The sequence below is a fragment of the Cervus elaphus genome, chromosome 28 (assembly GCF_910594005.1).
Source record: "Cervus elaphus chromosome 28, mCerEla1.1, whole genome shotgun sequence".
Classification (NCBI taxonomy): domain Eukaryota; kingdom Metazoa; phylum Chordata; class Mammalia; order Artiodactyla; family Cervidae; genus Cervus; species Cervus elaphus.
Window position 1 is genome coordinate 13,377,316 of NC_057842.1, and position 72,089 is coordinate 13,449,404.

The window sequence follows — 72,089 nt, forward strand, 5'->3', positions numbered from 1 at the left end:
AGTTGGACATGACTGAGCAACTTTCACTTTCACTAGAGTGAAGAAAGTCAGAAAGAGAAAAATAAATATTGTATATTAATGCATATATACAGAATCTAGAAAATGGTACTGATGAGCCTCTCTGCAGGACAGGAATGGAGACTCAAAATACAGAACAGACTTATAGATACAGTGGGGGAAGGAGAGGGTGGGATGAACTGAGAGAGTAGCACTGAAATATACACATTACCATGTGTAAAACAGATGGCCAATGGGGAGTCCCCGTATAGCACAGGGGGCTTAGCCTGGTGCTCAGTGACAACCTAGAGGGGTGGGATGGGGTGGGAGGGAGGTTCAGGAGGGAGGCGCATGTGTATACCTATGGCTGATTCATGCTGGTGTATGGCAGAAACCAACACAACGTTATAAAGCAATTACTCTCTAACTAAAAAAAAAAAAAAAAAAATGCAGTGTGGCCAAACACTCCTTTAAAATGATACTGATTTCTAGCTCAAGCCAGGGTTCCCCATACAGGGGCTCTCCAGGCTTATCAGGGCGGTCTGTGTGGTTCTTCCTCTGTCCTGCAACCTGCCCTGACCCCCGCTCTTCTGTGTGGGCTGTGTCCTCACTAGGGAGGGGGATTCCAGAGAGCCAGGGCATCCTGAATCCAGGCGAATCAGGGGCTTTCCATCCCACCCCTCCGGTCGCCGGCCCTGCGACAGTCAGCAGTTTCCAGGCCGCAGCCCTCAGGCTGGCCCAGCGCCTCCCTTTCAGGGACTCCCATCCCTCGGATTTCTGAGGAAGACTATGCCCCATTCTTGTTGAAACAAAAGGTCTATTTCTAAAGGGCCATCAGGTGAGTTTAAGATGCATTTCACTGTTATAATCACATGGCAGAATTCAGAATTCCAACCAATCCTGGTTTTGTTTTTGTAATTTCAAATCTATTAGGTTATGCAATCATTAAAACATATTTACAAAGCTCTACAATGATGGAGAGCATACGCTATGCCCCCAAGTTAAGGAAGAGCCAAGATAAAACTGCATGTATGGTACACACATTACCATGTTAAAAATTCAGAATACACATATATTATTTTTTTCCCTTCTACATTTCTGAATCTTACAAGTTTTCTTTAATGGGAGTACCTCTAATACAATAATTTTGAAAATGCTGACTCGTTTCAGACATAGGAATTAGTATCTCTTTCATCTCAAGAATAATGCAGACAGCACTAGAAATTTCTCAAAACCAGTTTTCAATCTGGAGAAACCTTTGAAGGGAGAGGAGATTGTGCAAGCCTCCTTCCTGAAGGCGGCGGTTCTATCTCAGTCATGGCTGTGGCTGCTGGAGCAGTCCACAGGTGCCTGACACACGGGAGGGGATCCACATACTCTGGCTGAACGTCTGAAATGCTGGTTAGCAGAGCCTCAGAACACATCTCATTCAGAGTTATTCAGCATCTTTCTTTAGAAAAGTTTATGAGCTCCCAGTTCTTTAAAAAGTGCCTCTTCCCCCTTTAAAAATGATGAAATAAGACAACAGCTAGTAACTGGTCCGAGTTTGCAGCCAGAGCCTCCACATGAAGACGTGGTTCTCCACCCGGGGTCTTGGGGAGCCGTCTCGAGACCAGCTGGTGCTTCTGCTGAGGTGGGGAGATGGGGTCCCAGGCCCCTTTGGGGGATGACCGCCCTGCACAGGCCTCTGCCCTTCGTCGAGCCTGTTTTCTCTGTGGATAGAAACTGATCACAGTTGATCTCCACCTCACAGAGCTTGTGACTGACATCTATGTGAGACAGGACCATCCACATGCTAGTTATCTTCCTTTTCACCTTCTCATTGGACGTGTTAGGGCAGATTCACCAGAACAGTGGTTACTAATGGAAATAAACGACTAGTGTCATTTGGGTCTTTAAACTCATTACATGATCTCATTTGACCTCACTGGATACCCTTTTTCTCAACTGTAATGAGAGGGTAAATCAGATCCTAAAATTCGTCTAGCCATAAAATCCTATGACTCTAATTCCTTCATTGCTTGAATTTATGAGGTGGGATGGGAACTGGAGTGGGACAGGGTCAGAAGGATTTTTTAAAAAATAAACATACACCAATCATGGAGGCAGACTTCCCTTAAACGGTGTGATTTTTCTCAGTACAAAGGATCACCATTAACCCTGCCTGCATTCACCATCACTTCCCACACCCACACAGTTTAAAATAGCCGACTACGGAATGGCTGAGAGGACACTGATGAGCACCGCAGTTAGCAGTGACTTAGGAAACGCTCTACTGTCTCAATTATCTCCGATGACTTATCAAACTCTCTATTGTCTAATTATCTCCAATATGGTCTGGTATGGTAACTTGGCTATAAGTCACAGAAAAAGAGAGGCTCATATACTTTATACTGGTGGCACACGTGACAAAAATTGTCTATTCAGGGTTCAACACCAGAGCATTTCATATGGGGAGGATGGGCAACTTCACCTGCCATAGCTCACTGCGTCTCAAAATCAAAGACACTTTCATCAGACTTATACCGCAAGTTAATGTTTGACTTACACTGTTCTGATCTAACAGGGACTTAGTTGCTAATGGAAAGATTTTCCAGATTTTCAGCAAAATAACTGTAAACTTGTAAGATAAAAACCATACTTGAGGGGCTTCCCTGGTGGCTTGGGGGTAAAGAATTGCCTGCCAATGCAGGAGACATGGGTTCAATCCCTGGTCGGGGAAGATCCCATGTGACGCAGAGCAAGTGCGCTCGTGTGCCACAACTGTTGGTTCTGTGCTCTGGAGCCGCAAGTACCGGGGCCCATGCACCCTAGAGCCCATGCTCTGCAAAAGAGAGGCCGCTGCAGTGGGAGTGTCCCCCCGCCCCCCACCCTGCAACTAAAGAAAGGCCCAGCAGTGAAGACTCAGCACAGCCCAAAATAAGAATGAATAAATAAATAAAATTATTTAAAAAAACATACTTGAACTCAAAGAAGAATAGTTATTAAAAAGCTGTTAAAATTTCACCCTATTCTATTCACCTAATTAACATGTGCTCACAGCAGGTTTGTGCTAAATTTGAACCGCAAGGGACAGCAGATGATGAAACACACTCTGACTGGCCCTGATTCCATTTGTGGATATAAGTATTAAGAATGGAGGTAAAAATGCTGAGGTCAACCAAACAGCCGCAGAAGCAACAGCGACGAATCACCAGCTACTGCTTTGCTCCTCCTGCTCCCAGGGAGAGGGTCTAAGAAAGTATGGGACGGTTTCCATCACCTTCGAGAGACTCGAGTTTCTAATCCTAAGGGAACTTGGTGTGGCAGTGATCTAGGACACACAAATGGAGAACATCTGATGGACAGTGGAGAAAAATAAAAATTTCCATGATTACAGGAAAGGGTGGACAAATGGAGAGAAAATGGATAAATGAAAACAGAACAAACGAGAAAAAACTTCCCTTCCCCTCTTTCTACTTCCTGAGGGTAATCTGTAATTCTTGAAATGCTACTTCAAGAATTTGTTACTGCCATGCAATGATCAAAAAAAATTTTTTTTCCTTTGCTTTACTGAGAGGGATCTAATTATTAATAAATCTGTTAAGACCAGTACCCTCTACCTGAAAACTGAATAACTATTTAAAAATAATGTCTTCAATCGATAGTTATATCATTTAGATTAGCTCAACATTTTTTATTTAAACTGGGTGTTTTTCATAAATGCTACTGAATAGTGTACCTTTCTACAAGGAGCAGGATAAAGAGACTTCAGTGGGACATAAAATGAATTATCAGAAAGTTTAAGGGTAAAATTAACCACACACTTTGGATTTTTTGCAAGTGTCACAATTTCAATGATTCTATCCCAATATAATCAGAAATCCTTAAGGAAATACTTTCAGACCTGTGATCTGACCAAGTAAAGTCATTAGAGATGATTTAAGCAGCATCCAAAAAGATTCTAAATTCTCCAAAGAAGTAACCTTAGTTTTACATCCTATGGAACAAATACCCAAACTATTGAGAGGACTTATACACAAGAAGAGCATTTTAAAGCCACTTTGAAAAAATAATTAATGAGTCTGATTCAGTCTTTGAAAACACGAACTTTTAAAAAACCTACTGCGTAGGTTGGCATTCCAGAGCCTAAAAGTTCGAACTTTTCTTACCTTTTTCTTTCTAAAGCACTTCTTAAACTTGCCTCTGGTATTTTTGAAAATATGCTCAGAACTCTTAAGGCTCCAGCAGTTTTTTAACTAGTAAAATAAACACAGCAATTGAGTACCTGCAGTTCTGCTAACAGGACTGTTTGTATTCTAAGCCCTGTCCACAAAGGCTACAGAGAAAAATATCCAGTATAAACAAATACTACTTAGATACCAGTGGCATCTCAAAGCAGCACACCCAAGTCTCAAAATGCAAAAGGGAGAAATTTTCCACTCCCACCATGCTTAACTCCCTGGCAAACTTCAGATCAGACAGAAGGGACTGAAACTGCCTCTGTTTCGGTGAAGGTGGGGAGCGAATGTGGATGTGAAACAAATCAGTAATACTTTTTCTTCCTTTTCCCCCTCTTTTTTCCTTCAGTGCTTCTCCTCTCGTCCCTGTTTCTCTCCTTTCTCTGAATCCCCCAGTGTCAGCTGTTCCCCAGTTCCGACAGAAGAGACATCTTTATCCTTCAGTCTACCTGCTCACCATCAGTCTCTGAACGTCACACAACACACACACACAGCCATCGCTGAAAATATTGTCAAAGTAATACACACAGGAGGGCAAAGAGCAAGAATGGGGGCTGGGGTCAAGACAGGGCAGAATGTGTCCACTCATTTTTGTACCACCAGAACTTCCAGCTGAGAAAGAGGCTGAGCCCTCTAGGGGCAAAGAAGCTAGAGTCCCAGAAAGGGAAGGGCTGAGGCACAGCGGGCTCCCGAGGGCCCTGCCCTCTCTCAGGCCGACCAGTGGCTGAGGCCTGCGGCTGGGGTCTTCAGACAGGACCACCGTTTCCAGGCCTGGAGCAGCTTCTCTCTCGGGGCTGGCCTTTGCTCCTACTCCCATGGCTGACAATCGAGGAAGGAAGCCACGTTGGGCTTTGCAACCGGGCCCAGCTGAGTCCCCGATCCTGTCCATGTGAAGCTGTCTTCCCCAAACTCTTCTACATCTTTTTGCTGATTCTCAGCACTGCTGTTCAGTTACCCACTCCACTTACACTTACTAGCTGCCCGCAACCCAATGCCCTACCCTAAAATAAAACTCTGTGCCTTATTCAGTTGTAAAAGGATAATAACTGTAACTGTATATAACAGCTACAGGGGTAAGAGGACTAAATAAACTCAAACTTGTAAAGTGCTTAGAAAAGTGTTTGGCATGTGAAAGTACAAGGTAAGAATTTGCTAAATAAAATGAAAATAAACAATCTGTGAACACATATATCCAGATTCAAAGTACAGAAAGTGCTTCATGATGACAAAATAGACTTCAAACAGAAAGGGAGAGCAAATATATTGATTCTGTCACTCTGGGTCATCAGTCCAGGAGGATTGCCAAGGGGACGGCCCAAGTAACCAGGTTGTACCTTCGTGGTCTATGTTAAACCGCTTCTGGCCTGGTCCTGATACACTTCTATAGTGAGGAAAGGATACATGTGTTGAAACCACAGATTCCAGAATGGAAGTGGGAGAGTTCACACATAGTCCGGGGTATACTGAATCTGACCACTCAGGGCTACAGTCATTTGCACTCTTTCATGTCTGATTCTTTGCAACCCCATGGAGGGCAGCCCATTAGGCTTCTATGTCCATGGGGTTTTCCAGGCAAGAATACTGGAGTGGGTTGCCATGCCCTTCTCCAGGGGATCTTCCTGACCCAGGGATTGAACCCAGGTCTTCGGCATTGCAGGCAGATTCTTTACCTTCTGAGCCGCCAGGGAAGCTTTGTATTAATACTACATAGATACTATTATTACTATTATTTAAGAAGCTTCACTGTATCTTCTAAAAGACGGTAAGAGTTTGAAGTTAAACATGTAAAGGAAAGGCATTTTTCTTTTGGGGTGAGGCTATAATGAGATGAAAAGGACAGCTGTGGGCTGTAAAACTGAGGACAGAAAGGGCAGAGAAAAAACACAGGGCGATACAGACAAAAGGGAGACAACGATGAGAAAAAAAAGCTCAGCTTCATGGAGTGAGACTCTCTCTTGTGCTCATGATGTGTGGCTAAATAAATATTATAATGCCTCCAAAACCTAGTATAAACAGGGAACAAATGCATTCCAAATATGGAGCTACACATACCTCAGAAGTATAAAATTACCTCATGAATATAAAAGCTCTGGTTTAACTTGATCTTCCCTATTTAAAAATTGCTTTTAAGACAAAAACATTTTTTAAAATGTCTGGAGTCTTAAAGGTACCCCCAAATTGGCAATTCCATGTTTTAATTTTTCTATCAATATTTAGCAAAAAAGTACTGCTACTTTTTCACAGACATCAGAAATACTAATTTAGAGACCTATAAGGCAACTAATTATTAAAAAATCCCATAGATTGAGTTAATAAATTTAACACTCAGAAATGATTAGACATTTCATTTGATGTTCTCTGGATGACAGTAATAAAACATTAAGCTTTAAGAAAGAGATATATTTGATTGATGTTTTTAAAAAAATACATCATTTATAATAAAATATAGTACTACTTAGAGTAATTCAAGGAATAAAATTAATTTGCTTTAAAAATAAATCCTTTGAATCCTTGTTTAATAAAAAGTATTAGCACTGATAGTTTTAATCTACAGAAATGAACTTGAAAGATTTTCCAAGTTTATTATGTTAAAAATATGTAGTGTTGAAGTTTTAAGCTTATCTAAATTTTAGCACTATACCTTGAAGAGTTCTAACTTCTGCCAGAAGGAAAGTATGCCTCCATTAAACAAGAAATTTCCATTACTCCTATCTTAAGAAGTCACACCCCTTCAACTAATGGCAGGAAAACATTTCAATTCAAACCTCTGACACCCTCAAGCCTGAGGCAAAATTTAAAAAAAAAGAATATAAAAATAAAACACAACTCACATTTTCAGGGAAGAAAGGAAACCCTGCTAAATAAGTAACAATTATGCTGAAGAATTTATATGCTAAGCACGGCTGAATGTAAAAACACCAGAGCAGTCAACCATAGCTTTAGCACTTTGAGTATGATTAACAGAATGAACTTTCAAAGGTCAATTAAATGTCAACACACTTTAAAGAGATATTCTTCTTAAGGCTGGTCAGTGTATAATAGTACCTCACGACTTAGGGGTACCCTTCTTAAGGGCAATGTGCATGTGATGTATGTACTTGCACGCATATTTACATGTCACTAACCAATAATGATGAAACGCAAAGTAAGTCATAAATGTTAAGACTAAAGTATATCCAATAGCTGATCCTATTTATTCCATCAGAGGAAGTCATTCACAGAGCTGATCCTTTATTGCCCTAATACACCATTCTGCAATTTCATCCCCCCATGAACCTTCCCTGAATACTTGTGGTTAAAAAACTTATCCCCAAAGGCACCTGGCATTCGAAAACTGCGCACTTGAGCATCTGTGGGACAGAACACAACCAGTGCCCACTCAGGACCCTGTCACCCAGCACCTCAGTAAGAGCCCCCACCCCATCCATTAAGGAAGGCCAAATTGCCCCAGAACCTCAGGAGGAGCAGGAATCATCATCAACATCACCCGGCCAAAGCTCTCCACATCCACAGCAAACAGAAGCAAAAAGGCAGAGCCACTTGGCCCGGCCCCCACAGCCCCCTACCAGACAGCAAGCCCAGTGTTACTCAGGTCAGCATTTTCTCGTCTGAATCAAATTTGTCACAGACTTGTTCTCCATCAGGACTTTAACAGCAGGTTATAAATAACCAGATAGCAGTGGCTACCGTCGGAATTCAGAGGAAGATGGAACCTTTAAGATGTTAATGATCTGGGAAGGTTCCAGGACTAGCTGGAAACAGATGAGTAGACTGTGGATGGTTGGTGGGGAGCCTCACTGAAGAGGGAAGCAGGGTGAGCTAAGGCCCCTGGTGGGTGAGCTAAGCATCCCTCCATGCAGGGATCGGGACCCTGGCTCTAGAACAGGAGGAGGTGGGACAGAGAGAGGGAGAAGAGGATTTCCACTTCAGAAAACTGAGACAAAGACAGAAAGGCTGACCTCGCAACAGGTTTGCCAGAAAGAATGGAGATGGGACGAGAGAAAGATCCAAAGTGCCTCGTAGGGGCCTAGTAATATTCATATTACAGGGCTGTGGTAAGCCACGAGTGAGCTGATGCGAGAAAAGAGCACTCTGAAAAGTCTAAAAGCTCTAGCAGGTAAAGATGTTTTAGACGTCAGGGGGCAAGAGCCTCTCTAATCATGGCCCCATGTGTTGACAGCATACACTTCTCTGCAAATGCAAACTTGCCGTCAAATTCTGGGTCTATTTATATGAGGTCAGAGACAGAAACATCTTCCTTCAATGATTCCAAAAGCTACAGCCCAAGGAGGGAAAAGACAGCCACCATCACAAGTCTCTGTAGGTTGAGGATCACTGATATTAAAATCCAAGTCCAGGGCTACAGTTTTGAGGCAGACCACATCATCCATGGTTTTCTCATTGAATCTAAGAAGTACATAAAGTGCCAATAAGGTGGCACAAAGAGGGAAGAGAGGCGTGGCCGCGAACAGCGGGCTGTAAGCGGGAGCCGTGGCCGGCACCCACCCTGGCCCTTGGCCCCCAGGCCACTGTGACCACTGGGCAGGTGACCTCCCTGTGTCCACTTCTAGGCCCTACCTTCCTCTGCTGTCCCTCTTCCACAGCATCTCCCCCAGGCTTAAAAAGGAATTATGAAAAGTTACCACAGTAAAAGCTACATATATGGAGAATATACTGAGCGCCAGTTATTAGCTGCCAGTAATTGGTACCTTATGTAATTCCCCAAACAACTCCCAGGTGGCAGGAACCACTATCCTCATTTTTAAGTATGGAAACCAAAGCTTACGGGGTCACCTACGTAGTTAAATGGCAAAGTCAGGACTTCAATCAGGTGTGGCTGACTCTTCAGCCGAGGCTTCGAATCTTCCTCCTAAACTTTTCCCTTTTCTCTTCAATAACCATAAAAATCCTTACTATGGGTTAGGGATTTTATGGATACAGAAGTTATAAGAGTCATTATACAGTGTGTGGGCTTCCCCGGTGGCCCTGATGGTAAAGAATCTGCCTGCAATGCAGGATACCAAGGTTCAGTGCCTGGGTTGGGACGATCCCCTGGAGAAGGGATGGGCTACCCATTCCAGTATTCTTGCCTGGGGAATTCCACGAACCGAAGAGCCTGGTGGGTCACAAAGGCTCAGACATGACTGAGTGACTAACATATGGTTTGGAGATGAAGGTTTTGAAGGAGAGGGCCAAGCGCTGGGTTCACCACACACACCTGCCTGCCGACTGTCAGCCTCCAGACTAAACTCTTCCAAAGTGAGTGCGGCACTGTGTCGAGGGCACAGCTTTCCACCCAGCATTCCTACTCTGATCTCCCCCAGGTCTCCTATCCCTTGGGGTCCTTTTCCAATTATTTGCCCAAAACCTTATCTGGACAGTTGAAGAGGAGACAGCTGGCACTCTGGCAGATCACACACAGGCTGGGGGTGGGGGTGGTCCCATAGTAGGAGGGGTGTCTTGGGCCTTGTGCCTTGAAACAACCTTAATTCTGCTTGCAGGAGTGGTTCATGGAGGGCTCCGTGGCCACATGGCCCCACTAAGAGGCGAAGCCAATCTATCTGGTGCTGGAGGAGAAGTGATGAGAACAGTGGGCATATGGGGAGGCTTTTCCGGTGTTCCTGGAAAGCAACAGTTGTCACTAAACACTGGCAAGAAAACACTAACGTAAATTCTCAAGATTTAGTGTGATAAACTCTTTCTGGGAAGAATACAGGTTCCAGAGTTTGCTCTCAGATAGTCTGACTCTTCCAGGGTTGGAAGGCGCCCAGGAGTCTGGAGTTTTGTAAGAACTACAGGAGATTCTGATACAGAGGGTCTAAGGATCTCAATTTCTGATCCACAGCCCTGACCCCCTACAGGGCTGCCCAGCCAGCAAACCTGCTCTCAGGTGACCATACATTCTATAAAGACAGCTTATTCACATAGCAATGCCAGGTTCTACGTGGAGTGGTTACTTTTAAATAAGGCCACCAGGCTTTCCAGAAGTTTCCACACTCACAAATGTTAGGGACTTATTTTTCTGATGTCACTAAGTACACACACACACACACACACACACACACACACATCCCTACATCTGTCTGGAGTGAAGACCCTTTCAGCAAGATGCTCCTGACAGTACTTACTTTTTATCTGGTGTAAGACTGGAGATGACATTCTCACTGAATATTTAATTGATTTCAAAAAGTATACTTTTTCTCATTCAACTGAACTGCCCCGGAAAGTTTACTTCAAGCTATTAAAAAAAATGAGTTTAAAAAACCAGACAGCACTCAAGTAAAATATTAAGGATATGATTAGGACATTTAACTAGACATTCAATCACAATGCAAACAGCTACTGATTAAAAACACACCTCTTCATAGGTTGTGTTCTTCAAAGAAAGTGAGGTCATAAAACATATTATGCTAAATCAATATTACTATCTTTCTCCTAGAAGCCCTATCATTGTTCTTTGTCTCTTTCCAAATCTGTATCTTTATTTTAAGCTATACACTTTCAGGCTACACACTGGAATTAAGCTCAGCTTTTCTGTCAGATCTTTATGATACCTTCTTTCTTTCCCCTAAAGCACAATAACAATTCTCCTTAAGGATGGGCAAGTTATTATTTTTATCTGAGTATCTTGTATTCTATTCAGCAAATATTTGTTGAGTATTGGTATTTATGCATTCACGTTTTCAAAAAAATCAACTTTTGTTATTATAAACTTCTTGAGCAGGAAAAAAAATGCTGAGTGGAGCACCTGGCCTCTAGAAGGCACTGCATGAATAGTGAGAAAACCTGGGGAATTTATCATTGAGAGAACAAGAGAATTTCTCCTGATTCAGTATTGAGTCCACATTTTATAGTGGAGACAATTCTGGTTAGGGAAAATGTTTCATTTCACTTTGTATGGAAAAAAATGCAGGTTATCCAGATAACCAAAAGTTCACACTGCACGGTTTCGCGACACAACCTGTCAAGACATTATTTCAATACCATTTAAAGGCTAAACCGCTAACATTAATCATTTATCAAAATTATACATGCCACTAAGATATCCCAACAAAGAAGATTATGTAAGTGAGCCGTTTTGGCCTCGGTGATAACTGAACACAGCAGCTATTTTCAACCCTTCATTAAAATTAGATCAACATACACTTGCATTGTGTGTTACCACTCCTGCAGGGAAGATTTACATTAGCTTAAGATTTACTTTGATTGGAAGAAACAATTTCTTTCACTTCTTTGTCGGAAACTAGAATTCCCTCCCCCCACAGCCTTCACACGAAAGTTTTCCGTAGAAAGCAGCAGCAATTCAGAAAAACACCATCAAACAGCCGTCCTGTTTACTGTCTCCCATGGGTAACAAAGCTCTGTTTTCCTCCTAAACAGAGTCCGGAGGGCGTGGAGGGGCTGCTGGGGCACCTGCCACTTCACCTTGAGCTTGGCTCCGTCCCCAGCCTGGCCCTATACAACTTCGAGGGCTGCCGCAAAGCTGGCCAGTCCTGAGGCGCTTTAAAAAAGAAGCGATGGGGAATGAATTTTCCCCCCGCACCCTGAGAGCGACCTTCACATATAGATGTTTGAAAACACGAGGCTGACAAGTTCCTTCTCCGGGGCTGAAGGGGGTGGGGGTGGGGGGGTTCCGGGCGCACGTCAAGGTCTCGGCCCGGCGCTCGCGGTCCGGCTCGCACTGAGACCCAGGCAGAACCGCGACCCGAGTTCGCCTCGGAATCTGGGGGGTGGGGCTGGGGGTGGGGGGAGGGTGCCGCGATGGTCGCGCAGCTGCAGCCCCGGGGAGGACATGGGGGCGAAGGCGGCCGGCCGCGAGTCGGGCCGGCGGGCCCCTTGTCTAGGAGCGCCCTCGCGCCTCGCCCACCCCGCCTGCGCCCCGCGCCCCGGCCCCCTCCCCGCGCCCCCACGGCCGCGGCCCCCAGCCCTCCCCCGGTCTCTCCCCGCCGCCCCCTCCCCGCCCCGGCGGCCCGAAGCCAACTCACCGCGGCCCCGCGACGATGCGCCCCAGAGCCCCCGGGGGCCGGGTCGCCCCGCGGACCAGCCGCAAACTTTTCCCGGGCCGCGCGGCGCGGCGGGGCCGTCGGGTCGGGCCGGGCGGCGCCGTCGTCCCGCACCGGCCGCCCGCGCGCCCTTTGTGTCCCGCGCCGCCCGCCGCCCCCTGACAGCTGACGGGCCGCGGCGCCGCCGGGGAGGCGAGGGGCGCTGACAGGCGCGCCCCCGGAGCGGCCGCCCCGCGAGAGCCGGCGCCGCCCGCCGGCGGCCGCCCCGTGCCACCCGGCCTCCAGCAGGCTCCGCGCCGCCCGGCCTCCCGCAGGCTCCGCGCCGCCCGCAGCCCCGGCCCAGTGGCCGCTCAGCCCCGCTCGGTTCTCCGCCGCCGGCGCGCTCCGTCAGGACCCGGCCCCGCCCCGCCCCGGCCACGCCCCCACCGGTTCCCTCCAATGAGTGAGGCCCGCTGGGGCCAGCTCCATCCAATCAGAAGCCGGGTAGCGCGGCCCGGCCCCGGGAGGCGAGCCAATAGGAGGCGACTCCGGCAACACACCCGCCCCGAGCCCTGGGAGCCCTCTGCTTCGAGGGCCGTGGGGGAACCGGACCGCCGCCGGAGCGAGTGGGCTGGGCCGGGAGGAGCCGCCCAGCTAGGTTTAGTCCGGGGGAGCGCCGGGCTGCAGGGCGGTACTAGAATATGAGATGCAGACGAAAGTGGGGACGCTGGACGCTCCTCCTTGTAGTTGTCCTGCTCCCCACCCCGAACTTACACTCCTTTTCTGGCCGAAGTTCACGCAGGAAAGCAAGCCGCACTAACTCGCTGCGGCCGGTGACTGTTCCAGTTCAGGCCTGGCCTTCCCTTTGGGGCTCTGCGCCAAGGGTTCCGTCAGGCAGCGCTCAAGATGCTGCGCCGCAGTCCGTAGCTCTTGTTTCTGCCCTTAATAAAATCGTCGGAATGCCAGGGATCTGCAAGTGACGGGGGGTTGGGGGGGGGGGGTGTCAGTTTCCATTCTGCTGCAAAACGCAGGTGCTCATGGCACTTGCCAGGTCTTTTTTTCTTTCTAAAAGAAAATTGCAATGAAAAATAATACAAAAAACTAATTTCTGTATGCAAGTCATCTTTACTATGAGCTTTATTTCTTTAAGAAACTCGCATTCTATCTTCAAAGGACGTTAAATTATATAGCCAAGTAGAATATTACATGCTCCTGTTTAGTCGCTAAGTCGTGTCCGACTGTTTTGCAATCTCGCCAGGCTCCTCTGTCCATGGGATTTTTCTAGGCAAGTATATTGGAGTGAGTTGCCATTTCCTTCTCCAGGTAACATTAACACATAGAGAGAGGAGAGAGTTAAATAGACCACTAGTTATACAAGACTGAAGCTGTTAACACAAAAGCGTGCAAATTACAAGCACTGTATTGTTTCTTTGCTGTGAATAGGGTTACCCACTTGTTGATGGTCATACAGTGCTCCTAAGCTTTATAGAGAGCTCTTTACTGAAAGCGAATTACGTATGATGAAAACAGTTTTGATAACACATATTTGCAAATGTTAAAATCAAACCACATTTATTTGTACTTCAAATAGCTGACACCTTCAGTTTATTTCTTCTGGTAATAGACTTTGCACTTAAAACAGTTTTGTGCAGACATGACCTCTTCTGCATGCATTTTAAAAAATAATTGTATTTATTTATTTTTGGCTGTCCTGGGTCTTCCTTGCTGCAGAGGCTTTCTCTAGTTGTGGTGAATGGGGACTGCCCTGTAGCTGCGTGCAGCCTTCTCTTTGCAGTGGCTTCTCTTGTTGCAGAGTACAGGCTTTAGGGTGTGTGGACTTCTTGTTGCAGCACATGGTCTCAGCAGTTGCTGTTCCCCTTACGCTAGAGCACAGGTTAAATAGTTGGGGCACCTGGGCTACTTGCTCCATGGCATGTGAGATCGTCCCAGACCAGGGCTGGAACCCATGTCCTTGCATTGGCAGGTGAATTCTTTACTATGGAGCCACCAGAGAAGCCCTGCTTAAAGTATTTTGCTGACCAGATTTCATTTTTTAATGATGATCTGTACAATGAACCAAAAGAAGGAAAAGGAGAGAAAGAGAGAGAGGTCAAAGAAGTGAGGAATGGCTTTTGTTATCATCTTGTTTTCATGATTGAAACTTACCACACCTTATTAACTTTAAGAGATAGTATGGAGCCAAGACTAAAGTTTATCAGATAATTCAGGTTCTGGATTAACCTGGACCAAAGCTCTTAATGACTAACATGAATGCCTCATGGAGGGACGTTGAGGTTCAACCACAGGAGCATTTTGTCAACAGTGTGTTTTCTCTAGGATGTTGTGCCAAGTCTTTTCTATAAGCACGTGTCAATATACTAGCCCAATAGCAGCCTGTTAATATTTCCTCTGACTGCACATTTTCCCATCTGAAATATTTTTTGAGTCCATCAGTTTTCCTTCAAACTAGATGTGAATGAAATTTCTGCCTCTTAATTTTAGAGCAAAGCTGTACTTCAGAGCGTCTTCCTTCTGTCACCTCTTTCTTTCTTTGTTTCCTTTTTCTCTCTTTTTTAATGGAGAAGATGCTATGAAAAAAATTGAATGTATCCTATGACTGGCAATATGCACAGCTTTACATGGAAGTTGTTATTGTCTGGGTCAGATTTATACCCATATAATCAAGTAACTTTGTAAGCATTTATTAGGGCTTCCCAAGGTGGTGTTAGAATTAAAGAACCCGCCTGCCAATGCAGGAGACACAAGTGATACTGGTTTGATTCCTGTGTCAGAAAGATGCCCTGGAGGAGGGCATGGCAATCCATTCCAATACTCTTACCTGGACAACTCCATGGACAGAGGAGCCTGGTGACCTACAGTCCATAGGATCACAGTCAGTCCACAAAGAGTCAGACATGACTGAAGTGACTTAGCACTCACGCATTAAGGATTCACTTAAGGCAATTGCGCTTAATTTTCAAAGAGGAAACCAAAGACATGTTTTTAGAAATATTTCCATGTGTCATAATGTAATTTGTTTACTTTGTTAAAAAATATGCAATCTAGCACAGAAGTTTAAATATTACTTCTAACAAATGTACATATGGTAACACTACAATGTGAAATTTGCTAAATTTAATTGAACCAGCAGTTGTTATTTTCAACTAATTAACTGCACAGATTTCACTTTCTGATTGAAAATTGTGGAAGAATTAATGAATATGAATCAAATAGGCATGACTTATTAAGTGTAAGACAAAAACAGTATTGGGTGTTAGCAATCTATTACAGGCAATGAATATTTTATTAATTCTCTGGATGGCATTCATGACTCTACCATGGTGATGCTTCATTCACTAAGTGATAATTTCAAAGATTTTTCTTAATGATTTTTTCATCAGTTGTCCAATATGGGACAGGAGAGCTGTTGCTGATTTAGAGATCTCTCAGTTTTAACACATATTTAAATGTAACTAGGGAAGCTGTGACTTTGGGGGTAATTTAGCATTTGTAAAGATAATTTTTTTAATGCACAGACATAAGATCTTTTATAAATTATATCAAATGATCAGTGGTAATATGACCAATGATAATATTATTTTCTCTGTATTTTTACATTTAAGATACTACTGTCATCTTAATATTGTTTCATCAGTGAGCATAACATATAAATGGATTCCCATCTTCTGGATTTTGATCATTGATTTGCCTCTGGATTTTTGTGTGTTTTAGACAAACTAGATTACTATGTGACTTTTCTTCAATTCACTGGATCCAATTCACTGGTTTGAAGATATTGTTATTAGGAACAGTGAAATAATATCTATATAGAGAGAGCATAGATGAAAAATCTGCTTGTTTTCCTTTCTATTTTGGACTCAAATGGGGGAAAATTCATTTTATGAACCACAATATTAGATGCTTTTAATACTGGTTTTACAAAACGTATTTTTCTTATTTCTTGAACCTAACCCTGGAATGTTTCCTTGTTGTAGGATATGTTTATAGTAAGAGTTATTTATAAATATGTGAAGGAACAGAGAGAAAATTCCAGAAATCACAGGTGATAGGCACTCTAAACTTCTGTCCCTATTTTATCTTGGGCCACAGTCCTTAAAGAAAATTGTTTTAGAGTTTACTATTAGGAGAAATTTTGTTTCTTCGGAATTAAATCTTTGAGCTATCAAGATGCTCTGAACTAAATTTACAGCTTGATTTAGGAAAGTATTATGGCCTCCTTCACTGTGTTTTTTAAATATATATAAACATAATGTTTATCTTGTCTTCATTTATTTATTTTTCACCTATATAAGAGCTGACTCATTTGAAAAGACCCTGATGCTAGGAAAGATTGAGGGCGGGAGGAGAAGGGGACGACAGAGGATGGGATGGCTGGATGGCATCACCGACTCAATGGACATGAGTTTGGGTAAACTCCAGGAGTTGGTGAAGGACAGGGAGGCCTGGCGTGCTGCGATTCATGGGGGCGCAAAGAGTCGGACATGACGGAGCGACTGAACTGAGCTGACCTGATACATTTCTGTCTTATATTTTATGTATATTTTTACATAAGTTGTCTAAAATGCTTTCTGAAATGCTAATACCATGTTATTAGATGCATGTGTCTGCTGTGCTTGGTTGCCCAGTGGTGTCCAACTCTTGGCCACCTTGCGGACTGAAGCCCCTTAGGCTCCTCCATCCATGGGATTCTCCAGGCAAGAATAGTGGAATGGGATGCCATGCCCTCCTCCAGGGGGTCTTCCCCAACGCAGGGGTCGAACCAAGGTGTCCCTCATTGCAGGTGGCTTCTTCACCATCTGAGCCACCAGGGAAGCCCTGTAAATGCATAATGACATTCGTTGAGCCATAGGTAAACTCTGGGGCTCCTGAGCTCACAACACTTAACACAGAACATGTAGTAAGGGCAACAGGAAGAAGATTCTGTTGTTCCTTCCCAGAGGAAGCAGAATCTGATTCACCAGGCACAACATCTCAAAACTGTTTTCAGAGAGGCAGAAAAACATAGTGGTACATGATGGGGAAAGTTTATTACACTTATGGGAAACACGTATTTATGGGTTTTCTGCAAAACCAGGGGTTTAAGTCAAAAATAGGATATTTGACTTAGATACAAACTGAAATGCATAGTATAAATTATGCTAAAATCATGGTTACTTGCCACATTATCCATCAGTAGTTGTTATGCTTAATACAGTAATCCCTTAGAATATGTTTCAAATGCAATAAACCTTTCCGCTAGGATTAGTATACACCCATTTCCTTCAATTTTAGTAGTCTCTTTTAGAAAATAAACAAGGCATCTCCTTGTTTTCAGATAATATTCCATCATGATTTTATTTTCAAAGGTTATCCTACTAAGATCTTTATTTAGAACCACTGCAGAACTTCATCTTATCATTTTGTTTGTTTTATGAGATATATAATTAACTCTAACTCACAGATTAAGGAAACCATATATCCCTTTGAAATACAGTCTTTACACAAAATTGATGGTTGCACCCCTTTTCCTGGCCAGCAAGTTGGAATGTAGGAGGTGCTCAGTGAAGAAAAAGCAACTCGACCTGACTTAAATTATAAAAATATTTTTTATCAGCTTGTATAATTTGCAGTCCACTTTACTACCATGAAAAAAGAAATGAATACTAGCTGATAGGCGGTAGAAGATGAGAGATAAGACCAAAAGTGGGGAGATGGATAGAGGTGCTAACAGCCTCACTCCCCCCAGAAGGGAGTCAAGAAACTGAGCAAAATTTACCAGATGAGAAACACAAATGTCAGTAGATATTTCTAAATTGCAAGGAGCAAAACTTAAAATAATAATGAAATTATCAAAGTTGTAGAGATGTTGGGGAAAGAACTACCATAAAGGAACTAAAACCTCATTTTACACAGTCGAGGGTCACGTGCATAACGAGATAAAAAGACAAATATGTATGTACATTATTCTTTAAATTTCATGTTTTCTTTTCAAATAAGGCTATTATTTGATTTTTCCAAAAGCAGACACACATGAAACTTTTTCTTTCGAGGAATGTTGCCATTGGGCGGGAGGAGAATCATTGTTTGATTTGATTTTTTTTTTTCAGGTGTGAATATTGTTTCTTTTTAAACTAATTTATATTGGTGTTAGTTTTAGGTGTACAAAAAAGTGAGTCAGTTTTACGTATACATATATTCACCCTTTCTTAAATTCTTTTCCCCAATGTGTCCTTACAGAGTATTGAACAGAGTTTCTTATGCTAAACAGTAGGTCCTTGTTGCTTTTTGCTGTTGTGCAGTAGCTAAATCGTGTCCACTCTTCTGCGACCCATTGGACTGTAGCCCCCGAGGCGCCTCTGTCCATAGAATTTCCTAGGCAAGAATACTGGAGTGGGTTGCCATTCCTTCTCCTTGCTACTTACATTAATCAGGAATGTACCAATGTATGGTGGTTTTAAGAAAGCAAATATAATGGATACATTGTGAAATGATTATGTTTTCTTCACAAGCAATTCATAATGTAGTAGACTATCTTTTTTTGTATGCTTGAGAACAACTGTGCCTCTGGAGCCCGCAGATTCTAGTACAGACTGGGTACGGAAGAGTGTTTGTTAAATGCCTGTTTGTTTTTTCATGAAGTAATTGCGTCGTTTGAAACCATTTGACTCAGCACACAGGAAGACTCAATAGAAAATGTGTTCAATTGTGAACTCCGTAGCTTGAGAAATGAATGAAAATTATGCAGAAGATTCTGTGGAAAGTTACAAAGGAATTAGAAATCTGGAACACAGAATATTTGAGGAATTGATATTTATGCATTTGGGGGGTTCCAGATTTTTCAGATATGATTCATTGCTAGTTTTCTGTCTCAGTGAAGGAGAATATTGAGGCTGTTCTGAGGTGCTCCACTGGGGCTCTTTTGGAATCAGTTCTTCTTGGATAAAAGGGAAATAAATCTGCTAGACTAGTAGTCTGCATCGTAAATATTCAAAAGCAAGGAAAAGAATCATTAGTAGAAATCATGAAGGAAGAAAAGGAGTGTGTGTGTGTATGTGTGTGTGTGTGTGTGTGTGTGTGTGTGTGTGTGTGTGTGTGTGTGTGTATCTGAGGGGCTAAACTGAATTGATGTTTGGATCACCAAATATTTGGATCTCCTGTCAGTAGATAAAGAAAAGGATAAATATAAAAAAACAAGTGCAGAAAAAAATTAATCATTATGGGATTAAAAATTACTGTCAGAATGTAATGTTTTTTAATCCTAACATGTAAACTTTTATTTTATAATGTACTCTACCATCTGGGGGCTTCCCAGGTGGCTCAGTGGTAAAGAATCTGCCTGCCAATGCAGAAGATGCAGGAGACTCGGGTTCGATCCTTGGGTTGGGAAGATCCCCTGGAGGAGGAAATAGCAACCCACTCCAGGACTCGTGCCTGGGAAATCCCACAGACGGAGGAGCCTGGGGGGCTACAGTCCATGGGGTCGCGAAGAGTTGGACACGATTGAGTGACTACCCACACATTCAGCTATTTGGAGAGAGTATTTGTGGAAACTACGTGAATTCTAACCAAAGCATTCTCTTGTCAGTGGAATCTTTCCAAAGTTGTCTGAAAATAAACACATCAATAAATGTTGGATTTTTGTTTTATTTTAATTTGGAAAGAACCTTCATTGTGTCATTGCTGCTGCTGCTGCTAAGTCACTTCAGTCGTGTCCGACCCTGTGCGACCCCATAGACGGCAGCTCACCAGGCTCCCCCGTCCCTGGGACTCTCCGGGTAAGGATACTGGAGTGGGTTGCCATTTCCTTCTCCACATGGGTGTCATTAGATCCATTAACTTTCCCTCCAGATGAAGAGAAGGCAACTCGGTGTGGTACTTGGGTTAAGAGACATTTTTGAGCTCTGCTATTTCCATGGGTCTCAGTGAGGCCACTAAGTCCTCTGAGCCTGTACAGAGGATGATAATAATAATAAATGGTGTATCTCCTTCCCTGTATTGTCCTGAGGATGGGAGTTGCCAGTTTGTTTGAACTTGCTATGCAGACTATTACGTGAGTCACCAACGCGCGCTCGCTCTCCCTCTCTTTTTCTAATTCAAAAGAATTTTAATGTGAGGGACCTTTAAAGAGCAAATCCCTAAGGGTCCAGTACCATAAGAGTCGCCAAAGTTCTTAGCATCTCCCACTTTATAGAGAATGCAGAGGGGACACAGGTAAGGTTGGGTCCATGATCCCAGGTGCCCAGGCCTCCTAACTATCACAAGTTCTCACTGAAAGGTCCCGCTGACCGCAGGCGGGAAAGCGCCAGCCGGAAAATGCTGACAGAGAAGCCCCCCGCCGGAAAGTCTCGGATAAGTCCCAGGGACAGACATCCACCAATCAACAGCCCGTTGCCAGGCAGAATGATGGACGCAAAGGCGCCAAGACTCTGGCCAATCAAAAACTGACACGAGACCGAAAAGTCCAATCAGCACCCTAGAGCCCGATTCTAACCATATATGGAAAGGTCCCGCCACTTCCGCATCCGCCAGGGTATATAAGTATTGCCCCCGTTCCAGTAGGTGGCAGACTCCCGCTTTCCCCCTGCTGGCGTCTGGGAGCTCTGCCCGGGAGCGATTGCCCAATAAAGCCTCTTGATACTCCGGCAGTCTCTTTGTCTTCCTGCGGCGTTCTTACACTCACAAGACCTAAAGGGGAGGCAGGAGTCTAGGGCAGTGGGCAAAGAACTCTGTGTAGTAAACGGAAATTTTCCCTGCTCCTGGGAGAAAAGAATGGATGCAAAGCACCAGGGAGAGGCCATGAATTGGGAACTATAGAGGGTGAAACAGTTCTTGAAGATTCCAAGACTGGGGGACCCAAGTTCTTTTGTCCTCCAGAGAGAGAATTTCTAAGGTTTAAGGGCAAATGTTCAGTGACATCTTCTAAACACATGAAAAACTTTGTTATTATTGTTATAACTTGTTTGTTTTGTTTCAGTGGATCCATGAAGAGCAAAAGAAAAAAATAGATGGCCATGAAAATGTAAAACCCTCTCATCCTTCCCCCAGAATTCTCAGAAAAATTGGCAGGGCTTTGGACATCTATATCTAGATGACACACAGAACAGAATGAAAAAAAAAAAAAACAACTCTAATTGTGTTTGAGGGCTCACTTCTCACTATGGCTAAAGCCTATGGGGCAGAGAAACAGAGAGGAAAACTGTAGCATGTGGAGATTATTGCTGAAAGTAGGTAATCCAATCATGTATGCAGTACTGCTGTGAAAAATAATTGAGAAAGCTGAGTATATTTATAATTACAAAATTTTAGCCTTAATATCCATCAAACATGTTTAACTTGCAGAGGGGAACATAAATTGTGATCAGTTAAGGATATGGTAAAGAAAGATATACTGTAAAGAAAGTAAATCAGATATCCTGTAAAGAAAGCTGAGTGCTGAAGAATTGATGCTTTTGAACTGTGGTGTTGGAGAAGACTCTTGAGAGTCCCTTGGACTGCAAGGAGATCCAACCAGTCCATCCTAAAGGAAATCAGTCCTGGGTGTTCATTGGAAGGACTGATGTTGAAACTGAAACTCCAATACTTTGGCCACCTGAAGCGAAGAACTGACTCATCGAAAAAGACCCTTGATGCTGGGAAAGACTGAGGGCAGGAGGAGAAGGAGACGGCAGAGGATGAGATGGTTGAATGGCATCACCGACTCATTGGACATGAGTTTGAGTAAACTCCTGGAGTTGCTGATGGACCGGGAGGCCTGGCGTGCTGCAGTCCATGGGGTCACAAGGAGTCAGACATGACTGAGCAACTGAACTGAACTGAACTGAAGGATATAGTATAGGATATATTTATATGAGGGGCTTCTCTGGTGCCTCAGATGGTAAAGAATCTACCTGCAAAGCAGGAGATCCAGGTTCAATCCCTGAGTCAGAAAGATCCCTTGGAGAAGGGAATGGCTACTAACTCTAGAATTCTTGCCTGGGAAATCCTGTGGACAGAGGAGCCTGTCAGACATGACCGAGTGACTAACACTGTCACTTTCATATTTATATAAGTAAAATAAAATCTAGCAAGATAAGAACCTACTTGTGCTTATGTAGGATTATGGTGATATACACACTTTTCTGTATTTTCTGAAAAATTTCCAATAAACATGTTTCATTAAAGCTATAAAAACCTCTTTAAAAGGTATGTCACTGATACAGACACTTTCACTTCTCCATTGCTACATTACTTACAAAGTCTATGAATAAGAAAGTATGCATTTGTATGAATTTTATTATCAGCTTCTTATTGAAAAAAATCTCTTTATTTGGACTTTTGAAACAACAGTTGAACACATCATTTAAATGACTTTTATGTCCCAGGGATTCCCTGGTGGCTCAGTTGATAAAGAATCTGCCTGCAATGCAGAAGACCCGGATTCTATCCCTGGGTTAGAAAGATCCCCCGAAGAAGGAAATCACAACCCACCCCAATATTCTTGCCTGGAGAATCCCATGAACAAAGGAGCCTGTTGGGTTACAGTCCATGGGGTCACAAAGAGTCAGACACAACTGAGCAACAAACACTTTCACTGTGACCAAGTCAGAACTTGCTGTTGTTAAGTTGCTCAGTTGTGTCCAACTCTTTGTAACCCCATGGAGTGCAGCACGCCAGGCTTCCCTGTCCTTCACTTTCTCCCAGAGAGTTTGCTCAAACTCATGTTGACTGAGTCAGTGATGCCGTTCAACATCCCATCCCTCCATTGCCCTGCTCTCCTCCCACCTTTAATCTTTCCCAGCATCAGTCTTTTCCAATGAGTCAGCTCTTTGCTTCGGGTGGCCTAGGTATTGGAGTTTCAGCATCAGTTCTTCCAGTGAATATTCAGGGTTGATTTCCTTTAGGGTTTACTGGTTTGATCTCCTTGCTGTCCAAGGGACTCTCAAAAGTCTTCTCCAGCACCACAGTTCGAAAGCATCAATTCGTTGGTGCTCAGCCTTCTTTATTGTTCAGCTCTCAGATCCTTACATGACTACTGAAAAAATGATAGCTTTGATTATGTGGACCTTTGTCAGCAAAGTGATGTCTCTGCTTTCTGATATACTAGGTTTGTGTAGTATATTAGACAAAACTAGCTAGGTTCGTCATAGCTTTTCTTTCAAGGAACAAGTATCTTGATTTCATGGCTGCAGTCTCTCTCTGAAGTGATTTTGGAGCCCCAGAAAATAAAATCTGTCACTGTTTCCATTGTTTCCCCATCTATTTGCCATGAAGTGGTGGGACTGGATGCCACGATCTTAGTTTTTGGAATCTTGAGTTTTAAGTCAGCTTTTCCACTCTCCTCTTTCACTTTCATCAAGAGACTCTTTAGTTCCTCTTTACTTTATGCTATTAGGGTGGTGTCATCTGCTTATCTGAGATTTTTGATATTTCTCCCAGCAATCTTGATTCCAGTTTGAGCTTCATCCAGCCTGGCATTTCACATGATGTATTCTGCACTAAGTTAAATAAACAGGGTTATAATATACAGCCTTGATGTACTCCTTTCCCAATTTTTTGCTTCTTGACCCACATACAGGTTTCTCAGGAGTCTGATAAGATGGTCTTGTATTCTCATCTAAGAATTTTCCACAGTTTGTTGTGATCCACACAGTCAAAGGCTTTAGTGTAGTCAATGAAGCAGAAATAGATGTTTTTCTAGAATTCCCTCGTTTTTCTGTGATCCAACAGCTGTTGGCAGTTTGATCTCTGCTTCCTCTGTCTCCTCTAAATCCACCTTGTACATCTGGAAGTTCTTGATTCATGTACTGCAGAAGCCTAGCTTGAAAATTTTGAGCATTGCTTTGTTAGCATGTGAAATGTGTGCAATCGTGTGGTAGTTTGAATATTCTTTGGCATTGACTTATTTGGGATTGAAATGAAAACTGACCTTTTCCAGTCCTGTGACTATGGCTGAGTTTTCCAAATTTTCTGGCATGTTGAGTGAAGAACTTTCACAGCATCATCTTTTAGGATTTGAAGTAGCTGACCTGGAAGTTAGAACCAGGAGATAATATAAAGAGAAGTCAGCTGAATTTTCAGTGTGACAGTTACCTGTAAAATCTGAATGCCAGTTTTTTTTGTCAGCTGCTTTTCTTTAAAGGATATGGAAAAGCTTATTTGCTTATTCACTTTAGGTAGGCTATTTAAGGAATAGTAGAATGTATGGCAACAAGTAGTCACAACATTTGAAACACAGGCATTTTCACGGTTTGAAGACTTTGTAATAGAGGAAGAAGATAGGTATATACTCCACAGCTCTCTGTGGGTGATATAATTTAGAACAGAATTCTCAGCCAGAGATATTTTGCCTCCCCAAGGGACTTCTGACAAGGTCCGCAGACATTGGTTGTTACCACTTGGAGGGGTGCTATTGACAGGGCTGCTGCTCTGTCTGCTACAATCTATAGGACACCGTCTCCCCCACCAACTCTGCTCAAAGGATCAGCCCAAAATGTCACTAGTGTCTAGGCTGAGGAACACTGCCTTGGAGCCCTTTTTATTTACATATAAACAAAATGGCACCATCAGCTTCAAAAATTTAAAAAAGAAAACAATCATTGCTTATACATTTTCTTTCAAGCAACGGAAAATGGAAGTGATAGTTTCCTTCCCCCGAAGTCAAAAGTAGAAGTACTTCCAGTTCATTTTTGTGTTATAACATAATATGTAAAAATTAAGAATCCTAATCTTAGAAAGCAAGGAGATCAAACTGGTCACTACTAAAGGAAATCAACCTGAATATTCATTGAAAGGACTGATGCTGAAGCTGAAACTCCAATACTATGGCCACCTGATGCAAAGAGACAACTCATTGGAAAAGACCCTGATGCTGGGAAAGATTGAAAGCAGGAGGAGAAGAGGGTGACAGAGGATGAGATGGTTGTATGGCATCACTGACTCAATGAACACTAGTTTGAGCCAAGTCTGAGTGATAGTGAAGGACAGGGAAGCCTGGCATGCTGTAGTCCATGGAGTCGCAAAGAGTTGGACACAACTGAGTGATTGAACAGCAGCAAAGAATCCTAAGATATTTTTTTCCCAGGGTTTGGGAAAGCAGAATTGAAATGGTCCAGTTCAGGGAAAACAAATATGCTCCAGCAAGTTAGCTGAGGATGGCTAAATAAAAAACATTCCTTAAAAGAGTATTTTAGGTAGTAATTCAAAATGTTTGGGAATGGAAATCCAATGATATGTCAAGAATACACATTGATGATGACTGCTATTCTCCCAAGAAATAAATGAAGACCCAAAATGCACTTCTGAGATGTTTTATGTGCCTTTTGGAATCAAAAGTTATTAGTAAGGCAGTTTTGGGACCAGATTTGTGGATGCAGTACAGAAACCCCAAAGTGAGATTTGTCTTCTCCCACAAAGATTCTTGGATTAAGAGCACAATAACAACAGGAAATCTGTCCACACTTTGTAGACAGCATATTGAAAAGCAGAGACATTACTTTGCCAACAAAAGTCTGTCTAGTCAAAGCTGTGGTTTTTCCAGTAGTCATGTATGGATGTGAGATTTGGAGTATGAAGGAAGCTGAGCACCAAAGAACTGATGCCTTTGAATTGTGGTGTTGGAGAAGACTCTTGAGAGTCCCTTGGATTGCAAGGAGTCAAAGAATTCAGTCCTAAAGGAAATCAACCCTAAATATTCATTGGAAGGACTGATGCTGAAGCTGAAACTCCAATACTTTGGCCACCTGATGTGAAGAACTGACTCATTGGAAAAGACCCTGATGCTGGGAAAGATTGAAGGCGGGAGGAGAAAGGGACAACAGAGGATGAGATGGTTGGATGGCATCACCGACTCAATGGACATAAATTTGAGTAATCTCCTGGAGTTGGTGATGGACAGGGAAGCCTGGTGTGCTGTGGTCCGTGGGGTTGCAGAGTCGGACACGACTGAGCGACTGAACTGAACTGTATTGTGTTAACCCGACAACCCTGAAACAGTTTTTAAGGGCATTTAAAAATATGCTTTCAGTTGGCTAGTTCATGAAGTCCAGTGAAAGTCACTCTCTGCTTTTTAATTTTTCTCCCCAGAGAGGGCATTTAACTTGGTTCCCTGTAAATGTGAATGAAGAGTGTTAACTAAAGCATACCTATGTAGTCTGGAATACTTACTCCTTTCCTCAAAGAATCGTGTATGTTTTCACACGAGGTGAAGTGATATGTCATGATTATATTTTGTTTAGTTTTTAATTAAATGTTTATGCTTCAACAGCCACAAATTGTCTTTGGAAGTTAGATGAAGACATGCTGCAGATCAAGTTACTTCACGCCACCAGGGGCTCTTTTTCTAGTACGTGATAGAATTGACCCTAGAAGGTCAATTGCTGCTGCTGCTGCTGCTGCTAAAGGTCAATTAGGAAGGCATAAATCCTGTTCTGTAAATATTTACTATAGGTTTTAATTGGTGTAGGAATCAGGAAGGAAAGAGGATTACAGGATTAGTTTGTAAATGTACTTTATTTTACAATATTATTTGTTAACAATGATTTCTTTCTGCTCGTAAAAATAATATCTGCTCGCTACTTTATATTTGGATGAGTCAGGAAAGTTTAAAAGAAAGATGTCTCAGAAGCCACCACTTCTAACATAGGACAACTTCTTTATGGTTATTACATGAAAGAGGGGGTCACTGTCCCCCAAGGCCACCTTCGGCCTCCACTGTAACCTGAGAAGTCACCCATCTCACCAAACTTCTTCCAGACAAGGTTACTGTGTATTTTCAATGGCTGCACCCAACTCAGTTCTGTAAGTGGTTCTGATTTTTTTCTTCCTCATGACACACATTGGTGAGTTCTGATGTGCATATCAATAAGAAAGGTAAATTTCTGGGGCATTTGGTATTGCTGTTTCTTTCCCACTCAGATAGTGAAAGTAACATCACACAGATAATCTCCACTAGACTCGAGTTCATCAGCTAATGTCTAAACTTCAGTACATCAGATATTTGTAGTAACAAAGTGAGACACCCTCTGTAACTGATATGGGATATTTTATGACATCTCATGTGATTAACACTGCATTCAACTAAATATAGGTGAATGCAGCAATGACTGTCCCTGCCCTCAAAAGTCCTGTAATTATTTCTGTAATATGAATGGCTGAAAGTAGAGTTATTAAATCTAAAAACATTAATTCTTGATTTAGATCATCAAAATTTCCTTTCAGAAAAGTTGTTCCAAGTTCTATTCTCACATCCAACAATACTGGAACTTTAGAATTAATTTTCACTTATTTGAAAGCAACAACAACAACAAAAAGCCTTAAACAGTGTTTGAAATTGAGTAATGTTTTCCCTCATACTTATTTTTTATTTTTTTCCTTCCCATTTCTTCTTTCCTTATTTTTCTTTCCCTCTCCCTCTCTTCCTTCTTTTTTTTGCCTGGAATAGATACTTTACATTCTTTGCCAATGTTTCTATTGAGGTTTAAGGTTAAGATGCAATATTTATTGATATATTATGTTTTGGATATAGGTTTATGTCAAGAATTTTTCCCAATTGTATGCTTTTAAAATTATGTTTATTTTTTTCATGATAATGGAGGTTTCATTTCAGTTTTTGATGCTTTCTCTTTTTGTAGGGAAATTTCAAGTTTTATTCTCCATAGTCAAATGCATACTATAATTTTTACATTATTTTTTCCAATGCCTTTACTAATTAGAAGGCTCCTTCTCACTCTGAGTTCTGGTAGGTTTCCACATTTTCTTCTAGATTTGTGTGTGTGTGTGTGTGTGTGTGTGTGTGTGTGTGTGTGTGTGTGTATGTGTGGCTTTAATTTTTAACATTAAAATAGTTAATCCATCTGCTAAGTCATGTCAGTCGTGTCTGACTCTTTGTGATCCCATGGATTGTAGCCCACCAGGCTCCTCTGTCCCTGGGATTCTCCAGGCAAGAGTACTGGAGTGGATTGCCATTCCCTTCTCCAGGGGATCCTCCTGACTCAGGGATCAAACCTGTGTCTTTTATGTCTCCTGCGTTGGCAGGCAGATTGTTTACAACTAATGCCACCTTGAAAGCCCAAAGACCATGAAGGGACTAAAACCTTCAATCATCTGACCTGGAATCAGACACCTTATCCATTAGGCCACACGGCCAACCAATCAGTCTACAGTCTACAGCTTATTTTGTTTCACGGTTTAAAGTGAGAACTTTATTTATTACAATTTGTTAAGTAATTGTCACACTATTACTGAGTTGTCTTTAATGTCTTCACTAACTTGTGATGTCACCTTTATTTCACACAGGGTTTTTTTATTCTTTTTGGTTTATTCATTGTTTTATTATGTAATCTACTGGTTTTGACTGGTTGTCTATCTGTTTGATTCCACTGTTATACTTATTTTCACATCTCAATAAAATCTGGTGGGACATGCTTTCTCCATTAAACTTTTTTTTGTTGTTGTTTTTAGTTCTTCCCTCTTATTTCTAATAATCTTTGGAACTGCTTTGAAAAGATGGAGGATAGGTATCCATGGATATTTATTGGAATTTTGATGGATTATATTAAACCTTTTTTCCCCATTTAGTCAGAAAGTATGCATGTTTATTAATTAAATCTTTTTATTCTTTTAACAACCACTTGTAATTTTCGTTGTATAGGTCCTAAATGATTCTTTTGTAAAGAATTTTTGTAAGTGTATATTATGATAATTATGTGAACAATATATTTTTCATTATATTTTGATTGTACATGATTGACATTAGAATATGATTGATTTTTATATTTATTTTGCATTTCATCATTTCACTGAACTATGTTAGTATATCCAATACTTTTTTCAGTTCATTCCCTTAGATTACTTATAAAGGTATTATCTGTAAATAAATGTATATGTTTCCCTACTGTTTTAAATTGACAAATATACCTTATGTTTCTGGTTTTTGTTTGTTTTGGCTATTGTTTCTAGAACAGTTGGAAAGATGGTGGCAACAATAGATATTTTTTACTTATGGTTCCACCGGTGTGTTGTTATAAAAATATTTAGATTGCATGTTAAAGATAGTTATCATTTATCATGTGCATGAATTATCACTTTAAACTTACTAAGTAAGTTTTAAAACCCATGAGAGTTATTAAATTTTATCAAATTATTTTCCAGGTCTATTGAGATATTTATGTTCATTTTTCAGCCTATTGATGTGATTTATTCATTTGGAATTATATACATGCTTTCTTACAACGATCCTCAAATATTCAGGGTTTTTAAATATAATACAATCTGAACTAACTATTCTAATCTTTTATCAAACTTTTGTGTCTATGCTAAACATTTTTAGGATTTTCTACAAAGGTCATCCTGGATTTGTAAAATGAGTTAGACCATCTTTTTGGTTTGTAAAATATGGACAAGAAAGGTATACATTAAAGGCATAATTTATTTCCAGTGTTGAAAAGTAACCACCAGTAAAACTCTTAACTCTGCAGCTGCCTTGATGGTAGTTGCTGAAAACTTTTTCAATTTCAGTTTTTTATAGATAGTAATCTTCGTAGTTCAGCTCACAGCTATTTTCTTTCATTGTCTTTGATTTCTCATCACTGAGATTTTTAACTTTATTTAGCTAATTTATTCATGCTAATACTTATAAAATCATATTTAAAATCATCCTTGAATCTAAGTTCTTTAAATACTATACATTTTTCCTTCTAATTGTGCTTATTTGTTCATTATTTTATCCTTGATTAGATTTGTTAGCAATTTTGGATAGTTGTCTGTTATTTTTCTTTAGGAACTCAGTAAAGTAGTTTATTTGACAACTAAGAAGAATTAGTATTTTCCAACTCTATTTTCCTTTTCCAACTCTTCCAAAAAACAGGAAGAAGGGATTTCTTTTGAGCTCATTATAAAAGTCAAGCATTACCATAAAATGGGTAACAGACAAGGATGCCACAAGATTATGATGAACATAGATACAAAAATCCTTAACAAAATATCAGTAAACTGAATTCAATAATACATTAAAAAGATCATACACCATGATAAAGACCATGATGAAGTGTAATATATCCCAGGGATATAAGAATGGTTCAACATCTGAAAATCAGTCATTGTGATACAACAATTAATAAAATAAAGGGTAAAAATAATATGAGCATCTCAATAGTTGCAGAAAAGCATTTGACAAAAGCCAACATTCATTTATTACAAAAGTCTTGATACAGCCTGAATAAAAGGAACGTACACATAATAAAGACTATATATGAGAAACCCAGAAGCTAACCTTATATTTAACAGTGAAAAACAAAAAGATTTTCCTCTAAAATCAGGAACAAGAGAAGGATGCCCTTTCTTGCCACTTTTATTCACCGTAGTATTTTGTCTTAACCAGAGCATCCAAACTGGAAAGAAAGAACTAAAATTGACAATATGTAGATTCAATGGTGGCTCAGATGGTAAAGCAACTGCCTGCAATGCAGGAGACCTGGGTTTGATCCCTGGGTTGGGAAGATCCCTTGGAAGAAGGCATGGCAACCCACCCCAGTATTCTTGCCTAGAGAATCTCTAAGGACAGAGGAGCCTGGTAGGGTACAGTTCATGGGGTCACAGAGAGTTGGACAAGACTGAGTGACTAAACACACACACACACATATATAGAAAACCCTAAAGTGAAAACTGAAAGTAAAAGTCACTCAGTCATGTCCAACTCTTTGCAACCCCATGGACTTCACAGTCCATGGACTTCTCCAGGCCAGAATACTAGAGTTGGTGGCCTTTCCTTTCTCCAGGGGATCTTTCCAACCCATAGATAGAACCCAGGTCTCCCACATTGCAAGCAGATTCTTTACCAGCTGAGCCACAATGGAATCCCAAGAATACTGGAGTGGATAGCCTATCCCTTCTTCAGTGGATCTTCTTGACCCAGGAATTGAACTGGGGTTTCCTGCATTGCAGGCGGATTCTTTACCAACTGAGCTATCAGTTAAGCCCCTAGAAAACACTAAAGACTGCATTAAAAACCTGTTAGAACTAATAAATGAATTCAACAAAGTTACAGAATACAAAATTAATATTCAAAAATCTTTTTCATAATTAAATATGAATAATTAACAACCACAAAGAGAAATTAAGTAAATAATCCCATTTAAAAGTTCATCAAAAGGAAGAAAATTTGAATACATTTACCAAAGGTGTGAAAGACATGTACATTGAAAAGTACCACACATTAATGAAGAAAATTTAAGAAGACAAAAGAAATGGAAAGATTTTCTGTGCTCATGGATTAGATGAGTTAATATTGTTAAAATGTCTGTGCTATTCAAGCAATCTACAGATTCAGTGAAATTCCTATCAAAATTCCAATGAATTTTTTTTTTACAGGAATAGAACAATTCTAAAATTCATATGAAATCATAAAAGACCCTAAATAGTCAAAGCAATCTTGAGAAAGAAAACAAAAAAGCTGGAGCTATATGTGCCCTGACTCTAAACTATATTGCAAAGCTATAGTTCTTAAATCAGTATGGTATTGGCATAAAGCAGACACACAGATCAATGGAACAAAACAAAAAGCCCAGAAATAAACCCACATATACATGGTCAGTTAATTTACTACAATGAAGTCAAGAATATGAAATGGGGAAAGAAGAGTTTCTCCCTCTTTTTTTAAAACAAAAAAGAAACCCAATTAAAAAAAAATGGACAGAAGATCTGGATATAAAGTTTCCCATGGAAGGCATGTGGATGGCCACAGGTACATGAAAAGATGATCAGCGTCACCAATCATCAGAGAAATGCACATTGAAACCACAATGAAATATCATTGTTCATACCTGTCACAATAGCTGCTATCAAAAGATTAGAAAAAAAAATGTTGATGAGGATGTGGAGAAAAAAATTAACACTACTATACTCTTGGTGGGCTTTTCAAGTGGTGCTAGTGGTAAAGATCCTGCCTGCCAATGCAGGAGACATAAGAGACATTGAATTCAATCCCTCAGTGGGGAAGATCCCCCCTGGAAGAGGGCATGGCAACCCACTCCAGTATTTTTGGCTGGAGAATCTAATGGACAGAGGAGCCTGGTGGGCTACAGTTCATAGGGTCACAAAGAGTTAGACATGACTGAAGTGACTTAGCACACAGACACACAGTTAGTAGGAATGTAAATTGGTGCTGCCACTTGGAAACAGTATGGAGGTTCCTCAAAAAATGAAAAATAGAACTACCATAAGATCCAGCAATTCCACTTCTAGGTATTTACCAAAAAGAAATGAAAACACTATCTTAAATAGATATATGCACCCCCATGTACACTGCAGGTTTATTTACAATAGCCAAGATATAGAAACAACCTAAGTGTCCATCAGGACATGAATGAATAAAGAAATTGTGGAATACAGTTTGCCTCAAGTTCATTGGTTAAATCCTCAAGCATCATGGATTAAATCACTTTCATTCCATGATTGATTGAATCTGAGGGGGGCATCCGGGGATACAGAGGGAAAACTGTATTTATTGTACTACGTCATTTTATGTGCAACTTGAACATCCTGGATTTTGATATGTATGGGGGTCCTGGAACCAATCTCCCAGGGATACTGAAGGGCGACTGTGTATATACAATGAAATATTGTGTGTTAGATCACTCAATTGTGTCTGACTTTTTTCGACTCCATGGGCTATAGTCCAGCAGGTTCCTTTGTCCACGGAATTCTCCAGGCAAGAATACTGGAATGAGTTGCCATTCCCTTCTCCAGGGGATCTTCCTAACCCAGGGATCTAACCCAGCTTTCCTGTATGTCAGGCAGATTCTTTACCAACTGAGCCACCATCCAATGAAATGTCATTCAGCCATAAAAAAAGAATGAAATCTTGCCATTTGCTACAGCATGGATGGAACTTAAGGGCATTTTGTTAGATGAAATAAGTCATATAGAGAAAGACAAGTACCAGGTGATCTCTCCTACATGTGGAATCTAAAATGTAGGTTTGTGTTACAACAAAAGAAGTTCATAGATACAAAGAGCAGATTGGTGTCTGCCCAGGGGGCAGGAGGTGAGATGGAAGAGAAATGGATGAACTGTTTTTGTTTCTATTTTCAGTTTAAACAAGTAGAATTTTTTTTTAATTAAAGGAAATTATCCTGAGTAGACCTGACTTAATCAGGTGAGTCTTTTAAAAAAGGGTATAGAGATCAGAGAAGGGAGAAGCTGAGTTTGTTAGCAGCAGCACACTTCTGCTGTCCTGAAAGAAGCAAGCTGCCATGAGCTCTGCAACTGAAAAATAATGAATTCTGCCACCAAAGGCTTGAGTTGGGGAGAGGACCCTGAGCCCCCAGTGAGACCCTAGCACCAGCAACACCTTGGATGTAATGCCTTGTGAGAGACCCTGAGCAGAGGACCTGGCTAAGCTGGGCCTGGAATCCTGATCCACAAAAGCAGTGAGATAATAAATATGAGACAGTAAGCAAATTCTATTTATACATATATAAAATGGCATATTTGTTTATCAAGATGTGTTGACATCTCCCATAACAACATGCCTTACTTTCCACATTTCAGATATACTTGTTCTATATAGATATTATTTCATTTAGTTTATAAAATTGAATCATTATTATTTTTATGAGATATGCATCTCTATTAATATGTGATGATCCTTTGATCACCATTAATATCTTTTGCCTTTTCTGAAATTATATCCTGTTTTCTTTTGTGGATCGTGATGTATATTTGCACATTCTTTTATCTTGTCTGTGCCAGTTTGTTTCAGTGTTTCTTTTACAAGTATCATGAGGTTCATGGTTTTGAAACTAGATCTGAACTGTTTTTGCCTTCTATTACAGATTCTCAATTACCCCAATTATTATAACTAACATGTTTGCTCATTTCTTTTATCTTGATTTGTGACTTTTCTCACGTTTTCCTAGTAATATTGCTTATGTTATAAGCTTTTCCACTCTCTAGTATTTGCTGTATATAAAGATTATCTTGGGGTTTTTTGACATTGTACTTTCACTCGTATTTTTAATTTTCAGGATAAAAAAAGACAAAATAGGTTTTTGACTACCTTCATTCAAAATGCGGTATTTTGTTCATTTTCCTCTCAGAATGATCTTCCCTCACTAGTGTCTTTCTCTTGCAATAATGTATAATTATAGGCCTGGATAATTGTCATTAAATACTTGATATATTTGCCTTATGCTCTGTAACAAAATTAGCAACAGTTCTTGAGATTACCTTTGTGTTGAACAGGTTTGATACACGCCCTGACTTCCTGTGTTTGAGGTCTTCCTTAGGGTTATTCTCTTGGTTGGTCACTAGGAGTACAACTTTAACCTTTTCGCATGGGTAGTTCATTTTCTGAGCTCTTGCAAACCTGAGACTTTCTGTTTCCTTCTTTCCTGAAGGTCAAGTTCTCTGGGAACACAATTCTTGAAACTTTTACTCTCACAGTTTTTCCCTTAAGAGATGCTGCACTGATTTTCATAATTTTGTTTGTGGAAAATAGTCTTATAAATAGCATGTGGTTCAACTTTATTAAAAGTCATTAACTCTTTTCCTTCCTGAATGCTTAAAATAAACTTTCTTAATCATTGAATTCAAAATTTTTTTCCCAGAACATAATTTGGTGTAACTCTAGTTCTCGTTTTTCATGAATTTTTGCCTTGAATATAGTGAACACTTTTTATTTTTATGCTTAAATCATTTAGTCTGGTTATTCATTGAATTTTCCCCTCTGGAATATTTTTATGATCACATCTATTCCAGTAGTTTCCTTTTTCTTGAGATTAGCTATAGCTCTTAGGTTGAATTGTGGTTCTTTGCATGGCTATAGTCTTATTTCTTAGAATTTTCATCTTTTCTTCATTTTCCTATGTTTTTTGACTGAACTACTCAACCATTGTCCTTAAGGTCTCTGATTTGATTTTCCATAGTACAAATTCTGAAGCTTATTGCCTTTGTTGTGGATTTAATTCAACTATTAAATATTTCAAATATTCAAAAAATTATTGATTTATCCTCTATTTTCCTGATGGACATTAGGGTTGTTGTCAGGTCACCATATGATAAGAACTCCACTTAGAAACCCTCACACACCTGTGTAAGAATATCTCCAGGGTTATGAGCACATTCGGGAATAGAATTTCTGAGTAACAGCTGCATTTTTAGTTTTCTTGCATGTCTTTTGGGTATCATTCATGTCTCATAATAGTATCTCAATCTCTTTTCTTTCATTCTCTTTTAACGTTCTTTACTACTTCATATAGGAAACATTTTCTCACCTCATGTAGTGGATGACCAACATCATTCTAAAGTAGAGTTTAAGTAATTTTAAGGGGTGTGTTTTTGACATAGGAGTTAAGAATTCTGTTCTTTTCCCTCCAATTGCACCTTTTTGAATTTATTGTATGTTTGGGGGTTTAGTCTCTACCCACATGAAAACAAATAGCCTCTTTTTCTACACAAATAGTATGTCAGTCAACCTTAGCACCACTGTTTTTCTACTGTTGAACAAGCGAATATACCACCTTTTAGCCCTCTTATTACTGCATGTTCTACCTGACAATTCCATTTGCTCATGATGCAGGCTTTTCCTTGAATCTCCCCTCCTGACTTTCTGTGCATCTGAAAAGCTGTAGTACTTGAACAGATACAACTCTTAGCACACCCTGCTCTCAGGGCTCTCCTCTGCCCAGGTGCTGGACGTTCCTGGAAATCCCTCCCAGATTCTGGCACAAGCCTAAGAGTCCTACTTTCTTCGCATTGTATTTTCTACAATTTCTTCAATTTTGAACTACTTTGGGTGAGAAGTAGGGAAAAGCTTCCTCATGTCCTGCTAGCCAGGTTTCCCTTTAAAACAGAGCTCTTTATTTCTGATAGGTTCTTCCAAGCCAGAAAGACTTGCTACGTCTCGAGTCCCAGAGGGTGCTTTGGAATTTTGTACCTCTATGACTCAATTAAGCTCTCAGTGATGAGAATGAATAATTCAAAGAATTGTTCATAACATACAGGCTAGCATTTTTTTGTTGTTTGTGGTGGCGTTTTCCTTTTGTAGCTTGGTGCTTCCTGCTGACCTATTTCCTCATAAAACAACAATTAGTTGGTCCTGCAGATCTTACTGAAACTAACAAAGAGTGCCATCTGTTGATGTGGGTGATACACTCTCTAGAATCAGTCCTTGACTGCTGTGTGGAACTCAAAGCACTTCACAGTTTTACTTTGCTTTTCATCTTTTTAAATGTCTCAGAGTCACCATGAAGAAAATGTAGATAATTCCCATTTTACAGATGACCACCTTGAGGCAAAGAGCAAGGGAATTGTGCTATGATTGAACAGAGAGATACCCCTCAAGTCAATAGTGCAACTGAAGTCATTTACTTTCTGGATAGGTAGTTTTTCCCAGTTCTCAGGATCTGTGCGAACATCCCATCTTTAATGGGTGTTTACAACTGTGAAGTTCATCCCTAACAACTGCTGCTCCTTCTGGGAGGGTTCTCTCTGCAAAGCACACCTTTGCTAGCACACTTTGAGGAGTGGTGAGGAGGAGAGAGTTGTTCAGCCAGGTGACACACTCTCATATTTACTCTTTTGGGAATAATCAGTAATAACGATTTAAAAATTTCATCCAGGAAGCTAGCAGGTATTCTAATGATCTCATCCCTGGTTAGTTGTTTACATTCAGAGCACCCTGGATTTCCAAAAAAATGAAAAAGAGGGCTTGACAGAGACCTATCATTGCAGAGAAAGATGTATGCAAAAATCTCTGAGTTTCTATTACATTTCTAAAAGTTTTAGTATTCTTTTAGTGATTTATGCTCTGGAGAGATAGAGGTCTCTTTCAGAAGTCATGGTCATAGGTAGCTAGGCTTCATTAACAAAAGGGTTTTTATTAACGCTTTCCTATTGAGGAATAGAAAGAGACATAGGAGAAGACAGAATATTAATAATTATGACAGAAACAACTCACATTTTTGTGTGCTTACTATATGTCCAGTTCTTTTCACACATAGCTCATTGAATCTTTAGGACTCCATATGAGGTGGTTACATCATCATTTTCATTTTACAGATGAGAAAAATGACAGTAAGAAACCCTCCCAAGACCTTAGGGCAAGTGTATCGTGTCCCCTAAAGTGTGTACACACTTTTCCCCACCATGCCATCCTCCCTGTAGAGTGAGCCAAGGGTTTTTCAATTCTATTTTATAAAGCAAGTTGATGTGTTTCGGCAACTAATCCCCAGTGGATAAAACAGTGCTCAGTTCATATGGGAAGAGTTAGAAAACCATTTCCCAAAAGGACACATTCAAGAAAAAAATGAGTACTAAAAGGGACAAGCTGTGGAAATTAATTCAAAAGAAGTGTCTCTTGGAGATCTCTTTCCCCATTCCTTCATTCATTTCACTCCACTGGGACTGGCCCAGCCCCCAGCTTAACCTTTGCTTTCTTGGCTTGCTTAGTAGCTTCCAAAGTGGGGAAGAGTATGCAAAGGAACACAAGTGTCAGGGCGGCCAGCTGGCGGAGGGACATTCCAGCTGCATTTTGCGTCCTCTTGTGCTCTTTTCATCCGAGCTCTTCATGGGCACACAAGTCAAAGGCTCAGCTGCCTGGGTGCTTCTCGAGGGATGACAATGCTGCAATGTTCTGGATGTCCTAGCACGACTCACTAGGTCTGTTCTGTGTGGACTTGGAGCAAGCTGCCGTGAGTGGAAAATTTATAAGGTCATGGATGGTTGAAAAATAAAATCATAAGAATAAGAAAGAACAATCCTCTTTATTCCGTGACTTTGGGTCTCCAGTAAGCTAAGAGGCTAAGAATCAAGGACCTAAACACAGCACAGTTGTGTCTTAACCATGGGTAGGGCTGCTCTGTGACTCTGTGGGGCTTAGAGGATAAAGTCAAGGCACGATACTTGGCATCCAAGGCATTCCTGGCTCTGGCCACAGCCTCCTGGCCAGTCCCATCCTTTGGACAAGCCAGGCTGCTGTTCAGTGGCTACAGGACCAGTCAACCATGCTATTGTTTGCACCCAAGACATGTCCTGACTAACTAGTGTTTATGCCTTCATAGGTGTTAAATCTTTTTAATATCACTCCTTTTTCACATTTTATATACCAAACTTTTCAGAATGAAATCCCATTTCTTCTCCCAGACTGTTCTTATGTTGTTTAAGATCATTAATTCTATCTTATTCCATTTTATATTTATCATAATGCCTAGCACATTCTGGGCTGATAGTAAATGCCCAGTAAATTTGTGATATGAATGAGAGGGATAAATACTGGGAGAACACACATTTACATTTCTCTCTTTTTTGTGCTAAGAAGGGAAAGCAGTTGCGAGTGGGCTGTCCTGAGAAGGAAGACGTGCCGTCTCCCATTATGCTGCATGGAATTTCCCAAGGCCTGTGAATGAGATGCAGGGAAAAATTGTGAAACCATTGGATGCAAAGCAGAGAGAATCTCCTTAGTAGCTCAGTTTCTGTGGAAAGGAAAGAGGTTAGGCCAATATATAAGCCTCAAGGGAAGAAAAATAAAAGGTTCCTATAACTAGGAAATACCCTGAATTTCACTCAAAACTGATGCCCTGTACACTAATGTTCTAAGCCTCATTGTCTGCCCAGGTACCAAGGAATGAGAGCAACTAATAATTACTGGATATCTACTAGGGCTTATTAGACATATTTAAAAAGTCAGTCTCAGACTTCAGTGCGAGCCTGCCTGGTTTCAAATTCTGGTTTTCCCAGAGTCTTGTGCTGTCTTTATTTCCTCAGAAGTTGAATTGAAATAGTAATAATATTAACCTCAAAGGAGAGTCAAGAGCATCACAAAATAAATATGTATAAAGTACTGAGAACACAGGCTAGTATGTAGCAGATAACAACCAAACAGTTAGTAAATTGAAAATGTTGAGTATTATTTCCCAAGAGACATTGTTTTATGTGGTACCTCACTGTGATTTTATTGCACTAGGATGTTCATGGTAGTACTTATCATAGTAGCTCAAGCTGAAAAGCACTCTAATGGTCCAAGTATCAGAACAGAAAAACAAACTGTGGTACATTCACACAGCATCATGACATTTGGCAATGAAAAAAAAAAAAACCAAAACATTTACTCCTTCTTGCAATGGTGTGGATGAACCTCACAAGCATTATAATAAGTGAAAAAAGCCAGACATACAATACATTCTCTATGACTCCAGTTATACAAAGTACAAAATTTGGCAAAACTTATCTGGGCTGTTAGAAGTTAGGATAATTGTTACCATCCTCTAGACAAGAAGAAAACTTCTGGAGTGCTGGCAATGTTCTGCAGCTTTGCCTGGGTACCTCTTCCTCGGCTGTGTTCATTGTGTAGAAATCCATTACCTAGTATGTTTAGGATACATGAGCTTTTGTGTGAGTATTACACGTCAATAAAAAAGTTCCAAAAATGATGTGATAGTGAAAAAAAAAGTAGAACTTATTATAATAGTGAGTTAATAAGTGATCACAGGTTAATATATCAACTAGGAAAGCAGTTAGAATGATAATCTGCAAAATCTTTGGAGTATACTGATGGAGACCTGCTGGTGGTTAGAAACAATCAAAGAAAGATTTGCAAGGATCTTGTCTGCTGAACTATAACAAAACCTTTCTCTCAATTTAGCTCAGTTGGTAAAGAATCTGCCTGCAATGCAGGAGACCCTGGTTCGATTCCTGGGTTGGGAAGATCCACTGGAGAAGGGATAGGCTATCCACTCCAGTATTCTTGGGCTTCCCTTGTGGCTCAGCTGGTAAAGATTCCACCTGCAATGTGGGAGACTTGGGTTCCATCCCTGGGCTGGGAAGATCCCTTGGAGAAGGGAAAGTCTACCCACTCCAGTATTCTGGCCTGGAGAATTCCATGACCTGTATAGTCCATGGGGTTGCAAAGAGTTGGACATGACTGTGTGATTTTCACTTTCATAGTTAACCCAATAGGTGAGTTTTCCTGCACTCCTTTGTAACCATCTCAAATTTGCATCACTTTTTTTTCTTTGAGTATTTTAATTTTACTTAACTTGAGTCAAGTGATGTAATGGCACTGGAGAGGGGTCATCCAATCACAATTTCCTTCTAGGTCTGTAATTCTCCCTCAGCGCAGTCGTCCTTCCTTACTCCTCCATGCCCACCCCCACGCCTCCAACCCCAGGCTCACATCTAAATCTTCCTGCTCTCCTGAAACTGTCTTCCTTGACTTGTTCTTAACCTTAGGGGCCTGAAAGCATGGAGATCCTTGGGTCTAATGCATAGCTATTCTATATTCTTATAATTACTATTGCATTCAACAGGAAAAAGAGTATAGCTAAGAAGTTAGTGTTTATTATCACAAAGAGGAGTAGATAAATTTTACCTGGCAGGCTTGTTTATATTTTGGGATTCCCTGGTGGCTCAGATGGTGAAGAGTCTGCCTGTAGTGTGGAGACCTGCGTTTGATCCTTGGGGCAGGAAGATCCCCTGTAGAAGAAAATGGCAAATCACTCCAGTATTCTTGCCTGGAAAATCCCATGGACAGAGGAGGCTGGTGGACTAGGGCTACAGTTCATAGGGTCTCAAAGAGTCAGACATGACTAACTGACTTCACTTCACTTGTTTTTATTACAAACTGTAAGTTAATCAGTGATCTTTTTTCCTTTCTAAAAATACCATTGATATCAATGCAAATAACACAGATGCCCAGAAAATATTGAATGAGTTGGTGAGTTATTCTGGTCATCACTTAAGCCTTTTTAAGAGAATAGAATGGGGGAAAACTAGAGATCTCTTCAAGGAAACTAGAGATACTGAGGGAACACTTGTGCAAAGATGGGCACAATAAAGACAGAAATGGCAAGGACATAACAGAAGCAGAAGAGATTAAGAAGTGATGGCAAGAATGCACAGGAGAGCTATACAAAAAAGTCTTCATGACCCATATAACCATGATAGTGAGGTCACTCTCCTAGAGCCAGACATCCTGGAGTGTGAAGTGAAGTGGGCCTTAGGAGGCATTACTACAAACATAGCCAGTGGAGGCGATGGAATTCCATCTGAGCTATTTCAAATCCCAAAAGATGACGCTGTTAAAGTTCAAAATTGGGGAAGGAGTAGGTCAAGACTGCACTCAATATGCCAGCAAATTTGGAAAACTCAGCAGTGGCCACAGGACTGGGAAAGACCAGTTTTCATTCCAATCCCAAAGAAAGGCAATGTCAAAGAACGTTCAAACTACCATACAGTTGAATTCATTTCACGTGCTAGCAAGATAATGCTCCAAATCTTTTAAGCTAGGTTTCAACAGTATTTGAACCAAGAACTTCTAGATGTACAAGCTGGATTGAGAAAAGGCAGAGGAACCAGAGGTCAAGTTGCCAACATCTGTTGGGTCATAGATAAAAAAGGGAAATCTAGAAAAACATCTACTTCTGTTTCACTATGTTAAAGCCTTTGACTGTGTGGGTCATAACAAACTTTGGGAAACTCTTAAAGAGATGGGGATACCAGACCACCTTATTTGTTTCCTGAGAAACCTGTATGTGGGTCAAGAAGCAACAGGTAGAACCGGACATGGAACAATGGACTGGTTCAAAATTGGGGAAGGAATAGGTCAAGGCTGCATATGGTCACCCTACTTATTTAACTTCTGCGCAGGGTACATCATGCAAAATGCCGAGCTGGATGAATCTCAAGTTGGAATCAAGATTGCTGGGAGAAATATCAATAGTCTCAGATATGCAGATGGTACCACTCTAATGGCAGAAAGTAAAGAGAAACTAAAGAGCCTCTTGACGAGGGGGAAAGAGGAGATTGAAAATGCTGGCTTAAAACTCAATATTCAAAAAATTAAGATCATAGCATCTTGTCCTCTCACTTCATGACAAATAGATGAAGAAAAAGTGTAACGAATGACAGATTTTATTTTCTTGGGCTACAGAATCACTGCAGATGGTGGCTGAAGTCATGAAATTAAAAGATGCTTGTTCTTTGGAAGAAAAGCTATGATAAACCTAGACAGCATATTAAAAAGCAGAGACATCACTTTTCCAACAAAGGTCCTTAGAGTCAAAGCTTTGGTTTTTCCAGTGGTGACATACAGATGTGAGAGCTGGACAATAAGGAAGGTTGAGTGTCGAAGAATTGATGCTTTCAAATTGTGATACTGGAGAAGACTCTTGAGAATCCCTTGGACAGCAAGGAGACCAAACCAGTCAACCCTATAGGAAATCAACCCTGAATATTCATTGGAAGAACTGATGTTGAAGCTGAAGCTTCAATACTTTGGCTACCTGTTGCAAAGAGCTGACTCACTGTAAAAGACCCTGATGCTGGGAAAAATTGAGGGCAGGAGGAGAAGCAGGCAACAGAAGATGAGATTGATTGGACAGCATCATCCTCTCAATGGATATGAGCTTGAGTAAGCTCATGGATATAGAGGACAGGGAAGACTGGCATGTTGCAGTCCATGGGGTCTCAAAGAGTCTGCCACAACATAGCGAATGCACAACAACATGAAGGAGGGACCTCAGGTATCCTCAGGGACTGTGTGATTAGATACAGGAGTGTCAAGGAAAGTTTGCGGGTTTTCATGAAGTTTGACTCCCAGGAGGAATTGATAATTCCAAAGATGCTTAAATTGAAGATGGCAGTTGGGTGATCAGCAGCTATGGAGATGGAAAACTCCTGAAGTGTGAGCTACTTGTTTCTTTAAGGACAAAATAGGAGAGTAATTAAAATCTGGTTGGTAATTATTTCTTGAATGAATAAATGAACAAATAACTGAATTATGGAAGAAATGGATCATCTACAGCAAAGGCTTTCACTCTATTGATGATTATAGTCTAATCTATTATTTGTAGATTTTAGATTAAGTCTTCCAAAATTAAAACTAAGAATCTTTGATTTTCTGAATTCTACATTTTTTTTATATTTTATTTTATTTTTTTCCATTTATTTTTATTAGTTGGAGGCTAATTACTTTACAATATTGTAGTGGTTTTTGCCATACATTGACATGAATCAGCCATGGATTTACATGTGTTCCCCATCCTGAACACCCCCCCCCCCCAACCTCCCTCCCCATCCCATCCCTCTGGGTCTTTCCAGTGCACCAGCCCTGAGCACTTGTCTCATGCATCCAACCTGGGCTGGTGACCTGTTTCACACTTGATAATATACATGTTTCGATGCTGTTTTCTCAGATCATCCCACCCTCACCTTCTCCCATAGAGTCCAAAAGTCTGTTCTATACATCTGTATCTCTTTTTCTGTTTTGCATATAGGGTTATCATTACCATCTTTCCAAAGTCCATATATATGCATTAGTATACTGTATTGGTCTTTATCTTTCTGGCTTACTTCACCTGTATAATGGGCTCCAGTTTTATCCATCTCATTAGAACTGATTCAAATGTATTCTTTTTAATGACTGAGTAATATTCCATTGTGTATATGTACCACAGCTTTCTTATCCATTCGTCTGCTGATGGGCATCTAGGTTGCTTCCATGTCCTAAAAAAATCAAGAATATGTACAATATTTTACAAGACTGAGAAGATCCTTATAAAGTGTAATAGTATGTTCTAGCTGATAGACATGGATATGTCTAGGTAGACATTCATATAAACAACTTTTAAAACAGTTTTATAGCTTTGGTAAATTTTAATTATGATGAGCACAAACTTAAGGTGTAATGAGAAAAAAATAGCTAATCATCTTTTAAGCATGGGCTTAATATCTAATTGTAGGCATATTTCAGTTCTTTCAGAAAATAGCATTTCCTAAAAGATTTAAGAGGCCTATAAGTATAAAGCATTGACAGTCCATTATCACCTTGTCTCTCCCAAGTAGAGAACACAATTTTTTATTATGGTTGTGTTATTATTATATTTACACATTTTAGCAATCCTTAATTTTTAAATCTCTTTTCTTGGAGGTATTATAATGCTATTTTATAGGTGAGAGGACTAAAATTCAGTAAGTAATTTGTCCAGGTCACAATATACACCTGGAAGAGGTAGGACTCAACCTAGGGACATCTGATTTCAAGATCTGCTTGGTTTGTACTGTGAATCCTGTCTCTAGAGACCTCCAGATGAACACACACACACACACATACATAAACAGCAATTTTTTCCCCTTCTATGCTAATGCAAAATCTTGTCATGGCATTCAAAGCATATAGGCGCCATAATAATTATTTAGGCAATTAAAAATGCAACAAAAGCATATTCTGAATTGGACAGAACATGGTTTACTCTTGAGAGTCCCTTGAACTGTAAGGAGATCCAACCAGTCCATCCTAAAGGAGATCAGTCCTGGGTGTTCATTGGAAGGACTGATGTTGAAGCTGAAACTCCAATACTTTGGCCACCTGATGTGAAGAGCTGACTCATTTGAAAAGACTCTGATGCTGGGAAAGATTGAGGGTAGGAGAAGGGGATGACAGAGGATGAAATGGTTGAATGGCATCACCGACTCAATGGACATGGATTTGGGTGGACTCCAGGAGTTGGTGATGGACAGGGAGGCCTGGCATGCTGTAGTTCATGGGGTCGCAAAGAGTTGGGCATGACTGAGCGACTGAACTGAACTGAACTGGTTTATTCTTCTAATCACTTAACTGAATGTAGTCATTCATTGACTTGGGTTGTAATTGAAGCATGGTGGAGGGTGAGCCATTTCATGGTTGGTGGTTCTTTTCTTTTACTTCTTTCTTTGGAAATGTCACTGGGTGCTATGTGTCTCTCCACTACACGGGATCCCGATCCCCTTGCTTTCAAGCCTCCATTTCTCTGACACTGTGTTTCCTCCTACGATGACAGTGGGGGGCACTTGAAGAATCCCCTTTTGCACTGGTGTGTCCGTGGAATTTAATAGAAAAATGTCTCTCAGGTTTCCTCAAATACCATCTCTCCGTTTCACTCTCCTACCAAGATGTCCCTACTAAATTGAAATTTCTAGGGAGAGAAATAAACCATATGCTGCTTTTCCCTTCAGCATATTTCAACCAGATGGTCCCAGAAATGGAAGGTAACGGTGCTAGTAATTTAGACTTCCCATGCTTCCAACACCACCATTCTCCAGTTAATTAAAAAAAAAAAGTCCTTACTACTGGCCTGGAAAAATTGTCCATGACAAATACTTAAGGAGCAGGGTTAGGAAAGAAAATGTAACTCGAAGATACATTTTGGATAATGTGGGCCTGGACAAAGGCCACCACTGAGACTGTAGTTCGCGGAACACACACTGGACTCCCGTGAGGACTCTGACTTGATTCCGCATGGAACAGAGCTCCCAGACTGTCACTGATGCACTGACCCCAGAAGAGCTAAGCCCTAGTATTTCATTTCACTGACATTTATTGAGTACTTCAAAAGCAACAGGAATTACTTTGGGTAAAACCTTATAAATGTTTTCAACCGTGGAAACATGACAACAGACATCTTTGACTTAAAACTAATTAGGATTTTAAGTTTTCTAAATGATTATTAGGCTCAGAAACTAGAAAATTTAGAGAATTAGTCATGTAAAGATGCAATGCCCACTGGTCAAATACAGCTATTCATTGAAACTAAAAAAAAGATCAAATATGCTATGAGGTAATTTTTTGCAAACTGAAAATCACATTTCAAAGCATTTTCAGATTTCTTATTCCAGTTTGGACTTTGGTTTTCATTCTGTTTGTCTTGGGACATGTCTAATGTTTTATTTTTAACGTAGTCATGTTTATCAATCTTTTCTTTTAGGGACTTTGGTTCATTGAGTGTCATTTAAGAAATTCTCCTTTTCTTCAAAATCATAAAGTTTTGTGGTTTTTTCTTTAAGATTTTTTTTTCCTAAAAGTTTTATTTTTCACTTTTAGGTATTTACTGAACTTGATATTTGTTGGTGTGTATAGTAGGAATGGATATCTGGTATTTCCCACATAAGGAAAACCAACTCTCCCTGGACCATTTGTTGGATAATTCATTGTTCCTGACTAATTTGTAGGGTCACAGGTGTTACATAATACTTTTTGATATATGTCTGTTTCTAAATTTTGTATTTTGTATCCTTTGTCAATTTGCCTATCCCAAAGAGTTGGACATGACTGAGCAACTGAACTGAACTGAACTGAACCGAACTGAACCAATCCTAATACATGACTGTTTCATTTGCAACTACAAAGGAAATTCAATCTCATAGGAGAAGTTTCTGTTTCATGCTCATTTTCAGAATTGTCTAGACCATTTCAATTTTCCGGGTAAATTTTAGCATAGTTATGTCAGATTCCTCAGAAATATGTTAAAGTTTTGACTATAACCACATTGAATTGATAGATTAATTTAGCAAAATTTAAAATTCATGTTTTTTAGTCTCTCCACCCGTATTTTGTTGGCTAGAATCTTAGCATTAGATTTAGAAGATATTTTGAGTTGAATCTTGTTTTCTTTTATAATTTTCTAAGCGGCTATTGTTAGCATTTGTTGTTCGGTTGCTAAGTCATATTCGACTCTTTGCAACCCCATGGACTGCAGCATGCCAGGCTCCTCAGTTAGCATGCCGAACAGTTATCGATTTTGTGATTTTGTATGGATATCACAACCAGTGAACTTTCTTGATTTATCAATATTTTAAATAATTTGAAAAAAAATAACTTGTATATTTTTATGGATCGTCCATGCAATTAGTTCACCTCTAAATAAAGATAGCCACATCTTTCTTTTTAATACTTGTAGATTTTATTTCTTTTGCTTATCTTAGTGCACTAGTTAGAATTTCCAATAAAAGTAAAATGTTAAGTAAAATGGCAATGATATTAGTAGTAGTGTTAGTAGCTCAGTCGTGTCTGACTCTGCAACTCCATGGACTGTGGCCCTCCAGGCTCCTCTGTCCATGGGATTCTCCAGGCAACAATACAATGATAGTCATCTTTATTTTAATTTTGATTTAAAATAGTGCCTTTAGATGTTTACAATTAAAGATAATGGTTGTTTTAGGTTTTTCACAGATAAGCTTTATTAAGGAAATAGCTTTCTTTTTTGAGTTTACTAAAAGTTTTAAATTAGAATTGTAATTTTGAACAATTTATTATATTTTTAGCATCTACTTTATTTTATTATTTTTCTCCTTTACTTGTAACTACGGTGTGTAAATAATAGATTTTCTGAGGCTGAACAATCTTGACACCTGGGATAAATTTTTCTGGTTCATGACATATTAATTCTTAATAGCTTACTTACACTTGCTTGCATTTTATTTAATGTTTTAATGTCTATGTTTATAAGTGAGATTAGTGTATACTTTTCTTGTATATTCCTTGGTATTATTGACTATTTCTTTGTTGTTATTGTTCATGTCATTTTCTGCAACAGTTTATATAAAACAATGCTTTTCCTTAGAGTCAAGTTTACCTTGAAAGCCAGCTGGGCCTTAGATTCTTTGTGGAATTTAACGATCTATTAATAATCCAGTTTCTGTAAGGTTCATTGCCTTATTGTGGTTTTCCATTGTATCTTGAGTTTTAGTGATTTATACTGGGGCTTCCCAGGTGGTGCTAAATTATAAAGAACCCGTCTGCAGTGCAAGAAATATAAGAGACGTGGGTTCGATCCCTGGATTGGGAAGATGCCCTGGAGGAGGGCATGGCAACCCACTCCAGTATTTCTACTTGGGGAAGCCCATGGATAGAAGAGCCTGGCAGGTTATAATCCACAGGGTCACAAAGAGTCAGACATGACTGAAGTGACTTAGTGAATATTATCCAGTATATCAAAATTATAAATTTTATTTGCCAAAAACTGTCCTAGCTCTGACTTTTTAGGATCCTTCTAATATCTGTAATTAGTTCTCTTTTAATTTAATATTGTGTGTTGTGTTATCTCTGTTTTTGAATAGTATTTCTGAAAGTTTTACCTGGTTTTCTTGATCCACTCTATTGTTTCTTAGCTTTGCATTTATTTATTTTCCCCTTATTTTTATTATTTCTTTTCTCCTACTTCTATAGGTTTACTTTACCATTCCTTTTCAGTTTTTTTTTCAGCCAAATGCTTGTTGCCTATTAGAAAATTTATTTGCATTTTGTTTTATTTTTAAGAAGTACACTTAAGTTTACATAATTACTGTAAAAGTACTTTAGCTTTATTGCATGTATTTTTATATATAGCATGTAGAAAACTCATTCTAAATATTTTGTAATTTCAATTGTGACTTCCTCTTTGTTTCAAAGATTATTTAGCAGCTTTTAGTTTCCACTCATACATAAATATTTTGCTATATTTTTAGTCAATAATTTCGATACAGAAACATGTATACATTATGATTTCTTTACAGTTTATGAAACTTTGTGGACAATATTCTTCTTATGTACTGAAAATTTCTTTTTCATTTTCTGGGCATATATATCTCTAATATGTATATAAAGCATGTATATTTTATACTATATTTTTACATTATATATATTATAAATATATTAGATCAATATTGTTAATTTTGCTTTTTAAATCTTTCATATACTTATTGTTTTTTTTGTTTTTTGTTTTTTTTCATTTATTTTTATTAGTTGGAGGCTAATTACTTTACAGTATTGTAGTGGTTTTTGCCATACATTGACATGAATCAGCCATGGATTTACATGTATTCCCCATTCCGATCCCCTCTCCCGCCTCCCTCCCCACCCCATCCCTCTGGGTCTTCCCAGTGCACCAGGCCCGAGCACTTGTCTCATGCATCCAACCTGGGCTGGTGATCTGTTTCACCCTTGATAGTATACATGTTTCGATGCTGTTCTCTCGAAACATCCCACCCTCGCCTTCTCCCACAGGGTCTAAAAGTCTGTTCTGTACATCTGTATCTCTTTTTCTGTTTTGCATATAGGGTTATCGTTACCATCTTTCTAAATTCCATATATATGCATTAGTATACTGTATTGGTCTTTATCTTTCTGGCTTACTTCACTCTGTATAATAGGCTCCAGTTTCATCCATCTCATTAGAACTGATTCAAATGAATTCTTTTTAATGGCTGAGTAATATCCCATGGTGCATATGTACCACAGCTTTCTTATCCATTCGTCTGCTGATGGGCATCTAGGTTGCTTCCATGTCCTGGCTATTATAAACAGTGCTGCGATGAACATTGGGGTGCACGTGTCTCTTTCAGATCTAGTTTCCTCGGTGTGTATGCCCAGAAGTGGGATTGCTGGGTCATATGGCAGTTCTATTTCCAGTTTTGTAAGAAATCTCCACACTGTTTTCCATAGCGGCTGTACTAGTTTGCATTCCCACCAACAGTGTAAGAGGGTTCCCTTTTCTCCACACCCTCTCCAGCATTTATTGCTTGTAGACTTTTGGATAGCAGCCATCCTGACTGGCGTGTAATGGTACCTCATTGTGGTTTTGATTTGTATTTCTCTGATAATGAGCGAAGTTGAGCATCTTTTCATGTGTTTGTTAGCCATCTGTATGTCTTCTTTGGAGAAATGTCTGTTTAGTTCTTTGGCCCATTTTTTGATTGGGTCATTTATTTTTCTGGAATTGAGGTGCAGGAGTTGCTTGTATATTTTTGAGATTAATCCTTTGTCTGTTGCTTCGTTTGCTATTATTTTCTCCCATTCTGAGGGCTGTCTTTTCACCTTACTTATAGTTTCCTTTGTTGTGCAAAAGCTTTTAAGTTTAATTAGGCCCCATTTGTTTATTTTTGCTTTTATTTCCAATATTCTGGGAGGTGGGTCATAGAGGATCCTGCTGTGATTTATGTCGGAGAGTGTTTTGCCTATGTTCTCCTCTAGGAGTTTTATAGTTTCTGGTCTTACATTTAGCTCTTTAATCCATTTTGAGTTTATTTTTGTGTATGGTGTTAGAAAGTGTTCTAGTTTAATTCTTTTACAAGTGGTTGACCAGTTTTCCCAGCACCACTTGTTAAAGAGGTTGTCTTTTTTCCATTGTATATCCTTGCCTCCTTTGTCGAAGTTAAGGTGTCCATTGTTAGTGGATAAAATATCAGTATTCTTATGCTGCTTTCTATTGCTTAGGTTTTGTTTTATAGAAATTTCCCATCCCTTTATATGTAACTGTCTGGTTTTGGTAGCCATGGAAACATATGGCTTAGGTCTCCTAATCAGGAAGTGTGATTGACCAGACACCTCAGTGGTTGCTCCTCTGGATGCACCACCAAATCAGAAGAAGACAGAACAGATCAGGAGAACAAAAGCAGGTGCGTTTCTCTGACATGTAGGGCTCTTTAACCACGTGACTTTAACTCAGGGACCCTCAGTTAGTGTCACATATTTCCTGGAATTACACTGTACTTCAGACTCTCCTACTAGGTCCTTCTTGCTCCCTGTCCTACGCAGAGTTCAGACATGCATCACAATTGGAAGACTCCCCTCCTTTCGCACCTTCTAGTTTTTGTACACACATTTATCCAATGAACCTCCTACATGTTTAATCCTGTCTTTGTGTCTGCTTGAATACTCGAACTATTGAGCAGTGTACTTCTGTGCTTTTAAATCTTGTTATTAAGAATCATCTGATTTTAAATTCAGTTCAAGTCTTTTTTTAACAAATGAGTTTAATATGCTTATATTTATTGTGATTTATAATAGATTTAGTCTTGTTTTCAGTTGCCAAGTCGTTTGACTCTTTGTGACTTCATGAACTGCAGTATACCAAACTTCCCTGTCCTTCACTATCTCCTCAAGTTTGCTCAAATTCATGTCCATTGAGTTGGTGATACTGTCTAACCATCACATCCTCTGCCACCCTTTTGTCCTTTTGCCTTTAGTCTTATGATTGCATTATTTTCTGTTTGCCAGGCTTTCTCTTTTCCTTGACCCTTCCCCTTTTGTGGACTGCTAAAGACTGTCATTCAGAAAAAGCTTGGGATACTGGAGTAACAAAGCCCCACATTTGTTGCTTCAAATCAAGGTTATTTCTCACTCATTCCATAAGATGATGGTGAGCTGGCTGATTAACTCATAGAAACTCAGACCTATGCAGGCTCCATCTGGACCTGTGTTCTTATAGGAGAGGCAGAGAAAAGAGAATACACCCAACACAACAGCTCTTCAGGCTGCAAGGGACACTGGCCAGTTCCACCCCCATCTCACTGACCAAAAGGAGTTATCTGGTCACTTTTGAATTTAAATGGATAGTGAAATGCAATGTATTGTGTCTACATAAAATAGGATGTTTGCTCCTTGTCCTATTAACTCTACACCTTTTGTCTTCCTCTGCTGCTTTGGAAGCTATAAAATGTATTCTTATTATTTTCATAGTTTTCCTTAAATGTGTTTTAAACATACCTGTTTAATGATACTTATTTTCCTAGTAAGTTCTAAAATGCATGTAATGTTTTTATCTTCCACACAAATTTTAACAAAAATCTTAATGGTTTTTAGAACTATATCCTTTTTTTTTTTTGCTTTGTTTTTTAAGAACAATTTGCTAATTCTTTTTTGATCATTATTTTATGTTAATGATCGTATTTTTAGTTCAAGGTTTCTAACTCTTTTCCTTTTCATATCTACCAGTTCCTATCACAGTTTTGCCCATTTTTGTTTCATAGTTTTATGTTTATTTAGATCAGGAGTCTGCAACTACGGTTCAGTCTCTATTTAGCTTACTGCTATTTCTATAAATACAGTCTTATTGAAACACAGCCTCACTTATTCATTTATGTATTATATATGGCTTCTTTCTTGCTATAACAACAGACTTGAGTAGGTACAGAAAAGACAGAAGAGCAAGCAAAGCCAAAAAAATTACTTACTGGCACTTTACCAAAAAAAGTTTGCAGATCTCTGCTTTAAATGAATAAATAGGACCTCATTTTTTTTTTTTCCCGTTTAAGTCATCTTAAACATACCTTTAAAAAGTTTTTTTTAGACTATTTTACAACATTAATTTCATCTGGAAAACTTGCTTAAAATTGTATTTCTTCAAATATATTCTTTTTTCTTCTTCAGGTACTTTTGAACTGGGGATTAGAAGCTCATTTTGAGTGGAAATGTTTTTGCTCGATAAATGTTGTTTTTCCCTTTTCTTCCTTTCTCTCTCTCACTGTCTCCCTTCTCTTTCAGTTGTTTCATTGTCCCCAACATTGGATCCCAACTCTGCTGCACAGAAATCAGTCTTACAGTCTAGGCTGATGATTCTTTCCTTCCTGGTGACTGTGGGATGCTTATGCATCCAGAAACCAAAAGAGAAGAATAGTTTGTGTAATCTCAATAGTCTTTCTGCCTTCAGGCTCCCCTGACAGATGATATTAATACTTAGCTGCAGATGAAGATTAGGTAGCATATTCTGAGTCTCTATTTTATCAGAGAAGAAGGCAGACCCATTATAGCCACTGGCTTCTTCTAATGTCTGGTATCATTCAGGAGCAAACTCCTACTGAACACTGCCTGCTTCTAACCTGAGAAATGAGCAGACGTGTAATTTTGTCCTGCTCATCAATTTGTATTTCTGCTGCTTATAAACTCCAGAATTGTTTATCACATCATATTTTTAAACCTGGTATTATGTTTTGCGTTTCTTTAAAAATTTAAAATCATATTATTGGCATGTGTTTGGAGCAGAGGAGTGTAACACCATAAAGTTGTGCCACTGTCTTGACTAAAAGTCTCCGTTATATATTTTATGGAATGATATAACGGTATCTGTTTTTTTTCTAATTGAAGTCACAGGCATTGAATTAAGATGAAGCTACCTGAGTGACTGTGATGGAGTCATTTTAAGACATAATTCCAGTTAATTTTCTCATGAGTTACATCTTCTTTTGAAAACTAAGTTTTAAATGGAATTATTAAAAATAAATCTAATCTTTAATTTGGCAGAAAAACCATTTTATAGAACACAATAAAATTGATTTCAACAGAAAAGTTTAATTCTGCCTTTTAGAATGACAAAAGAAAAAGTAGAGCTGTAAGATTTTCCTAGGGGCAGAGATACAAAGACAATTATATGAACAATTATATGTCAGCCAATAAACTATGCTGCCATTAATATCCATTAGTAGCTTTTCATTTCAACCAAAATCTTTAAATTTAGAGCCTTAGTGGTTAATGTCCAGCTGTTAGTTTATTACTTAATGGTTGAGGGAACAAAAGGAGTGATAATGCATTTTTTTAAAGATTGGATGTGATTGCCTTGTGTAACCTTTTTTGTTATCGTCTTGATTTCCAGATGAACTTTGGGAGTCACATGCTGAGAGATGGTGTGGTTGGGTCCCCAGGTCCCTGAGGCTAGAAGCATCCACATGTGGAAGTTAGATGAGTAAGAAATAGACCTGTGTTACACCACTAAGCACTGGTGGTTAATCTGTGACATGGTCAGTGCTACCTAAACTAACGCCACCCTGGAGGGTACGTGCCATCTCACACCCATCCTCCAAGGAATTATCCTTATTAAAATGTGTTTTTAACTTAAAGGCACGGTTTTCCACAGCTCTAATTCAGGTAGGTCAGAGGAAAGCAGAAAAATTTGCCTTATATTCATTAAAGTTATTCCCATATAACCCACTCATGAGTTTTGTCAACTGAAAATAAGCCATATTTATGTAATGGAATTCTATTTTTTTCCATTAAACAAAATAAAGGTGCAGATTATTAAATGGTATCTCCATGATCTGTTTCTGCTGAATGACTGCTTATTTAACTATTTAAACCTAAACTTAGTTTCAAAAACAGAAATGGGATTTAAATAAAATGCATGAAATTTCGAAAGTTATCATTGGGCTGGATATGCTGAATAGTGAACTAAATCATAGATAACCAAGGACAAGTTTTTCCTAGTGAAATGCTAGAAAAACTAATTTAGAGCCAATACAATAAAGAGTTTCAATACTTATGGAAACAATTTGCACTACACTTTTTTAAAGTTGCTTATCTATGTCTTTGAACAGGTATAGGAGTTGTTGAGATATATAAACTACCACACTGGACCCTGAAAGCAGGGAGAAACAAATATGAGTCACTGTCTTACAGCTTCTGCTCTCCAAGTTCTTAAATTTTACAGGCTAGATGTACTCAAATACATCACATGAAATAGAATATGATAGATACCAAACGTTGTACAGCAATAAATGATGTGGGGACTTTGTTCAGAGAATGGATACAGGGGCTCGAGTGGCAATCGGAGGAGGTTTCACAGTGAAGGTAAGAATTGGGATGGTGTTTGATAAAAGAAAATATCGGTGTCTGAGGCAAGTTGAATGTCCATAGTAAAAGCCAACAAAACAAGGCAGGATGATTTATGGCAAGAAGGTCTCTGGACTCTTCCAGGATGGCGCTAGTCAGGTTGAAGCATTTTTATTCAATTTTAGGATCACCTGATTCTGGGGTTGCATGACAGATTCATTATCCACAAGAAAATAGAGATGTGGGGTTCCTAGTACACACTAAGCCTGAAATAGAAGTCTTTTGCACATTATAATGAAGATAATAACAAATCTAGACTTGGTATTTGAAAACTGAGATAGTCAATATCTCTGAACCTCAGTTTCTTATGTAAACTGGGGATAAATATTTCTATCCTTTCTACATGAATGGCATTTGTGAAGATCAGATGAGAAATATGATAAACTGTTTTATAAACTATGAAGTGCTATGAAGATGTGAAAGGGTAGATGATGCATGGTGTATTGAAGAGTATTGAATTTCGTTGGCACTTTTCCCATTAAAAGGTGAAACTTTTGTCCTGTCCTTGGACTCTGGGTGGGTTTGGTAAATTTTTGAGCAATAGAACACAGTGCAAATGATGTTGTGACTATTTCCAGGACCAGATTTTAAGAGAGAGGCAGTTTTCATGTTCTGTATTATGGGAATTTTTGCTCTTGAAACTGAGCTAACATGCATGAAGAAATCCAAGCAGCCACATGGAGAGGGTCACCAGAAGGGGATTAAGGCCTCCAACCAACTACCCCAACTGAGTCTCCAGCTAACAGCCATCACTTAACAGATCTGACCTTGAGTTGTCTTGGAAGTACATTGTTTTGCTCTAAACAAGCAACTCCAGCAGACACTGTGTGAAACAAAGGTGAACTGTCCCTATCTCACAGGGACATGGAGATTGAAGTTTTGTAAGTAAAAATAAATGACCACTACAGTTTTAAACCACTAAATTTTAGGGTGGGTGGTTTGTTAATCATCAATAAATGATCAGAACAGGTTGTTTGTAAAATGTAATTATTGCACTATTTCAGAGGATGATATAATTCATCATACATATTTTATTTGCTTCAACTATGCACATGCATGCTAAGTTGCTTCAGTCATGTTTGACTCTTTGCAACCTCATGGGCTGAAGCCTGACAGGCTCCTCTGTCCATGGAATTCTCCAGGCAAGAATACTGGAGTGGGTTGCCATTTCCTCTTCCAGGGGATCTTCCCAACCCAGGGATTGAGCCTGCTCTCTTACATTTCCTGCAATGGCAGATGAGCTCTTTACCACTAGTGTCACCTGGGAAACCCTATCAGAGTAAGTTGTTTGTCAAATGTAAGTACTGTGCTATTTCAGAGGATGATATAATTCATGATACATATTTTGTTTGCTTCGACTATTATTTCTGTAATATATTTTGAGACATATTTGCAAGAAATATGTTCCAGAGCAAAGAGTCATTGTCTAAGTCAGGCTTCATTGAAAGCAGTTCCACCATTTGACTCAGAATCAGTAGGTCCAATGATACTTGAAACGTTTATGGTAGATCAGGATGTGTGTAAAGATCTCACAGAAAAAGCAGAAGAGAGAGGCTGGAGAAAAGTCACAGACCCTTCCTCAGTGTTCTCTTCTTCCCATGGGGGAAAGAAAAAACAACTCTTGGTTTGCTACTGAGACTGTGGAAACTGAACACCTGATTATGGAATGAAAGATGACCACAAGACCTGAGCTGTGTCAGCTATTTTCACTGAATACCTTCTGATCCGTGTAGACTAAATGTCTTCCAGAAATTTTTTAAATGTCCTTCTACTAGAGCCAAATTCTCTCAGGTTTCATCTGTCTGAAAAGATCTTTATTTCACCTTAACTTTGAGGGCTAGTTTTGTAAGGTGTATAATTCTAAATTGACATTTTTTTTTCTTCAGTATTTTAAAGATTTTTTTTCCAGCATTTTAAAGATTTTCTCTACTAGGAAGGGCTCTTCCCTTTCTGAAATTTATTTCATTTATATGTCTTTAATTTTTTAAAATAATTTCAAATTAGTGTTTTTATTTTCTTTGGGCAAATACTAAGGAGAACAACTGGTGATTCATATGGCAGTTCTATTTTTATTTTTGAGGAAACACCATACTATTTTTCATAGTGGCTGCTCCAATTTACAATCCCACCAGCATTGCATAATGATTCCCTTTTGTCTGCATCCCAGCTAATAATGATTATTTCTTGTCTTTTTGATGATAACCATTCTGACAGATGTGAGATAGTATCTCACATTTCCCTGATGATCAGTGATATTGAGCATCCTTTTATGTGTCTGCTGGTCATTTGTATGCCTTCTTTGAAAAAAAATATCTATTTTTAAAATCAGTTGTTTGCTTCTGATGTTGAGATGTATGTTATTTGTATATTTTGATATTACCCCCTTATCAAATATATTGTTTGCAAATATCTTCTCCCATTCAGTAGATTACCTTTTAATTTTGTTGATAGTTTCCTTTGTTGTGAAAAAAAGATTTGGCATCCAAATCTGATCTGAATGGACACAAAATATTTCCAGTCATTAGTTAACCCACATAAAATGAGCATTTATAATTTTCCTTGAAGAAATACTAAACATTTTATTCTAGAGGGCTGCTCTCAACCACATGGGTGATGTTACATTATACGTAGTAGATGTATTTTATTACTTCTCTAAAATCCCCTAATTCTGTTTTATAAAACTCATCCTGAATTCAAGAGTTTAAAATAAGTGATTGTGGATCTGTGTCAGCAAGTGAACACTTTCTTAACTATGAGTAACCCTTCAAACTCTGCAGTTAAATCATATGCCATTATAGGTTTCTGTCTTTTATAAGATAAACTACTTGGATTCTTCATAGCCCTCTTGAGCTAATTTCTACCTTTCAGCTATGTAGCGCCTGATGGTAAGAAAAGTGTGCTTGAAATTTCAATACTCAAAATTTTATAATAGTGTGACTTGACTTATATGTAGATATAAATGTTGACGGCTCTTGTTTATAAGGTCTGACCCATCAGCATTAAAGATACATATGTAAATAGTAAGCTACATTTAATCTATAGAGTAATTTCACTGTGTAAAAGTGGATAACTTGGAGATTTAGGGGAACAAATCATTCTTTACAAATACTTTGTCTTCAGTGTCTCTATTCATGTGAAGAAATAGCACTTGTCTGGATTAGGAATTCATCACCGATCATTATTCATCATTATACTATTGACTTCCTTGGTGGCTCAGTGGAAGAGAATCTGCTTGCAATGCAAGAGCCATAGGAGACATGAGTTCAGTCCCTGGGTTGAGAAAACCCTGTGGAGGGGAAAATGGCAACCCACTCCAGTATTCTTGCCTGGAAAATCTCACAGACAGAGGAGCCCAGTGGGCTAGTCCATGTGGTCACAAAGAGTGGGTGGGATAAAACGGAAGTGACTTAGTTAGCAGCAGTAGCCAAACACCATACACACATGCTTGCCCACATGCAAACATGTGCATGCACAAAAACCACACTGTCAAAAGGTACAAATGAGGCTGGCATCTCAGTTATAACAATGAGATTCCAAATCTTTTCTAACTTAAAAGTGTTGCTGACAGGTTAGAGCTGGTCATGCTTAGATCCAAAGAGCTACTATATTTCCTCCATGTATTAAATCATATTTAATCATAGGTAAAACTGCAATAAAATAGACTCCAGAGTTTCAAGGCTGCAGTCCAAGCCATTCACTGCTTTATATTCTGACTATGCTGTTGCTATAAAATGAACAAAGAGTAACATGGAATTTGATAAAGACAAGAAAACTTTTATTAAACTTTTACAACAGTGAAATAAATTATTCATGCAGTTGCATGAATAATGGTATCCATGCTGATTAAATCAGCCAAGAGGAGGCAAAATATTCACGTGCGTGGCATGAGTTCCATTTTCAAACAGTTCTGAAATGAAAATGTAATATAAAACAACACAGTAGTTGGTCCCCCAAAATGGAAAGGAAAAAAAACCTGGAGTACAGTATTAATTCAAAAGAGGAGGGAAAAGTTTAATGCACTTGCAGTTCTGAAATCCACTAGCCAGAAGGAATTTTCAAAGTCAGAAAAAAAAAAAAAAGTAATCCACCACTTCAAAGGTATTTAATGAAAGAGAGAAATAGCAAAGAGGACACTGGTGTTAGAGGGACAGATCTGGAGCTTAGAGGAGGGAGAGAAATGCTATTCAAGCTACCCACCACCTTGCTTATTCTATAAACAGGATTCTCTCCAAACTGGGCTGTTGGGCCCACACCAATCTTTTGGGATGATCCAGAAAGGAGTTATTGCTGGTGATAAATAAGGCTTTCCAGACTCCTCTGCCACCTGCTTGAAGATTTGTGACTCTTACTTGTCCTTTCATCAAAATGCTCACAAAAAGAAGGTGTCATAGTTCTTAGTCCTTTGCTTTCCACATCGTTGAGCACACGAGCTGGAGGAGAAAACCCCTGCTGCCCACAGAATTCCAAAGAACCAGTGCACGCAGGAAAGGGAGGTGGGAGGCATAAGTGGGCAAAGGAGGCTGTCCAAGTGGGGAATTCCTCACCAGAGATGCAGAATTCCAACTTCAGAAAAACCTGTCCCCCAGGCAGGATGCTGCCCATGAAGACACAGTACCTCTGACGCCCCCGTGAGCGCAGGGACATCAGGGCCAATGCACAGGGCTGTCTAGAGGTTGCTGGTGTGTGCAGGACCAGCCACAGATGTCCAGCCAGCCCGGCCACTAGGGGTGCCAGTCTCTGTCCCCCTTGTTGGCATCCATGCCAGTGGCACCTACTGACTCAACCTTAATCCGAGTCACCAAGAGTGCCCTGAACAATTCTCTGTTCCTCCTCCAGGGACTGTCCATCCCCTCATCTCCCTTCTCCTTCCTCTGGTGTCCCCATGTCCCCACACCTTTCTCATTTGCCGCCCTTCAGACTCGATGTGGGGCTTCTCTGAGCATCCGTGGGCTCGTGGAGCCAAAATTGGTCCAGGAGGCCCTTGATTCCATCTAGGAGTAAAGACAGGGGAGTAACTATCTGTAGGACCTTCCCTGAAACCTTCTGTCCCTTAGAAGAGAGGCTGTGCCTATTTAAGTCTTACCCAAAACTTTCTTTGAAAAAAGCCATCTGTCTGTAACCCCAGTGTCACCCACTTGCCAGGACGCCTCCTTTCTTTGGACAAAGAACCAGCTGGGTCCCCAGCCTCCTGCCTGAGGAAGACAGTCAGGGGCTATTCTCCAACATGAATGAGCATCCTTCTGAGGGTCCCCATTTTGCACAAAGCTATACTGATTTCTGATGGTCAGTTCCCAACCAGACGTGTTCCAGAGCTGCAGCCCACCAGCCATCTCTGCTCTTTTCCAGGCTACTTCCACCATCCAAGTCTTCCCCATACCTGAAGCTATCATGTTTGGCAGAATCAACAAAGCCCTGGAGGGTACAGGTGGGCATTTATAACACAGGGTGGGAAACACTTTAAAGAACCGCTGTCAGTCTCTGTGGGTCTGTCAGAGGACCCTGTGGTCTCCCCTCTCCATGGCCCTGAAGTTGCCACATATGCTTCCCTGGGCAGTTCTCCCTAAGGGCTCTGCTCCAGAACGTGAAGCGCAACTCCTCACCCCTGCACATGCACAAGGAAGGAAAAACACTATTGAATATTGAATATCATAATAATACCGGCAGAGTCATGCTGCCCTCCAAGAAGGCACCCAATACTTTGATAAAAATAGACTGTAGTATGCAGGAGTCCTGTTTTGTGATATGACCATTTGGATGTTTCATTTGGAGTCACAGTTTCCCCCTTGGTTACACATGGTGGTTGCATGAAAAAAGAAAAGTGAAAGTGACAGTGTAGTCACTCAGTTGTGTCTGACTTTTTGTGATCTCGTGGGCTGTAGCCCTCCAGGCTCCTCTGTCCATGGAATTATCCAGGAGTGGGTTGCCATATCCTTCTCCAGCGGATCGTCCCAACCCAGGGATCAAACCCAGGTCTCCCACATTGCGGGCAGATTGTTTACCAGCTGAGCCACAAGGGAAGCCCAAGAATACTGGAGTGGGAAGCCTATCTCTTCTCCAGCAGATTTTCCTGACCCAGAAATCAAACTGGGGTCTCCTGCATTGCAGGGGGATTCTTTACCAATTGACCTATCAGGGAAGCCCATCATTCCATTGAGTTGCACAGTTGTGTCCAACTCTTTGCAACCCCACAGACTGCAGCACGCCAGGCTTCCCTGTCCATCACCAACTCCTGGAGCTTGCTCAAACTTGTGTCCATCGAGTCGGTGATGCCATGGGAAGCCTGTGACCTTCCTCAAACCATGAAGCTGAACTAGGCGCCATTCTCACGTGTTACAGCATCACACCTTGTGAAGCTGAGGATACGGGACCATCCGCAATATTTCTTGAATCCTTCATGTATGAGAAATTGGGCTCAGTGTTCAGGATAAAGGGATGACAAAGCCGTGGTCTCTGTCCTTAAATTGCCTCTAGCCTAATAGGGAAAACAGACTGCACTTACAGAGTGCCTTATACAGAATGATAATGGTCCAGTGAGTGCATGGTCAGTTCTGGAAGCGATGAGAGGAAGTAGCTCGCAGGATCGAGTTTTGCTTGAATTGAATCTTGATGACAAGTGCTGTTTAATCTGGTTAAAACCAAACCATCAGCTTCCGGGCTCAGAATGACACACTTCTGCAGCAGCTGAAGTGATTCCTCCAATTTTCTCGTCATCTCCAATTCTTCATTGTGTTATATGTACCAACCTCTCTCTCTAACACTCACGGTGAAAACACCAAACCTATGGCCAAGGAGGGGGAAGAGGAAAATGGGGAAATTGTGTCAGTGATAGAGATTTATTTATTCAGGAAAGGCATGAGTGGACAAAGTTATGAGTCTTGTCTGTCAAACTGCACTATGCCTAGTCAAGTTTCTGATCTCAGAATTTATATCATGGGCTGTTTTTATACGTGAACTTGTTCATAGAAGGAAATACGTTGAGTCCATCCCAGTAAAAATTTATAACTGTTATATAGTTTGAAATATATTTCCATCACATAAACCAAATTTATGAAGAGGTAAAGCTGGTTGAAATATGTTTAATGCATTAAAGTTCAAACATTTCTTGTCCTGTAGGAGAGAACTGCAGGAAATTCTAGAATTTGCGAGAGCAGGGAAAGACTGTATTTCTTGATCAGTGTGTGAGTTTCTCCTTTCCCTCTGCTTTCTGTGGCAGAAGACCCAGATATGCTAGGAGATATGATCAGGGAAGACATGGGAATTGCCTCAAAAACTCAGCATTATGTACGCTGTATTTTCTGAGCGTCCATTTTTCTGCAGTGAGGGTATGTTTTCGGGGAGAAGGAACTTACCTCTAATTGTGAACAGTAGGAAATCATGGAAAGCAGTAAAGGAAGGGGCTTCCTCCTTTGCAATGATCTGATGATAATCTATTGAGCAGTCTTTATATTCTCAGTACTTCTTCCGAAAGATGAAAGAGGGAAACTAGTCAATCGGTCCTAGCTCCTTCAATGGGCTCCCAACGCTTTCAGCAAAAATCAAAGGCTGGAAAGTCCTACCCCGTTCCTGCTCTGACCTCTGTATCTCCATCTCCTTTCACTCCTGCCCCAGCTCACTCCTCAAGTCACCCCGGACCCTTGAACACAAAGGCATCTTTCTGCTAAATGTCTCTGATCTCTCCATCTCCAGGCTCCCTCAGCAGACACTGTCCTGGCTCCCAAGTTCTTATCTCAGACTTCATTTTTGCGCTGGAGTTTCCCATCACCACAGTTAAAATTTCCAAGGCATCATTCCGCCCCTTCACCTTTGCTTCATTTCTCCATCTCCTGCTTACAGTTCCTTCTTTACCCTTTTCACTCTGTCATACTAAGTATTTTATATTTGCTTAGTGGCTCTTCCTGGAATGTATAGAAGGGATCTTTATTATTCCACTGCTGCATGTCCAGAGCCTGGAACCCCACCTGGCACATTGTAGGAGGTCAAGAAACTGTTTATTTGATGGTTAGATTTGGTTGTTACTCTAGAGAAGTGTGACGTCAGCCCTGAGATGAGGGCTCACTGTTAAATGGGTAAGGGCAGGATGATCTCGAATGGGCTAATGCATTTCCCTCCCCACTCAATCCAGCAGAAAATATCCCCTAGTCGATCAACCCCTCCTGAGCAAACAAACCTGGGATAGTTCTTGCTGGTCCCTGTATTTTAAGTTTAAGTTCTTTTAACTTAAGTTTAAGTTCTTTTCTAGCCTGTTTAGTTCAGTTCAATTCAGTCTCTCAGTCATGTCCGACTCTTTGTGACCCCATGGACTGCAGAACGCCAGGCCTCCCTGTCGATAACCAGCTACCAGAGTTTACTCGAACTCATGTCCATTGAGTCGGTGATGCCATCCAACCATCTCATCGTCTGTGGATTTAGTCAAACAAACCAGTCACATCCTTCTGAGGGAACCCCAGGGCACCTTATCCTCTTGACACTACAAAGCCTGCCTCCCTTGGCCCTGACTGTTTGCTCTGTTACTGATGCAGCCCTGTGTAACCCTGGATGGCACAATGCCCCTCTCCCCTGGATGAGAGCAAATGTGACTAAGAAATTACTCTTGAGCCATCTGCCCGGTGTCAGGTTGTGTGTTTGGCCGACACCAGGGTTATAGGTGCAGGAATGCCTCCCTCACCTCATTCAATGTGATGAATAGGATGCAATTAAAACAAGGAACTGTAGCAAGGCAAGACATCTATAAGAATCAATAGTATAGCTGAGCATGTCTAAGAAAGTGGTCAATTAGGTGATGTTCGGTAAAAGTCCTATGGGAGTTTTGGAAACATTTGTAGACATAAATACTTTTACCTTAGTAAGCAAAGTCTTTTATGAAAATTTGCAGTAAAGACTGAAATTAGAATAAAAAAAAACACTAGTCAGTGTCTTATTTAGTGCACTTTTCTAGGTTATCTATGCCTTTCATTGTCTAAGCTATTATACAGCTCTGTACTTGTAGAAACTGATGATAATGCAAAAGACCCTTGTCCATAGAAGTGAAAATAATTGTATCTGGTGAAATGCAATTGTGGGTAGATCCTCTTTGCATCTACTTGTAATTTCACTTCAAAACTCCCTAAAATATCTGTATTATATCTACATCTCTATCTGTATGTCTATATGTGTCACCATCCTCCCATAGAAGTTTCTAAGAATTCTCCTTTGAATAGGCTGTAGCATTTTACTGCTTCCCTCATTAATTGATGAGTTAAATAAAATCTGTAACATGCATTCATTTGACATTTGTATGAGAGGCATGATTTTGTCTGTTTTTTTTTAACAGTATCCTTTAACAATGTGATTTCTACTGAAACATGAACAATGACTTATACTACCCTATCCTTATTTCTGTCATAGCCACTTTAAATTTTGAACAATGTGGTAAATTATAATGAAATCAGGAATGTGAGATGACAATCTCTACCTGAAAGCAGACATCTGGAGGAAACATGAAAACCTCTAGCAGTCAGGATTCAGAGACTTGGCTCTGAGTATGCAGAACATCTGGATTTCTGTGAACTGATTAATTTCCACCCACTTCCACTATTTTGGCTTCATCCAGCCTTTGTGTTGAGCCCTTGCCTTTTCCTAGCACTGAGCAAACACTTTCATCTGTGTACAGAGAGGATTTTTTCCTACCTGTCTCTACTTCTTCATATAGTATACCTGATAACAGACTATTTTTACTTGATTATAGCCTAAACTATTGCTTGTAACTATCAAAAAGACAGAGGAAAATAGAGACTCATTTGCATTTAGTGTACCTGAGAAGTCACTTTATTCTAGTCTTTAGCTAGACAATTATCAGAAGACCATTTATTTTTGTAGAATTTTGTAAGTTCTCTTTCCATGAGGGTCTTTGCTGCTAAATATTCCAAAAACAATAGACAGATGAATGAAAAATATGTATCTCTTTATTTGTATTCAGCATCACAGTCACACAAAGAGAAAAATAAGGGGGTAAAACATTGAAGACTCATGACATTCTTTAAAAAGTACCTAGATATATCACATAAACTCAAGGTCATGACGAGGGAGAAATGTGATGGAACCAAAATAGACCTGGACCTGAAAGTATAGTGTAGCCTTCACATAGGGACCTACCTGGAACAGTGATTCTATGGGGTCAAACCAAATTGTGAAATCAACAACTTCCATTTTTATTTTCTTACCAAATATTTACCACTTGGCAAATCTTCCACTACCAAATCCCAAAGAGTACAGAAAGAACCAGTGCAGTGTGTTGTCCCAGTTTATATTCAGTTTTGTCAATTTGACCTTCACAGGTCTGTAATTATTGTAATCACAGCCTGCTGAACCTGCTAACAGTCAAAGAATTCCAGTTGGAACAGTTCAACAATAGCGTTAGTAACGGGGGTAAAACAATGCCAGAAAGGCTGACTGCTTCACTTGCAGCCTTTTCTGAAGGCATTGAATAATAAGGAATAGGTATCAAGCAATTTACTTCCTAAAAATCTGGCTGTGCAGAGAGTGACCCAACTCTGTCACTTAGCGGACAGTCACGTGGCCAGAATGAGGGCTGTCTCCACTCTGTGGCCATGATTCCTCCCACGTTGCCCAACCATGTGGACAAAGTATCATTTACTCTTCAGATATTCACTTTGAATACCCAGCAGAGCCTATGACATTTTCAAAGGTTGAAAAGAATCAATGAAATCACTCAATTTGAGATAGCCCCAACTGCCTTGCCAGTGTCAGGGACTTTCCCCACCACTACCAGAATAAGAAGGAAAACTGTGCTGAATTACAAGTACGTGAACCTCATGGCTGCAATGCCTTTTTTTGATTGCTGTTTCCTTCCACTAATTGCCACAGATTTATTTTGAATTATCTATGACATATTTCTCAACACTTTGGACCAAAATGGACATTAATAAGATTCTGACTAAGATTAAAATAGTCTTTGGTCACGAAACAAACTTTGTGGTTCATGTTTGTGTGAGTGTTTTGGATTTCATGATTTGTTTTATTATGAATTATAAGCTAAGAGATTGTACTTGCACAATTGCAGAATATCAAGGCTGAAAGGAATTAGAAAGTACATGGTCTGTATCTTTTCCCTTTTTTTTTTTTTTTTGGCCAAAGACCCCTTTTAATAAGCTAAATCAGTATATAAAATTAGATAAAAAGCAGAGCTTTTCAAAGCCCAGAATCCCACCTGCCACATGTCCCTTTTATCACCTGTCCTTGGCTCCCAGCAAAGCAGAACTCCAAGGCTCCATGGAACACAGTTTGAATACTTGTGGCTTATCCAAGGTTCCAAAGTCTAGAGATAAAAGGGTTTAGCCAAGGTCAGTCCTGACTCCTGGAGTCACTGTTCTCTGACCAACTGGGTCAACAACAAATAAACACTAAACGTATTGCAATTCCTTATTGCTGTTTTTTTTCCCCCCACTGTCTTCACCTGGATTTTACTCCAAAAGGCAACCCAGTACTTTCCTGGGACACTGGACCCAGGGACAGCAGGACTAGTGAAGCTGGCAGTGTAATTACCCAAAGTTGAGCCAGCCTTTGCAAAGGAAGAGGATGCTCACAGAACTGATGCCACAAAAATGAGATCCGTTTCTCAGGGAGGAATCCCAGTGGACACACACGATGGCCCGCATGTCCAGGGAGAGAAATAAGCTCCACAAAGCCCGCGCTCTCTCACCACCAGAGAGCGGTATGTTCTGGGTCCGTGAGAAGATTGCAAGCTTGCATTGTCCTCTGCCTCTGTCAGAGTGTATGGAAGATTTCTCTGCTTGCTTGGGCAGCTCAGATTGTTAACAATCTCACAAGCATGGTGAGAGTGAATTCTCTGGAGATCCTTACACTGTTATCAGGATTCGTCCCTTATGTACTGTCAAGGACGATAACAGTTGGGGCCACTGGAACAAGAAAGTTCTAGGCCTGAGTCCAGGAGAGACGTTAAACCAGGAGCAGATAGACATAAACTAAATGGAAAATATCAGAATGGAGAAGCTACATGGAGGACAGAAGCAAAACTCTTATTTATTGATCAACTGTTACACAACACTCCTTTGGCCAGGTCCTCTCTTTATGCATTTTGAGAGTAAAATAATCAAACATGAGAGTCACTGGCAGTCCCTGGGGCACACGGGGATCACAGAGGAGAAGGCCCCCAGCTTCCCAGTCCTGGGTCTGTCTGGCATCATTTACTGCAAAGTCAGTTCAAAGGACGATGGTAGCAGGAAGATGAGTAATGTTAGTGATCCTGAGATTCACAATTCAGAGGCTACAAAGAGAAATTCCTAGGAGAGTTTTGTTTATGTCCCTCAAGAACATTGAAATTTAATCAAAGGCAAAAGAGCAGGGTACCTTCAGGTCCCAGCTCACTAGTACATTGTTAAATTGCCACCATTTAACCTCTAAGGACCAACCGGAACCTGCAATTTGTAAGCCAAATTCAGCACTTTTGGGGGAGAGGGGGATGAGTGAGACAAGATAAACTGATCTTTGGAATGAGTAAAATCTTTAGTGCTTTTAAGATATTGTTTAAGTCAAAAAAATAAATTATATTACTTATTCTGAGCAAATAGTAGACTTTATTTATCAACCAAACCTTTCTATAACTATCTAATATCCAAGTTATCCAAAGGGAGCTAATAGTTATGAATATTGTAGGTAATATGATGTTCTAATTCTAACAGTCTAAAGTCCATATATTAATCACTAATTCGGGCCACTGTCTCAGAGTGGTGGGCAAGAGGCCTGAGGAATGAAGAAAACTGATGTATGGAGTGAGGAGAAAAAATTTAAATAGTAAGCCATTCTGCTAATAAAATGCTCAAGCTGTCTAGCGTAATTTGGGTGCTTGGTGAATCACTGCTTAGCAATTCATGAACACTGTGGGTGCCTGGAATTCAATTCTATTGTCCTCGAGCTGAATTGCTTTGAAAAAAGGTCACATGAGAGGGAGAGGAAGTTTTGACTTTCACATGCCAGTTATTGCTAAGGAAACCACTTCCTCGGTATTCACAGATTCAGCATGTCTGCAGTTTTGGCTTCCACACAGATTACATTTTGGTGCCACATTAAGGAACAAGAGTGGAGAGTATTTTAAGAAGTCAACTCAACTATGACATGTTCACAGAACAATAAAAGGAGACTTCTCAGATGCCTTTTCTTATCAGAAGCACTCTAGGTAAGCCTGGGTGAAGCTTCCAGGATCTGACAGGATGTTTGAGGTTCAAGGAGCACGCCTGTGATGGCCAATAAACAAATGAGAAGCGAGTACAGCTCTGTTGTGTCTTCTGATTGGCAAGGGCTCTGAATTATCTCCTACTTGTAGTTGTGGACAAAGAAACACGAGAAGAATTACCATGTTCTAGGACTGAGTGTTCCTTTTCAATTCAAATGGCAATAAGAAATAAAATGGTTAGTCTTCCAGAGTTAGATTATATAACTTGTCTCCTCTGTTTCTTTGTTTTTGCTTTGTTTTGCTTTCCTTTTTGTCTTTTAAGGAGAAAAATGGATAAGATGAAGGGACATTTTTAGAATGACTCAGGCTATCAGTGGACCTTATTGCAAATACAGCTGAACTCAGAAGTGGCTATTTTTGCTCTAGTGGATCTTAACTATTTGGTGACTTCTTTGCTTTTATTTACATTTCTATTTTTAACCCAAAAAGATCTTGTGTAAGCTACCTCTTTGTTCATCATAGACATCCAACTATTTTTAATTCTCTTTGCTGCTAAGAATAATAATTAGGACCCAGAAGATCACAAATCTTAGATGTCTGGGTTCCATCTGTTCGAATATCCCAAGTTGCTCTTCTAGTACCAGGATTTACAGTTTTATCTTCTGTCATTTAGTTTTCAACCTTCTTCATGAATCATAGGTTCAAAACTTGACTGCATTGTTATTAAGAACAATCTGCAAACAGCTACCCTGTAGTGAACTTACAGTGGAAGCTAAATGGTATTTACATGGCAGCAACTATGAAAGAAGCAACTCTCAGTTATAGTAAAGCATACCATGAGCTGAGCATTTGAGAATTTTAATACTGGAAAATGATAGACTTTATATCAGGTGAATACCTTAAAAATTTCAAATATGTTGCTTTTGAAATCACAAATTTAATTCTTTTTAACATCTAAGAAAGCCAAATAATTTTTGACTGAGAGAAAAACACACAGATGTTTATTGAGTTATTTATTGATAACCATCTATGCACACTCTCCAGAAATTCCTCTAAAGCTCTGTCAGCTATAAATTGGCGCTTGCCATGAACACTTGCCCTCCACCTCTACAAGGATTAAATCATGTGCGGCTGCAGCTGCTGGTTTTCAACACCCCATGAAAGGAGCTCAGGATGGAGAGCAGGAGTGAGGCCCTGGGTTCTGGGAGAAACTGGCAGGAGAAGTCTTCAGATAGCTTGATATTTTTAGGAGCCGATTTCATTAGCTCAATTCTTGTATCTCCTCTTATCTAGAAAAGCACTAAAATCCTTTATGGTGATGACTGTTCCTTATGACTGGCAGAAAGCTTCAGACTCTTAGAAACCTTCTGGAAAAATATGTGGTTGATTGCATGTACTCCTCTTTCACTGAAATCACACATATACTGAGATTTCCTGCTACCTCTTTGGAGCAGTTTCTCAGAGCTATCTGAGGTGCTGTCTCCCAGGCTTCAGTCCTCACTTTACCCCCAAATAAAACTTACCTGGCAACTCTCATGTTGTGCATTTTTTTTAAGTTGACACCCTTGATCTTCACATGAACTAAGACTCAGAGAGTTTAAGGGAATGCGCGAGTTCACTCACATAGTAAGCAGCAAGGCTAAGAAGTGAAAACTCTTGGTCTGTCTTCAGGATCTGAGCTCTTACTACAAGTGAAGTGAAATGAAATATGAAAAGTGTTAGCTGCTCAGTCATGTCAACTCTTCACGACCTCATGGACTGTATTCCATCAGGCTCCTCTGTCCATAGCATTCTCCAGACAAGAATACTGGAGTGTGTGATCATTCCCTTCTCCGGGGGATCTTCCTGACCCAGGGGTCAAATCTGGATCTCCTGCATTGCAAGCAGATTTTTTACCATTTAAACTACCAGGGAAGCCCCTTACTGCTAGCACAGATATTTACAGAGAGAAAGCCCTTGACATGGACTCACTTGAGTGGCCACAAGGTCAAAGTAAGGAAAAGACCCCACTCTTCTAACCCAGCAAGTGTCTGTGTAGAGCTCATGTCCAGATACTACCATCTTTGGGGTAGGATGAGGGGCCTTGCCAGCCTCATCATCCAGGAAAGGAGACCTCGTGGGAGAGAAAGAAGGGAGGTTGGAACAGCAGACTCATGGGATTAGCGACTTGGTGACTTGGTGTGTCTTTGGGTACTGGGTTCACCCCCCATTCCTGCCTCCAGGGGACAGACTAGGAATTTGAAATATCCCAGTCATGCTGGGGGCAACAAATTGCAGAAGATAGGCCTCGTTCAACTGGAAAAACAAGTTTCATGCCCTGCCCTCCTTCTGGCTCCCTCAGTGAAGTCACATTCGATGCTTATTCTGTCCAAGAGATGCTTGAAGGCTCCTAAGGAAAAAGTCCTGCACCTGTTGTGTTGAAATAACTTTCAGGCCTGGGAGGCAGGGGCGTGTCAGCAAACCGAAACTTAGGTCACTTTCCCTGTAAATGCTCTGCTAGACCAGAAATGCAGGACATCCCGGCAGCTGAGCCAAGCCTTCCAATTGCAAGTGAGTTGGCATCTGTGGCCCCGGCCAATTATTTACTCTTGCTTGTTTGATAAACTTATAAAAGCTTCCTGCCTTCTACCTCGTTCTTCTACAGAGGAAGCTATAGCTTCACCAAGCGTTCAAGTTTGTTTGTATCACCCAAATTGTCTTTAATCATTTCTTTTAGTAGTTTGGATCTAACCTTAAGGGGAAATAGGGCTTTCCCCTAGCTTCTCACTCATTGGGCCAAAGGGTAAGATTTCACCAAAGGTTTGGGGTGAATCTGTTGGGAGGACTAAAGCTTCAAGGTCAGATAACTTCAGGCCATGAAGAGATCCTTCTTTCATGCCAAAGTGAGAAAAATCAATCTCTTTCTCTCTCCCTCCCCTTTTTTCTTTCCTTTCTTTCTTCTTTTCTTTTTTCCTTAGAAGGCACTGTCTCACAGCATCTCAAAAATACTCCCCCAACTCTTCCTATCACAACTCCAGGCAGTCACCATCCTGGGTTACAGTACTGATGGCCACGATTAAATGCAAACATTAACAACGCACCTGGATGCACACCAAGCCCAACTTGGTGAAATGGCAGCAACCTCATCCAGCTGCTGAAGCCAAACGTTAGAGTTATTCTTGATTCTCTCATTTCTTCATTCAGTTGAACATTCGGAGATGCCAAAATCCATATGAAAACATCCCAAATCTGCCCTCTTCTCTATATCACTGTGAGCTTATACCTTCCCAGCTGTCCCCATACTCTCTGCTCTTAACTCCTCCACCTGTCAGTTAGGGGGAGGTTTTTGCAACTTCATAACAGAACATAACTTCGGCTTAAACTCCCCTGTTGCCTTTGTATTGTGTTTAAGAAAAACCCTAAACCTCTACACGTGGGCGAAGTCACTTCAGTCATGTCGGACCCTTTGCAACCCTATGGACTGTAACCCACCAGGCTTCTCTGTCCATGGGATTCTCCAGGCAAGAATACTGGGGTGGGTTGTCACTTCCTTATCCAGGGGATCTTCCCAACCCAGGGATCAAACCCCCGTCTCTTAATTCTCCTACACTGGCAGGCAGGTTCTTTACTACTAGCGCCGCTTGGGAAGCCATTACAGTGACTTGTAAAGCCACACGTGATCTGGAACTGCCCACCCTTGAAAGGTTCCTCCCACTACTGTTCCTTCAACTGCCCAGTTCAGCCCCGGCTCTGGACTTTCGAGGTTTCCCTGGACACATCCAGTTCCTCCCACTCAAGGGCCTTGTCACACATTGTTCTCCTTCGTTGTCTTCAGGTGGCTGGCTCCCTGCCATTCTGATTTTGCTTTCCATGTCATCACTTTAGAGAAGATTTCTCCAATCTCCCTGCTAAAGTGGCTGAGTTTTAGTGGCTGGTTGCATCTGCTGGAAGGTGGACTTCAGAAAAGCAAGCCCTTCTCTGCCCCAGTCATTATGTTGTACTCACAGCCTACGAATGTATGAAGAGTCCTGGGAGGCGCTCCCTGGGTCTGACGAAACGAGAAAGAAGCCCTTGTTATTAGCTGCTATTATTGAGTTCAACTCAGTCACCATGCCCCCTAAGCTGAACTCTGGGGAGGCCAAGGGCAGGGCGTGGGAGTTGCAGAAAATCGAATCAAACTCCTTCTGGTCCACAATTAGTGTGGCCCAAAAGAGTGACATCTGACGGGGGTATTGATTTAAGAATTCTGATGTGATTGTTTCTACCTTAGAACTTACTATGACACAGTCTCAACTATAGCTGTTAACTCACAGACTACAACCAGTCAGGATTGGTCAGGTTAGGGTGGGGTCAAAACACACAACCCCCAAATGTCTCAGGGACCTGAAATAATCAAAACTAATTTTTTGTGTGTGATATATGTTCATCATTTCTGCTTCTTGTAGAGCCTCAGGGACCAAATCAGATGGAGGACTCATGATTTGGAAGTTGGGCAGCTGAAACAGAGGGAGATGAGGGTGAATTGTCTCCATCAGATGTGACATAGGTCACCTCACACCCATTTTATGGGGACATAA